This window comes from Vicugna pacos, chromosome 27, assembly GCF_048564905.1.
Source record: "Vicugna pacos chromosome 27, VicPac4, whole genome shotgun sequence".
In the NCBI taxonomy this organism is placed as follows: Eukaryota; Metazoa; Chordata; class Mammalia; order Artiodactyla; family Camelidae; genus Vicugna; species Vicugna pacos.
The window spans coordinates 23,180,343-23,234,989 of record NC_133013.1 but is presented as its reverse complement, the minus strand read 5'-3'; the positions used below and the strand labels follow the sequence as shown (position 1 = coordinate 23,234,989).

Sequence of the window (54,647 nt, the reverse complement as noted above, 5' to 3'; positions counted from 1 at the left end):
TGGCCTTTGTTTCAATGGTTAAAGTTTTGGCATTTCTTTTGATCTGTAGGGTTGTGTGTGTGTATGCGTGTATGCGTGTGCGCATGCCAGCCCTGTGTATCTGTATCTGGGCGTGTGTTATATGCATGCTTGGTCTCTGGGGTGGGTTGGGGTGTGCCTGCCTGTATTGTGCCTCTGTTCTGTGTGTGGCTTGGTGTGCGTCTGCCCGGGTGTGTCTGTGTCTTGGTATGTCTTCATGTGTCTGCGAGTCTCTGAGTTAGGGTGACCAACTGTCCTGGTTTGCCTCGGACTCAGGGGGTTTCCAGGATGTGGGACTTTGGTAAAATGGGAAAGTCCTGGGCAAATGGGGGTGAGTTGGTCACCCTCTTTCCAGTGGAGCCTGATCCACTGGATAATGTGCTGGGTGATCATGTTTTATGTGTATGCTTCCTCTGCGTGTCTGCAAACCTGGATCCATCTCTGTGTGTCTGTTTCCATGTGCCCGTGTGTCTCCGTCTACACATTTGTATCCACGTGCTCTGGGAGAGGCTCTCTATGTGGGTTGTCACTCTACGTGTCTGTGAATCTCCCTGCTTGGGAGCCTGTGGCTGAGGGGGCATGTATTCTCTGGAGTGGACACTGGGTCATCCCTGGGTGGCCCTGTCTGGTCACATGTGTCCCTGCTGTGGGATTGTGGCCAAGCCGGCCCCTCCTGTGGCTCAGCCGCCCTCTCTGCTCCATCCCCACTTCCAGTGATGCTCTCTCAGTCCAGCCCCTCTCCATCCTCAGGTCCGGCCCCAGCCCAGAACCATCACAACAGACTGTCCCAATCCATCCTCCACGCGGTCGGAGCAGCCCCAGAGGCTCCTCTGTGACCCTGGCACTCTTTCTCAGACACCCCTTAGTCTCCTCCCCCTTCCCAGTCCTTTCCTGTCAGCACCTCCATCCTGCACAAGCTCTTTCTCTCTCTGTCTTTCCCCGGTATCCCTGTCTCTCCCGCAGGCCCCATGTCCTTGCACTCCCCACTTTCCCCCAAGCCCTCTTCCTGAAGTCTTATCAAAGCAGCCCCTGCTCTGCGACTCCAGGCTGAGCTGAGTGTTCCCTCCTCTGCCCTCCCACAGCCCTGGGTCAGTTTCCCCACCGGCGGTGGGAGGAAGGGACAAAGGGTGAACCCCCAGGGGCTTGACACTGGGCTTGGCCTGTGCCACAGCGTCATTTCATCCTTACAACCATCCTGTGTGGTAGGTGTCCTCATGGTTGCTTTTCAGGTGATGCAACTAAAGCTCAGAGAGGTTGAGGCACTGGCCCAAGGTGACAAAGCCAGGAGGTGGTGGATCTGATTCCGAAGTCCAGACTCCTTCCAGCAGGCCGCCTTGTCATTGCCTTTTGTAACTGCTGGCATACATCTGCATGCCCCACCAGCCTGGGGGGACTTTCGCAGGCTGAGACCAAGTCCAATTTGTCTCCATGGCCCCAGTGCTCAGGGCAGGTCTGGGCACCCAGCGGGCACGCCATAAAGGTTTGCTGTATGCCTGCTCTCGAAGATGACAACCTCAGCCTTCATTAGTCTGATTTATACAAGTGCTGGGATCCTCTGGGCTGCAGGGCTTGGGAACGGTTGGCTATAAATTATCAGGAAACACGGCAACTGTTCCAGCTTCCCTTTCAGTGCAAGGAGAAGGGAAATTGATGGCCAACAGCCCTGCACCGGGACAGGCCTTGTCCTTGCCAACGGTGCACAGCACGTGACAGAGCTGCCCCCTGAATCCCATCGTCCCCCACGTGGGATCATCCACCTGCTGCCTGGAGGTGGCCACAGGGGGTCAGCTGCTTCTCATCGATTGCCTTGCTCAGGATGCCAAATGGTGCCTTTGAAAGTCCATAAAGGAAGAGACACTCGTCCATCCCTGATCAATCACCTCTTGCACGGCACGTGCGGGCGCAGCACAAAGCCTCTCGTCACGGGTGCTCAATCACCACTGCGGGGTTAATGGTTTTTTAGACGAGAGCAACGCCTACCTCCTTCTCCCTTGTCCCCAGGACAATGCTGCTGCGGCCAGAGAAGGCCCCAGCTCCCTGCGGCCCTCCTTGATCCGGATTGACGGATGTGGGGCGTGTGGGTCTAGAGAAGCCCCTGGGCTCCTGAGGAGCCTGAGTCAGCTCCTCCTGGGGCAGGTGGGCCGGCCAGCTGCCTCAGCCTTCCCAGATGTCCTGGAGAATCCGTTCTCTTCTCCCCATCAACGAGGCAGCTGGGTGAGCCCTGGGAGCCCACCTGAGGGCCTCCACGGGGCCGAGTGGTCAGACCACAGGGCCCGCTCAGGAAGGCCTCCGAGCATGAGGGCTGGGGCACTGGCTAACTTCTTTCTCCTCACCCCGTGACAAGCGCAGGGCCCCTCCTCTTTCTCTTGAGGTTGCCTGAGCCTGGGCTTTGAGTGATGAAGAGGGTTTTCCTGGCCTAGGAGGGTGATTGCATTACTGCTGATAACTTGAAAATTAATCATCATAATAAGACCTGCTGGCTGCTGAGAGAGACTGATGGCCGCCCCGCATTCCGGCAGCACCGCACTTCCTGCTGAGCTGCAATCATGTCCTCACCCTCATGGCTCCCCAGGCCCCGCAGGATGTGAATATTTAATTAATGTCCTTCTCCTGCTCACTGGAGTGTTTGTAAATATGATTCATGGCCGCATTGTTACCTCAGCTGCGGCCCCCCTCTGCCTGCCAGCCTCTCTGGGGCAGAGCCAGCCGCCTGGCAGCTTAACCCCTCCCACATCCCCCCAAACCCTGGGCTACCCGCACCCCAGTGCCCTTGCAGGATTCAGCAGCACCTGGGGGGCCCCGGGCCTGCACACAACCCACATTCCCTTCCACATATCCCAGAGTGGAAATCACGTTTCCTAGTGGGTTTGGACGACAGTTAGTTAATGGGCCTTTGACAAGGGCCCCCCAGGAGCAGAGGCCTGACTCAGGCCAGTTATTCTAGGGAGCAGAGAACAACCCCAAGGGAAGGCATGAGCCCTCCCCACCCCCACTCAGAAAAACACACGCAAAAACTGGACAATTACCAAGCATCTTCCCACCAGTGTGAACAAAGCAGGTGGCATTGCTCTGAGGGAAAGGTGTCAGGTGGGGGGGCAGGAGACCAGGGTCATCTTGTAGACTCTGCCACCACGGGTTTGAGTAGGTCATCAGGCCTCAGTTTTAACACCTACATGGTGCACACATTAATACTTATTCTGTTATGCTCAGGATAATGGGGATGCTGGGAAAACCATAAAGTTCTATGCACATTTGAGGAATGAAGCGGTCAGGGCTGGGAGTGCTAACTCTCACCACACAGATGGGGAAACTGAGCCCCCAAGAGGGAAAGGGACTTGCCTAGAAACACAGTCAAAGCTGGGACTAACTGTGGATGTGCTGACTCTCAGCTAGAGGTTTTTTTTTTTTTTCTGGAACAGAATTTGGAAAGGAACCATTTCATTCTTTTAGCTTAGTTCCCAGATTTGCTCAGTGGTTATCACCATAGGGGACCCAGGGAGGGCACATCTCTCCAAGATGCAGTGCAGGCTGGGAATGTCAGTGGGTTCGCCCTAGGAGGGGGTGGGGTGCTGCAGCCTGGGGTTTGGTGGTCGTATGGTGGGGCCCGAAGGCAACTGGCTGTCTGGGCACATCCTCGGTCTTGGAGTCTATCATGGAGCACTGTCCCAAGCTGCCCCTGCACCTCCCCTGGAGCCCAGGCAGGGCTGACCTGGCAGGGCATCCATCTGACACACAGGAACAGGCCCTGAGGACCTGACAGTGGACGAGCCTTGCCTGTCCTCACACCTCCCTGTGTGTCCTCAGCTGCTGCCCCAGCTGGGCCTCGACCTCATTCTCTAGGGGCGGCCTCCCTGGATCTCCCATCTCCCAGTCAGCCCTCACTGGCAGCGCACAGATTTGGCCTCCACTGCCTGAACCCTTCTGCAGTGGCCCCAGCATCAGAATCGAGTCCTCGCCCTGGCCTCAGGGGCTTTTGTGATCTGGGTCCCACCATCCCACTTTGCCTCATCCCCACCCCCGTGGCCGCCCCCTTTACATTTCTCTCGCTTTGCGTGGCTCTGTCCCTTCTATCTGCCTGGCAAAACGCCCTTCTCACAATTCAAAACCCAGCTCACATGTCCCCAACTCTGGAAGCTTCCTAGACCCTGGCCTCTGGCCCCAGCAGCCCCCATTATACCACTCTCAGAGCACACGTCCCGTATATTTATACATTTATCTTCCCCCCAATTCTGACAGCAGCTCCGGTCCAGTGCCCAGCCCAGGGCAAGGTACAGAGCAGACTTTGGTGATGTCCAGTGAGTAACTGAATGAGAGGATTTTTCTAGGGAGGTTCTCAGCTGGTTCCACAAGTATGCATGTCCATAGAGCAGCTGTTCTGGGGGCTGCATGCTCCCCTCCCTTCCCAGGCCTTTGTCTGCCCTGCTCCTCAGGGCCAGCAGCCAAGAGGCCCTGGAAAAGGGAGTGGGCAGGACAGAGGCAGAGAAGGCAGAAGGGGAGGCTGGAGCCCTGTGCTTCTGGGGCCGGGTCCCAATCAATGCCGCTTCTCAGGAGTCCTGTGGGAGGCCTTGAGATCTGAAGAGCTTAGCAGGCTCCTAATCTATGCCCCTCCCTGGGGGTGGGGCAGGTGGTAATAGTGGTCGGGGGCTTTTGTCTGAAGCCTTTGATCAGTCTGTGTGTCTTACTTTCCCCACGGTAGAGAGAAGCAAAACTACCATCCCAGAAAGTTCTGAGGGGAAACACCTGGCTTTATAAGGTGAGCAAGTGAGGCATTCAGGATGGAGTTCCTGCTTTCGCCCAAACCAGAGGTTCTTCTCGGCCCGGGTGATCGCATACCCAGGCTGCGGAGGCCTTTACCTGCCTGCTGCCCTTCCCTCTCCTTGAAACACCACCATTATCGATTCTGTCTTTGGCTTGTTCCTAACCAAGCTCAGACGCCTCTGCTCCTCTTCGGCATGGGTGCCTCAGAGATGGAGAGAGTGGACATTACAAGGGGAGGTGGGGGTCCGGTCCCATAGTCATTTTGGGGAGCACAAATGAAGGATAACAGTGATGGGGCTACCGGTCTTGAGGGAGCCATCCGCCCAACCTGTGAGGGGGTGTCAGACTCACTCACTCATTAACAATGACCCATCCATCTTCCTTCTCTGCCCTGACACAGCACCCGATAGCTGACATGACTGTCCTGGAGGTGTCACCCTCTGTATGGGGATGGGGTGGTTGTCAGGTGGGAGAATAAAAAGTCTGCTTGGGAAATTTCTTTATTGTTTCAACCACTTCAAAACCGCAGAAGGCTATGCGGTTGGGTCGGGGTGTAGCCTGTTGGTGGATGTGTGTGGCAGACCTAGGTTGGATGTAGGCTGTATCGCTCTCCTGCTGTGTGGCTTGGGGCAAGTCACTTCCCCTCTCAAGGAACCTCAGCATCTTCTTCTGTACAGTTTGGAGACCAACCCCTCCCTTGATCCAGCGTTTGTAAAGTTAGGTAAGACAATGGACGGGAACACTGGCCCTGCCCACTTTTTAGACGCCAGTATTATTAACCTGAAAATGGCCACCGTTCTAATGCTCACATGCTAGGCTCATTTTGAAAAGCAGGAGAGACTAGCCCGACCTGACATGTTCACACCTGGGGCAGCAAGTCCTTGTGTGTAACTTACAAAGAGCCTTTGGAAACCATGTGTAGGCATTGCCAACTTTCTGGAGGGGGATGGAAGAGATCAGTAATTGATGCACTGTTTCATGTTGCCCATTTGCCTGTGGCTCAGTCACTGGGGTGGGGATCTGCTGGCCCTTGTGTAGTTGTGGTTTTGGGTTGTTGAGCTGTTTTCTGAGTTTACTTGCCCTGGACCTCTTCTCCCCAACCCACATCAACCCTTAGTACTGCTCACCAGAGACCCTCTGATGGGCAAGTCCACTCCCAGCATAAGTGGCATGGGCACCTAGGGGCTTCTCAGCTCCACGTCTGGAGACTCACAGATTCCCAGGCTGGGCTGGACCTCAGGCACCTAGGGCAGACCCTCCCCATCACATGTGCATTCTTCCTGCACCCCAGTGGGCGCCCCCAGGCATCCCAAGCCATTGAGGACCAACGGCACAGCCTCCGTGAAACACCTCTGCTCACCTACCCTCCTCTGCTCCACTGGCTCTGCCTTTGGGGGCCTCCAGCCTCAGCCCATGGCAGCGATGCAGAAATTTCAGACAGAAGCTATGACCAGACCATGCCATCCCCTCCCTAAGTTTCCTGCCTCTATCATCCCAATCTTTTTTGACGGGATATGTTTGAGTTCCTTAGTCATCCTGGTCTCCTTTTTAGGGATATGTTCTACTTTGTCATTGTCCTTCTTTTTAAAAGTATGTGCACATATGTTAAAAGTTACAATATTTTACAGAAAAATTAGAAAATGGAGAAAATAAAAAAATCCACTGTTTGCATTTTTGTATTTCCTTCCAATTTCCCCCTCACATCTGTTATGATGTAATCACACAGAACATCCAATTATGAACCATATTTGTTTTCTTACTTTTATAGCATAAGCAGTTTCCATGTTGCAATATGGTGTTCATTTTACTTTCTAAAAAAATTTTCAAAATAGTACAATGGGGTGATGCAATATTATAGTTTTCTATCCCAGATACTCTATAAATTCAATTCAAGCCTAATCAAAATACTAACAGGATTTTTCATGTTTGGCAGGCTAGCTCGAAAATTTACATGGAGGAATAAATATACAAGGATAACCAAAATAACTTTGAAAAGGAAGAACAAAGAGGAGGAATTTATCTCACCAGACAATAAAATATTATCTTAAAGCTTTAGTATTTTAAAACCCAGGAGTTGGCATAAGAACAAACAAACAATTCGGTAGAACAGAACTGAGAATCCGGAAAAGTACCATCCATGCATCTATAGAAAAACACTACATAAAAAGGTGGCACTTTAAACATAATGCACTTACATAATATTCAAATACCCCAGAATTAAATACCTGCCTCTTCCTCCTCCCTCCTTTGCCCTCCCAGCTTCAGAGTCTTCAGGGTGAGTAATTCCACCACGTGGTACACTAATTTACTTAGCCAACAGCCCCCTTCTATCAGACATTTATGACTTGCCCACTTTCTGACACCATGAGGAGCCCTGTAATGCGCATCTGTGTTTCTGAAGGTTCTTTTCCCTGCTGTTTTGGGATAATTTCCTTAAGAAACTGTTCCAGGAGTGGGATTGCTGAGGCAGAGGGTCGGGGCATGTGAAAGCTCTTGGCAAATATGCCCAAAGTGCTTTCTGGAAGGGTTGGGCCTTTCGTCATTTCATGCATTTCTTCATTCATTGGGCTCCTATGCTGCTGTTGGGACCGGGGACCCCTTCAATCAAAGGAGACACTCGAAAATGTTGATTTTCACACCAGGCAATTGCCAGCCCTTGGAGCAGTGCACCATGAGAGTCTAGAGGAAGATTTCCCAGGGCTGGCGGCGTTTAGACCAGCTGCGTTCCTGAGGCGGGCGTGGGAGGTGGCAGAGGTAGATCACAGAGGGCCTCAGGTCCAGGCCAAGGGGCTAGGACGGTGCCCCGGGCCCGTGGGAGCCTTGGAAGATGGATGAGCTGCAGGACACTGACTGAGGAAGCCCGGGAGCGGCTCTCCTGGCTTCAGGCCCTCCGTTCCCATCTCCACCGGACTCCTGGCCCTGCCTAAACCTCTGAAACAAGACAGCCTCCTGCATCCGGAGGCCAGCCCAACCCCTAAAGTCCAGAAACCGACAAAAGCCCCATTCTGCCTTTGTTGCCCTTGGGAACCCGGCCTTGTCTCAGGATCGCGGGTGTGTTGAGCTGGATCTGTGCCAGATGGGGTGGGGAGGGGGAGGTGTGTAAGCTCTTCACAACAGTTCTTGTTCTGGTCCTGCTGCTGAGTCCTGAAGTGTCCTCAAGCAAGTCCCTGGCTTTCTCGGGCCTCAGTTTCCCCACCATAGAGTGAGGAGTTAGAATCAGCTGGTCTGAGAACTCTGTCAGCCTGGACCTAACACAATGCAAATGGGGCCCCAGCGCCATCAGACCAGGCACCAGCTGTAATGGGGGAAACGCCGGCAGAGGTCAAGCAGAAACCCACTGACAAGTATGGCTTTTCTGGGCCTCCTCTTCGCCATTGCCCCCTTCCAGCTGTCTCTGTTTAAGCCTGTTTGATCTGGTTCTGTCTGCAGAGGTGAGCACAGGCCACTTTTCACCCAGTCCCCTGATGTCCCCAAGGCAGCAGAAGCCCAGCGACAGGCCTCATTCATCTTCCCCACCTCATCCAGAGACAAAGGGCCTAATGTGTGTGCAGATGGGCCTGCCCTCCATCATCCCTCGCGACTAGGGGCCGATAATGGGCCTCCAACGAGTCCCCTGTGGCCACCAGCTGACCAAGGGGTGGCCGGGCAATGATGCATGCAAATACGGGGACTGGATGACAAAGCAAGCCTCTCCGGGGAGGGAGAGGAGCGGCAAGGCATGATCGCGGCCCCGTGGTAAATCCCATAACTCATTTCTGACACGGATACGTTATGCCTCTCAAAGACCACTTGTCCCTGGACACTGAGCTGCCAAATTAACTGACAAGGGATCTGCTGAGGCAGCTACTTCAGAGCAGGAACCCCGGTCCCCAGGGGCCTGGCCCAAGGAGCCATCATTTTCTGCGAAGACAGAATTATCCCTGGCCAGGCCAGAACTCAGTACCCTTCTGGGCTAAGACCTTGGCCACTGCAGAGGGCTCGTGTTTGCGTGATTAAGAACACTGGGTCTCAGAGAGAGTGATGTGCTCCAAGCACACAGCAGGTTGGTGGTGGACCTGAGGCTGGAAGCCAGGTCTCCTGACTACCCTTCACTGCAGGGCAGGGAGAGCCCGGGGGGCGACACTGTGGTCCTGGGGTCTGCTCTGCTAGCCCTGCCTTTGGCTTTTCATCTTGTACATCCCCCAGAACAGGAGGCTCACCCCTCTGAGGCAGCCTCTGCCCTGGGGAATGGTTCTGCCTGGGAGAAAGACCCTTCTGGCTGTGGGTCCAGACCCCTCTCTGTGGCTCCACCTTGAGGTCAGAGCCCACATTCACTCCTTTGACCAGCACCTGTGGTTGAGGCTCAGGCACCCACCCCACCCCCACTCCTACCCCCTAGGTCCCTGCAGGTCAAGGATACTATTATCTTTCAGTTGTTCCATGGAGTACGACCTCCTCACCCCACCCAAACCCTGCTTCTCCTCCGGAGACCTTAGTTGGGCAGGACCTGCACTCTCGTGACTGAGTGCTCACAGCTGACATCTGCTGCCTGGGGCCTCTTTACTTGAGCCCCCTGCCCCACCCTCGCTCTCCCTGATTCAGGAATTGAGGTCCATGGAGGAACTGCTTCAGTTCCTTTCCAACCAGCCCTTTGTTCAGAGAAGAAGCCAGTCTGCAGGCACAGGACACCTCCGGTAGCAAATACCCTCCAACACACACCAACGTGATGAGTTCTTATCGACACCCCGACCCAGCACAGGCTCCTCACTGATCTCCACCCCCCTCCCCACTCCAGATCTTCTTCTAACACCCCGTTCCCCAGGGCTAAGCCAGGCTCCTCAGAGCCTCCCCCATTCCCCAGGCCTTCTCCCTCCTCCAGAAATCATCCCTGAATGAAGGGGAGTGAGAACTTCATTAGCACACAGGGTCACCTCACTTTATCAAAATAGTAGATTATTCTCAGTCATAGGCCCTTGGAAACTCAGCCTGGATCCCCCCCACCCCAAAATAGAGCCTGAGGCAAAGACTCCCAACTGGGGAGATAATCTACGAATGTGGTCCCATAGAGCAGGAGGGAGAGACAGGGTGAAATAGGGGAAGAAGAAAAAGCCAAATCAAGGATGCATTATTGAGTTGGTCACCAGTGGTGTCTGACCTCGAGGGACATGTGACAGCGTCTCAGAAACGTCCCTCGGGGGAGAACACTTACCCATCGGCTTCCATCTCTCAGTGGTTGGGGCTGCCCCACCCTGAATGCGGAGCGGCTCCCCAGGCAGGAAGATGGAGGTAGAGTCAGAGGGAGGAGAGGTGCCGTCAGCTTACACTTGGGGCGAGTGGGTTGCAACCTGTGTCAGATGGGAGCTGGGAGCATGACTGGGCTAAGGGGCTGCGCGGAAAGGCTGCGCACATCACTTACAGAGGATCCAGTAAGCTCACGCCAAAGTGGCAAACCAGTGCGCAGAACACGTCAATCCAGAACAGCTGAGGTGGATCTGAAGGTCAAGGCTGGAAGGAGCCCCAGAGCCAACGGTCCCCCTGGACAGACAGATGAGCAAACTAAGGCCCAGAGAGGACTGTGGCAGAGGCCAGCTAGAGACCTTCCCTTTCAGAATCTCCAAGGGTTAAAGGAGACAATTTGGGTGGAATGCTGAGCTTCACGCCTCGCACACAGTAAGTACTTAGAAGTAGGAATTATAACAGTAACAGGGACAATAATAATAACAGCTCCTAACGTGAGGTCCCGTGTTCTGGCTGCCCCCTGGGGAAATTTTGGTATAACTGCACAACAAAGTCTCCGTATGCTTTGATTCTTCTGCTTTTAATTTTGGTGCAGCAGTGGCAGACAAGGAAAAAAGTTGATGCTTCCAGCTGGAAACCCAGCATCACAGGATCACAGGAATGCACTTTAAACTCCTATCCAGTGTGCGGCTTGGACCTCAGCTCCCTCTCTCTGAGTCTGGGCTGCAGGAGGGAGGAGCTCTGTGGCCAGGCTGTTCTAAAGCTCCCTTTGGGTTTTTTGGTTGTTTTGTTTTGTTTTAATTCCCTTTGTCCTTCAGAAGTGCATTCAATACAGGATTCCTGGTGCTTTCCCAAGTTTTCTGGCTGGTGCTGGCCCCTGTTTGTCCTGGCAAGGGACTCCGGGCTTAAGCTGTGGAGGGGAAGGGATTCCCAAGTCCATAGGCAGTGGGTTCTCTTCCCAGGGCTCGATTTGCCCCCTTGCCTCCCTCTGCTCAGCATTTCTTTGTAATCCCGCCTTCCACACCCTGCTCTCAATTCTTACTCTGCCTAACTTTACAAATAAAAGTCCCTGTATTTTCAGCTCTTTCACAGTCCATTACTCCAACCTGCTTTTAGAGGACACCCCTACTTGGAAGCCTCTGGAGTGGTCACTGTGGGGTGTGCCACACCATGCACCCCTGGTGTCCAGAGTAACATCCCCATTGCAATGTCAGAATCACTAGGGTAGCTGGAGCCGCACTTCCCAGCTGAGTGTAGCAGATTCTGTGTGTTGGTCAGAGACGGCATGTCAGGAACGTGAAACTGCCCACTGGGGTTATATTTACACCATGGCAATTGGCATATGCTCTGAACCAGGTATAGTTGTTTTTCCTGAAAAGCCTGTTGTTCAACATTTATCAGCACACTATTGGAACCCCTGCTCCTCCTCCTTCTGCTCCTTTGAGACTCTCATCATCCAGGTAGACCCCTCTTCAGCTTCTTTGTCACCCCCATCTACCAACCTCTCCTTATGTTCTGCAGACTGTGGCACTGGCTCACAGCTTCCCTACCCAATTCCTACCACAATCTGGGGGCCCGGAGCCTCTTCCTGGCAGGCCCACCGCCCTGGCCTCCCTGGCTCACCCTCCTACACTCTTGATTTCTTCGGCAGCCTATTTTTGCAGCCTGACTTTGCAGAGTTCTATGTCAGTCAGCAAATGCCAACAATGCCCAGAAAGTCATGGTATGGGTCCCAGCTACAGCAGAATTCTACATCCTGCTGGGCTTGTCCAGTCCCTATCCCTTTGCCAGCACAGGGGTGTGCTGCACTCCCTGGTGTGTATGACCCAGTCCCCCAGTCTAGAGTGAGTCCACTCCTGGCTCCTGCCCCTTCTTAAGGAGTGTGGGCACTGAAGGCCCACAGCCCTGTTGGAGGTGGGGCTCTGGCCCTTGGGGCCAGAGAGGCAGCCTGCCTAGGGACTCAAGGAACTTAGGTTCTAGTTCCCATTTTGCCATGGCTTTACTAGGCACTCTGGATTAACCTTGTGCTCTGTGCAAACTTTTCTCTCCTACAAAATGGGGATATAGAATCCCTAGACATCTGATGTAGGAGAAGCAGACAGGCCACGACTTTTCTGATTTGAAGGCTGATCCCTGTTGAGGATGGTCTAGGGTCCTGGTGAGAGTCACCAGGAGCTCCTTGGCAGCAGGGATTCCATCTGATTCCTCTGTGTATTCCCAACCTGACCCCAGACAAGCCTGGTCGGTGGACACTGGCACAGCGGCCCTGGGCAGGAGGTGACAGCCAACCCCTGACCAGCAGCTGGTGAATCGCAAAGAACAAAAGCACCTTGATCAGTTCTTGGATGCAAGGCTAATCAGTTCCCCAGGCCATGCCTGCAGGCTGCAACCCTTAGGCCAGGTGTGTGTGGAGGGTTAGAGGACCTCAGCTGCCCCTCCCCAGGCTCTTCTCTGCTTCTACCGGCTGCTTTCACTCCCTTGGGGATCTCCCTGCCAGCACCGGCAGGGATTACAAGGGGGAATACCACAGCTCCGTCTCCAGGGCCCCCAAAGAATATGGGGTTTCCATCCTCCTCGCTCCAGGCTTAGTGGGAACCACTGCACCATTTCAAGAAGCTCAGCAACCAACAATCCTTGGTACCTGGCTTCCTCCTCCCTCTACTTGTTTGGTCGAAACCAGTGGCTCTCACATGTGAGCCTGCATCACAGTCACCTGGGAGGGCTTGTTAAAACAGATTGCTGGGCCCAGCTCCCAGTCTGGAATGGAGCCTGAGAATTTTGCATTTTGAACAAGCTTCCAAGTGATGCTGATGCTGCAGTTCTGGGAACCACACTTTAAAAACCTCTAGCAGTTTAGGCCATGGTATTATGACCTCCATTTTCTATGTGAGGAACTTGAGGCCTGAGAGTCCTTGCTCGTGGTCCCATAATGACTGAGGACAGACAGTTTCTGCCTCTGGAGTCTGGAAGAGCCCAGGAGGCAGATATCAGCTACTCCATCACTGTCAGCTGGCACTGGCCAAGTGATTGTGGGCAGGCAGTGACTGCCACCCCCTGGCCAGCAGAGGTAAAGCCCCAGGCTGGTGGCCCCATAGCTGTGGACTACTTTTTGAAGACTGGGTGGGGCCTACCCAGAGACCCTGGTTGCAGGATAGGAAGCTACTTTGAAATAACAGAAGTGATTTGATCTGCTGCATTTATAAAGAAGCACATATACTACTATTTCACAAATATTTTGATAATTATTTTGATATAATTGGTTTCCTCTGTAATCCTGTTTTGTTTTTATACCTTTTAATGACTAAATAAAATAGTATTCACAATGAAAAAAAAATCATGCTGAGACAGGATGCTGAAACTTCACGAGATGCTGAAGATGTTCAGAGCACAGAAAAGGCCAGTTATCCTTGCTTCACAGTCCTGATACTAAGGCTATGGCAGTGACCTCATGTGCCTGGTGCTCAAGGGATGCTCTAGAGGTGAAAGGAAGTGCACAATACATCTTTTTGAATGGATGATTTAGAGTTCCTATCACAATTATAGAATTATAGAGCTGGAAAGTCTTCAGAAAGCCTTTATTGCAATGGTTTTCAAACTTCTTGGCCACAACTCACAGCAAGAAATAATTTTTCTTTGTGATCCATTACCAGTACATGTGAAACAAGTTTTTCACAAAGCATGATGTATCTTTAAATGCATGATACACTCTTAAATCTTTTATTCTACTTTTTTGAGAGATGATTAATTGAATTTTTATCCAGAACAACTATAATGACTGACAAAAATTAAGTTAATACCCACTTTAGAAACCTGGATCCTGGCCATTGCAAAGGCAATTTCTGTGTATTAAGTTCTGTGGAATGTGCCTGAATACCAGGGTCCACTCAGCACTTAATGAACTTTATCCAGTTGAATGGACAAACAGTTGTGCAGTCTAACAGTTTTCTGAAATCATCTTAGAACAGGAGATGGTCCTAATAAACTAGATCTGAGAACCTCTAACTTTGGGGTGGGGGAAAGTAAGAGTATTTGGATATTTCAGGGGGTTGCATTCACTGTGATCATACTTTTACCATCACCTTCTGCTAGAATCTCTTGGACTCCTAAGTCAGTTTTAATCAGGGGGTACTGCACCCTTCTAAAACTAGCTGAAACAAGGCTAAATTAACCCTTCAGGGGCTGCCCCCAGGCATTCCACTCCCCCAAACATCTGTTCCCTCTTGCCCAGAGACTTGGACAGTGACCGACCAGCAGCCAGGAGCGGCAGGGCAGCTTTGCGAGGACGTGGTGCACGTGGTGCACGCCTCCACCGGTCCATGCTGGTCACGACCTACTATACTGATATCCGTCACAGTAACTGTGACTTGCAGTTTGAAAAACAAACCTCTATTTTACTGAAAAATTTTTAAAGCAACAGAACTCCTTAAGTTATCAGGTGTACAAATGAAGTAATTGAAACCTAAGCGGCCACGCCAGCAGTTTCTGAAACCTACACCTGGGCTTCGGGAAGCAGGCTCCCAGTGACCCCGCCCCCGGGGGAAGAGCCTGGTCGGGGCGTGGCCTCTCTCCCCTCCTTTCCCCGCCCACCCTCCACTCCGTCAGTCCCACAGGCGGCGTAGTGACGACAGAGGGCGCTGCGGCCGGCGCCGGCGCCCTGGGAACCGGCGAGATGCCCCGCCCCTTCGTGAGCTCATCTCCAGGCGTCAAGGTCGCGCGGAGTCGGGCGTCAGACGAGCGGCGGGGTTGTGCAGCCGGGCAGTGAGGCGGTGAGTTGGTCCGTACAGATGGTGGGGATGGCAGTGGTCTGGGCCTCTGACGGCCTGGGCTAGAGGGAGAGTGAGCGAGGGTGGGCCCGAGGCTGCCTCAAAGAGGGGTTTGCTCAGGGATACTCCAGGCCGCGGGGCCCGAGAGTGGCTTCCGTGACTCCATTTACCCTGCCTGCCTCTCGGTGTGCGGGGCTTGAGGGGAGAGGGTAGGTGGCCTCATCTTGCATCCTGAGGATGTTCTGTGGAGCCTCGAGATTAGGGCTGGTTTTTCTGCGGTAGAGGTCTCGGTACCCCTACATGGAAGGACTGTCTTAACCGAAGTTTTCCAGTGGTGGGCCACGCTGTCCTCTTAGGTAGCGAGCTTTCCATCACCGCACAGATCCAGGCACAGGCTCGGCTATCTTTACTTCAAGTACCATGTAGTAGTGTGGGTTATTGACCTGCCTGAGTACTTTAATATGATATGTGTAGTGTTCTTTGGAAACACTGAGGAAGGAGTAATGAATTCTGCCTGGGAAGTGGGAGAAACGTCCTCTAAAGAGAGAAGGTGGCAAAAGAGAGCTTTGGGGCCCTCTTAGCTCTGAATTTATTATTTTAAGATAAACATAAGAGGTAATGTAGCTTGGTAGCCTATACTATAGCTTGTATCCACTTTCTGCTATCAGGCGAACCTTCGGGAATATTCCTTAACCTCTCAAGTCTCACTTTCCTTATCAAGAAGGGAGAGATGATAATAAAAATAACCATTAAATAGGGTGAGCTAACCCATGTGTAGTACTCAAAACAGGGCTTGACTCATGATACCTGAAATGTGCATTCATTGATAGAAAAACACATCTGTCTTGAGGAGATTGGCTTCTTGGAAGTTGGGTTCCTGCAAGCTTTCCTACTCTTTCATTTATCTCTGTTGCAGGAATGTGAGGCAGGGATTGGAAGGGGAGAGGGAAGGCCTCTGCTTCACTGGGCGTAGGGCTAGTTCCCAAGCAGAGTTTAAATGCCGTTCACTTCAGCAAAACTGGCTTGAGCTCCTCTTGTCTTTCCTACCCTGGGCAGCATTGTGTTCTTGGGTCACATGTGGGTTGGGTTACAAGCACTACCAACTTGACTGAGGTCTTCACAGGCAAAGATTATTTAGAAGTCGTTTTTTCCTCTGTTATTCTTCGATAGCCTTCACAGTAGCCTTTTTGGGTCTGCAAATTTAAAGCAAGTAACCTGAACCTGGATGCCTTAGCTCTATGGTCTCCTCTGTCCTTGGATAGAATTGAAGGGGCCATGAACTTGAATGAGAAAAAGAATTGCATTTTTATGTTCTCTAACCTCTAACTGAAATTTAGCATTTTCTTCGGTTAAGGATGTAGTCATCAAACCACAATATTAACAGTGTGACTTTGTCACCAATAGAAATCACAGATATTTTCATATCTTAGAATATTATGTAAGCTCATCACAGCTTTGAAATTATGGTAGTTACTGCTACATTGTGTTATGTAATGCGTAAAGAAAGAATCACATGTGTTATGCTGTTACAAATCTAAGTTTTGTATTTGGTAAAATTTTATTTCATAATACAGTTGACCCTCATTGTTCTCAGGTTCTGTATTTGAAAATTTGCCTACATGCTAAAATTTACTTGTAGCCCCCAAAGCAATACTTGCAGTGCTTTTGTGATCTTTCCTGGACATGTGCAAGGTGGTGAAAAATTTGAATCAACTGACATTCTCAGCTGCTGTTGAACAAGGAGACACTCTGCCTTCCTGTTTCAACTCTTATGCTGTAAATAAGTGTCTTCTTTTCAGTCTATTTTTGCCATGATTTTTGCATTTTTGTGCTTTTATTGGTAAGTTCACTGTTTAAAATATCTCCCCAAGCACAGTGCTAAAGTGCTCTCTTAATGTTCCTAAGTGCAGGAAGAATGATGTGCCTTACAGAGAAAACACAGATAAGCTTCATTTAAGCATAAATTATGATGCTCTTAGCCATGAATTCAATATTAATGAATTACCAGTGTAAAATAGTATGTCTTTAAACAAAAACATGGATTAAACAAAGTTGTGTATTGATGAGTTGACAAAAATGCTGCTACCAGTCTTGCAGGAACCTAGCCCCTAGAAGCAGTGGATCAGTATTTGCTGACTTGGTGTTCACAGTGACCTTATAGATCGTAACTGCCTGAATAGCAAGAATGGGCTACACTTGGTTTCCTTTCTAACCCCATATACTTTATTTTATGTATTTAAAAACATCCTGAGAAGGGATTTACAGGCTTTACCAGGCTTCCGGAGAGGTATGTAGCACACACAAGAAGTATTAAGAACCCTTGGTATAGCCTGAGAAATTAAATCTATTCTTAAAGTTAAATTTGTGTTTAGCTGAGCTAAGTCCTTGAAGACTTCAGTGCCTTTTGGAAGACGTGTCTCCCTCCAGCTCCTGTCCTCATTCACACACCTGCTGGCTCTTGTAGGCACTTTTGGCTGAGACTCCTGCGTGGACTGTAAGAACTTTGCTCCCCCATATTTGCTTCTTGACTTTTGAGTAAATAATATTTTAAATTAAAAGGTCCTGTTGTTTTATTCTCTGAAGAGCAGCAAAGAATGGAGACTGGTCCCTCTCTGGAGTCAACTTAGGGAGAAGAAAACATGGGAAAGGGTAGGTGTTAGAGTCCCTAGGTTCCAAGGGAGAAAGAAGGCCATACCACCTGGTAGGGCTTGTGAAGGGAGTCCCTGGGACTGGTCCACAGAAAAGTGTCAGGGCAACTCTGTGGCAAAGAGTTGCCTTATTTTCTTGGTCAAAGAGAACCTTCTGTAGCCCCCTCTGTCCTAATGACATCTGCTTCCTGAAACCCTGGTATTGTTTCCACAGAGCTGTCTGGCCTTTAGCCCATCATCCTTGGTTAAGGAAATGACCAACCAGGTAAGGCCTTTGAAGAGAAAGAACATCAGTTGGTCTCTTTGGCAGGTTCGAGCCTAGTGTTTTGTCTGGGTGTATAGTCAGAAAACTTCCATCTGATTCCTGCTCTGCTCCTGAAGAGTTGGGTGACAGGGCACCTAGTCACCAGAGGGTTAGGCAGCACTAGTAAATGCACAGCACTAAGAGGAGGATTATTGTATCTAAGTCTGTACCACAGTTTATAAAGGAATTGAGGAAGCTTAACAGACAAAAATAAGAAAGAAACAGATCAGAAAAGAAGAAATCTATCTTTGTAGTAAAATTAGGGACAGAGTTAACAGGTTATTACGCAGGCTGTGGTTTTATACAGCTGCAAAAATTAAGCTACGAACTGGACTCTGGTGTTTCCTGGTGGTCAGAGCAGGAAAAAAATTTATTACTCTCCTTTTTAGGGGGTGGTGGTAGTTGGGGAGGAAAGATTATAGTTTCTTTAAGAACTAATTTTTTCCTAATATGCCTCTACAAATCTTGTATGAGCAGGAATCAAGGAGTTTGCAGGAGGTCAGGGCTGTGGCAGGGGAATTAGCTAACACTGTGGTGACTGTATCTACTGAGGGCAGGGTGGTGAGTTGGGTGCCAGGGACTGTTTTAGGGAAGGGATGGGACACATCTGACCATTGGTTTAATGTGTCTTCTGTTCTTTTTTAGTACAGTATTCTCTTCAAACAAGAGCAAGGTAAGCAGCTTGCCTGTTCAAGCAAATTCACCTGTGAAAAACTGTTGTCCCCGGTTTAAGATTTTTGTCATGCTAACCAGACATGTAGTTCCCAACCACACTCACTTTGCAGAAGAATCGGCAGAGGCAGCTGAAAACAAATGCACTTAAAGACAAACCACAAAAGAAAGAACCAAACCACTAACTTAAAAGAAAAGGCGTGAGTCAAATGATAGACTAGAGAACTCCGAGCTGAGGAACGCTTTCCCACCTGAGGAGGATGTATCTCTGAGCTTCCCAGCTCTCAAGGTGACAGAAGGAGATGCTTTGAGCCTCAGAACTCTGTTAATGCCAGCTCATCTGGGGAGGTGAACTTGAGCCTGGCCCTGAGCACAGAACTTCCCTTGGGGGTCCTTATTCAGGTTCCTCCACTTACAAATGCAGGAACTCTCACAGAGGACCTTTGACCCTTAATGAAAGTGGAGGATGTAACAGTGAGGTGAATTTCTGTCAAGACCGCTGCGGCAGTAGCAGTGGTAGGAATGGGAGCAGGAGGCAGGTCAGAGTCTGGTCTGGAGAGGTAACCGGCCAGTGATATTGGACCTCACACCTGAAAAGGAGTGTGTGGACTGCTCACATGTGTCTCGTTTCTTTACCACAGCCTGGATGAGTTAGGTAAAGCCTGCAGGAATTTGTGAAATGCCTAATAAAGTTCTTCCACTCCAAGTAGATGACATGTAGGTAGCCTGAAGTTTAAGCCGAAAGCATTCTTCCAAGTTAGCTAGTATAGGTAACTAGTAGCTAGTCAGGCGTGCCAGTCAGCTACCTTGCACGCAGCTGGGGCCGTCCGGGTGGCAAGCTGGCAAGCTTGGGTCAGGTGCGGGTTGTGATGGAAGCCGTGATGCTGTGTGTAACTCACAGCTGTTCAAGTTGAATGCCCTTGTACTCACGTCCTGGAAAGTTGTTCCTCGAGAATTGCTGCCAGATGTGAAGCCTCCTTGAGCACTTGTCGTGTTTATATTCCTGCACCAGGGCTACAGACCCACCAGCATGGCCCACCAGATATGCAGCTTGCAGGCTTAGAATTTAAGGTGGACTTTAGTTAATAGAGAGACTGGGTTTGAATCCCAGCTCTGCCTCTTCTTAGCTTTTGACTTTGGGTGAGCTACTAGACTTCTCTAAGCCTCTGATTCCTTGTCTGTAAAATGAAAATGCTATTCACAGTAACTATTTCATAGCATTGTTGTGGTGAATTGAGGTAATACTTATAAAAGGGTTAATAACTGGCTCATTAACCATAATAGACATTGTGGCAAAGGCAGCTCACGTGTGGAGGCTCTACTAGGTATTTATTCTCAGACCTGTATTGTTTACAGTTGACCTGCCTGCTGTTTTTCAAAGAGCTCTAAGAGATAACTCTTAGCGAGTTTAGATCTCTCTGGGGGAGAGTGGGAGTTACTCCAGACTAATGCATGTCGGACAACATGCTGAAGTAGGAAGGACGTTGGATTGTTCTGGTACTGCCTCCCCACCTCGTATGATTTGGGGCAGGTGGTTTCTTCAGAGCCTCCAGTTTTCATATTTGCCTTCACAGTTCTAGTAAAAGCTGTGTGGGAAAGCACTTTGCAGAAAAGTAAAGCAGATACATTCTGAGGCTATTACCTCAGAATTGTTGGAACAGTATTTCAGCTTCATTTTAGCACATTCAGTTTAGAAGTCGCATGAAGACTTTTAAAATGAAACGCTTTCCATTTTAGCCCATGATGATGCCATTTGGTCAGTTGCCTGGGGGACAAACAAGAAAGAAAACTCTGAGACTGTGGTCACAGGATCCCTGGATGACCTGGTGAAGGTCTGGAAATGGTGAGTGCCCTCTCCTCTAATATGCAGCTTTGGAGATTAGGGTTTAGGGTTTACTTCTTGGCTCCCAAGTTGCGATCCGGGAAGTAGTAACTGTTTTCTAAGCAAGAAAGCAGTAGCAGGCTGGTGATATGAAAGGGCAGCTGATTTTTTTCTCACTTGTTTTCCTATTACTATTAAAACCCTATAGTTAAAAAAAAAAAAAATCCCCTGGTTAAAACTTGGCTGCGTTTGGTGTTTTGTGGCTCTTCAGTTCCTCTCTGACTGCATTTCACAGACCACTGGTAATCCATAGTTACAGGGGCCCAGAATTTCCGATGCCAGGTGCAGTGTGTTGTGTGTGAAGAAATCCATTTCTCTGTCCCCCATTGAAGGCGTGATGAGAAGCTGGACCTACAGTGGAGTCTGGAGGGCCATCAGCTGGGTGTGGTGTCTGTGGACATCAGCCACACTCTGCCCATTGCTGCATCCAGTTCTCTTGATGCTCATATTCGTCTCTGGGACTTGGAAAACGGCAAACAGATAAAGTCTATAGATGCAGGACCTGGTAAGAGTTTTACTCTTAGAGAAGATACTGGAGATTCACAATCCCTTTTTGAAACCTTTAGGGATAGATACATTTTTACAGTTCAGAGTTTTTTGGATTTGAGACTGGTAATATGGGTGCATGAACTGTCTATCATGTAATGCCTTCAGTGGGGCTGGGGGCAGCGCTATAATTAAATACTAATATCTCAGCAACTAAACATGAGTATTTATACCAAGAGAGAGATGTACAGGCTGTAAAAAGCCGTACATCAGTCCAAGTCAGGTTTTGCTGCCAAATGAATTTTGGTACTAAAATCATCTTTAAAAACTCACAGTTTTCATCACTTTTGGGTTTCAGAATTGCCAGTTTGGGATTGTGGGCCTGTATTTGAATGGTCCAGAGGTTCTCTGTTTGCCATATTCTGAACTGATACATTCACTACCTTCTAGAGGTCTAGAACTTAAAGCGCTGTGTCCTCATGGATCTGTATCATGGTAATCTCTACAAATTATAATTAAAATGCCTGATTTCCAGTATATGATAGATGTGAACCTTCTCAAGAAACAAATTCATTGATTCATTGATGTAAGACAGCATAATCTTGTCCATCAGCCTTGATAAACATTGGAGGTAATGGGAATTAATGATTTCCCTGGGCTGGATTAATGTGGACAAGCAACGTGACATTTCAGGATTCCTTGTAGCCTTGTATTTACTTGTAAATGACTGCATGGCATTCATGAGCAGAACCTGTTCTGCCGGAAGGGGTAGAGTGCGGAGAGCCCACTGCCTCCCTGGCACACCGCTCTGTGGCTTGATTACAGAAGAGCTGCTCAGGTGTTTCCTTAACATAATCCCCTGACTGGAGCCCTGGGTAGGTTTACGTCCCACCGGTCACCCCTCTAGGCTGTACTTACTTTGGGAAGAATGATGGTCCCAGAGTTTTAAGAAGTCTGGATTATCTGGAAACTGAGTGCATTTCACCTCAGTGGGGATATTCCATGTCTATGATTCTTAGCTGTTGGAGAATTTTTTAAGAATACATATGCCCAGTCCCTATTTTGGATCCACTGAATCACAGTTGTTGGGGTGTGTGGGCTGGGATGTGTATTTGGAAAAAGCTACCCATACACTCTTTGACTCCCCAGACGATTGTTTTTACATCTGTCCTTGCCTTGCTGACATCCCTTACAGAGTTCTTAGGTCCCTACAGTAGCCCACAAAGTCTGCTAAGACTCTGCTGTATGGCTGAGGAGAGGAGGAATCAGGCAGATGTGCTGTTGCCTTTTCATCTTAGGCACCTAAGCCCTCCCCAGACCCATGACACTAAGGTCACAGCGTGGTTGTTGTGGTCCTGGGCACACCACAGCTGAAGAGACGAGTGCTGGATGGTTCTAAGGAAAAGGATGGCGTCTGTATCCAACTTACCTTCCCTGACAAATAGTAGCTTAAACCACATACTGGTTCCATGTGTGGCAAATGATCATTGAAAAATTACTGTTAGGAAAGAAAAAAGGTACTGCGAAGAGTAGAGGGTTGGGTTTATTTTCTTTTTTGATGGGAATCTGCACAAAACTATACCGTGCCGTCAAACAGCAGTTGTTTGGGTGGGTGATGAAAGCAGGCGTTGCTGTTGACAGCTCAGGAGCAGCTGAGCTCATCTGGCAGTAAAACTACTCTAATAAGTCTAGGTCTAATGAAGGTAGGGAAATGGACACTTACGTTACATTTGTCTTGAAAATATGCCTGGAGAATGTGAACCACCACAAAAGAAGGAGAAAAGGAAAGCGGAGAAGATCTCCGATCCTGAGGAGGGAAGCGAGGAAGTAGAAGCAAGGGAAGACTCAGGGGAAGCGCCTGCCTTAGGCTCCTCAGCCCGGCTGTAGCTCCAGCAGAGCCATGCAGCAGAGAAAGAAAGGTGGATGCACAGGGGCCTCTCGGCATCAGATTGCTCAAGATGCCCAGGTGTAAAGAAAAGCTAGTCTTTCAGTGATGAGGTGGAATTTAGTGGTTAAAATAAGTATTTAATAAGCAAATGTTAAAATAAATTTGAGTGCAAGATTTAATTGAGGAATAAAAATTCCTTCAATTTCGAGCATAAAGACATTTGCTATTAAAAGTTTTATATAAAACATTTGAGAAATGTAAAAATAATTTAGAAGTGTGATTTTATTAAACTTCAGGATATAAAAATCAAATTTTCTAATAACCATTATTCCTGTAAAGAGCTAGTTATAGTAGGAGTAAGAAAACATAATCCTGTTAGAATAAATGCTACAGTCATTTCTGAGTAAAGACAGATGTTAAGAAGCAGCTATTTGAGAGACTGATTATAAAAGCCTTTTCAGCTCTTGGTTAATTCAGTACTTTTGAAGTTAATTTCCTTTTTGAGTCAAATATTCCGTAAGAAAAGTGATAGAGCTAAATTATTATTACTTTGAATATATGCGTTAAAATTTGCAAGAGATTTTTATTTTAAAACTCACCCTGGAATATGGTGCTGAGCCATCTGTGCTGGGAGCCCTGGCCGCCATGAGCCATGCTCAGAGAGGTCTCCTGTAGGCTGAGAAGGGCATGACCTCTTTGAGCTCCACCCCGGGAGCGAAGGGAATGACTTGGGGAGAAGTCTCTCTCTCCTCTCCCTTGCATCTGACAAGCACTGTTCCTGAGCAGATGCAAGAGGGGCAGGGCTTAGGGTATGTTCTCATAGGAGAGTCGGCCTGGCAAAGGGGCCTAGACCGGCAAGGACAACTAGATTGTTCCTTGGCCTCTAGGCTCTTTGGGATTGCCTCTGAAGAGGTTCCCATGCAGCTGAGGAAAAAAATGCTAGAATACATCAGTAGTCCAGGTGGAATTACAAAGCACATGTGCCTATGCAGGCTGCCCGTGAGTCCGGAGACTTTTACACAGAAGCACTGTGATGCACAAATAACATTTGAATAGAACATTTGAAATTAGGTTGTGTGGTATGATTTAAAAACTGGTTGATTTTTTTTTTAAACAGTACCTCTTTACGGTTCCTATTCCCTGTTTTAACTTGTGGTAAATACTTTGTCATCTTATAATTTTATATGAGTATTTTTGGTACATCTTCACTTATTTACAGTTTTATTGAGGTAAAATTTCACCTCTATAATTATACTATGAACTTGGCCCATGGTAAATATATAGTATAACAAGTTTAGTGGATATGTACAGTTGTGCAGCCATCACTCCAATTTTAGAACACTTCCATGCCCCCAAAAGTTTCCTTATGCCCACATATAGTCAATCCATGCTCCCACCCTCAGCCTCAGGCAACCACTGATCTGCTTTCTGTCTCTATGGTTTTACCCTTTTGAAAAATTTCATAAAAGTGGAATCGTATTGTCTTAGACATCTTCATTCTTTCTTTAGCGTGTTTTTAAGGTTCATTCGTGTTGTAGCATGTACCAGCAGTTTTTTCCTTTTTATTGCTGAGTAGTTTTCCATTGTAGGGATGTTCCACATTTTGTTCATCCAGTCACCGGTTGATGGACATTTGGATTCTATCTAGTTTTTTTCTTTTATGAGTAATGCTGCTGTGAACATTCATGTACAAGTCTGTGCACGGACATGTGTTTTCATTTCCCGTGGGTAGATACCCAGGAGTGGAATTGCTGGGTAGGTAAGTGTTTGTTTTCACTTAGGAAACTGTCACACTGGTTTTCAAAGTGGCTGTACCGTTTTGTATTTCCATCAGTGTGTGAGGATTTTGTTTTCTCTGCGTCCGTGCTAACACTTGGTAACTTGGTATTGTCCTGTCTATCTACATTTTTAGTAAAAATTTAAGAAGCCCTTAAACTAAATTGGTATAGAATTACTATCTTTACAACAAAGTTTTCTGAATCAGGACACTATTTCTCCAATTTTAAAAAACACTTTTTGGTAAAACTTTAAAATTTTTTAAATTAAAGTCACATCTTTTCTCACTGCAGTTTTTTCCTTCTTTTTTCTGTTCAGTGGATGCCTGGACTTTGGCGTTTTCTCCTGATTCCCAGTATCTGGCCACAGGAACTCATGTGGGAAAAGTGAACATTTTTGGTGTGGAAAGTGGGAAAAAGGAGTACTCTTTGGACACAAGAGGAAAATTCATTCTTAGTATTGCATATGTAAGGAAACACTGCTCTCTTTTCTCTGATTCTTCCAGTTTACTCTCCCAGCCTGTTGTGTTCCATGGTGTAGGTTCTGCACTGGTCTCGTCAGGCAGCTGCTGTCTGGCTGGCGTGGTTTGCCTGCCAGCCAGTTAGACCTGCAGCCAGCAGATTTGCTTGCGTTTGGTGGGGGTGGCTTAACAACATGGAGTTTCAAATGCTCTCCATATGTTCTCCGTGCAGAGTCCTGATGGGAAGTATCTGGCCAGTGGAGCCATAGACGGAATCATCAATATTTTTGATATTGCAACTGGAAAACTCCTGCATACGCTAGAAGGTGTGGCTCATCCTTTTACTTTGTGCAAGCAGGGTTATCAGATCACAAAGGAGGACTTACTCTTTCATTAAAAAGCTACTAAATGGCAAATGAGCATTAGATGTGCAGAACATCAATCTCAGTCTGAAATCTGAAATGCCCCCAATGTTTAGGTTTGTCACTGGAGTTATAACCTAGACTTACTAGTTCTTGTATCAGTGTTAAAAGCTTGTTTTGGTGAACAAGCTTACTCTTTATTTATGTGCCAGTATATCTTAGCTATATGAGTGTCTTGTTTCTGTCATATTTGATTCTAAAGAACTTTGTGATTAGAAAGTAACTCCTTTTTGTCGATAATTCGAAGGTGGATGAAAGCGCTGTGTCTGCCCTCTGCAATGGCGCCCTCTGGGCAGGAGGACTGGGGACGGGAATGGGGAGAGGGTGGGAGGAAGACCTCTACTCTGTATTGCTTTGTACTATTTTGGGTTCTAACCAAATGAATGTATCACCTCTTGAACATACCCTTTACCCTACAGCAAAGGATTTGGTACGGAAACAGCATTCTGTTTGTTCCACCTTACAAATTAGAAACAATGCTTGGCCATTGTTTGGTGCTATCTGTGGTGGAGGAGTTTTCTTTGCAATGTGTGCTGAGGGCCAATTGATCAGGGAAGGGATCTGAGAAGAAAGGCCCAGGAGGAGGGGCCTGGGTTATGTGCATGTTTCTAGAACACTAGGAGGAAGGGTCCAGTCAGTACCCTTTCTTTCTGAAGCACCTGGACAGTGCAGCTCAGTGACTTATGGTCGTTAGAAGTGACATAGTTAGTGGAATCCTCTATGAGGAGACGGCCAGGAGAGTGATTCCCCAGATTAACAAGGGTCTTTGTGAATTTCAGGCCATGCTATGCCCATCCGCTCTTTGACTTTTTCCCCGGATTCGCAGCTCCTCGTCACTGCTTCAGATGATGGCTACATCAAGATCTATGATGTGTAAGTTACCTGTTGAGATTCAAGGTTTCTCACTTAATACCAATGCCTGTTTTGTCTCTTATCATTAGGGGGAGCTCTAGCAAGTGTGCTGCTCCCTCTTGTGGGTCTAGGAAAGACTTGTGTTCAGGCGTTTTTCAGACACTGGTCTCCCGGGTCATCCCTCCCTATCAGCGTCCCTGTCTGTGAGCTTAGAACGTTATGGAGGAAGATATGCATGGGTTACCTGCTAGGATCAGATACTTGCTACTTTTTTCCAGGCATCCTGTCTTGTGGGGCTCACTGATTTAAAATTGTCTGGGGTAGGTAAGTAGTGTACAGATGAGGAGGTGGAACCATGGGTTGTAGCTGGCTTGGAGTGATGGTAAAAAATTAGAACATGTGTTTTCTAGGGGTGTGGCTATTCTAGCAGGCACACCTCTGCCCAAGTTAGGGAGCTGCTGTTACAGACCAGCTCACAGCAGGTCTAGATGAAGGAGCCTTTTTGCTGATTTTTGACCACAGATATGGAAGTAAGTTCACCTTCAGGTCACAGCTCTCTTTTCATTGTGAGCCTGTGCAAGGGCCCTTTCTCTTGTTGTTTTCCCCCCTCTTTCTCAGTCCCCACTCCTATTCCCCTTGAGGTCTCCCTCATAAGGTACGTGACATGTGTCTGTGATACTTTGACCCGGCACTGCAGTCAGTGTGCTTCTGGTTCCTGGCTTCCAAGTGTGGCACTCTAACCACTGGGTACACACGGTACACTTCTCTGTGCCCCAGCAGTGGGTGCCACTACCATGACCCTCCAGGTGCATGTCTTTTTATGTGCTTGTGAGAGCTTTGTGGGAGTTTAAAGTTAGGAGCTTTTGGAACAAAAAAAAAATAATAATCAAATAGATATGGAATTTGAATTGGAGCTTCTGGAATTAGAGCTGAATGAGGATGTTAGGGCCCAGAGGGGAAGATGCCTCTCTCAAGTTGTGCTTGCTTGTCAGTAGCAGAGCAAGTCCTTAAGTATGTAGCTCTCTTTTACAAGACTTTCACTGCGACAGTTTCATCAATCCTCCCAACAGCTGGTGAGGTAGCAGGGGTTAGTGTCCCTGTATTGCAGCTGAGGTGGTGACTTGGCTAAGGTGCTGATACCAAATGAGGACCCAGGACTCTCCACCTTCTTGTGGTCCCCCTGCTGAGGCCACCTCTCCTCGAACTGAACCTACCTCTGCTCTTCTCCTCCGGGGTCTGTTTTCAGGGGTGAAGTTGCTGACCTCAGTCAGGCCTGCGGATTGCTCTCCTGCCATAGGTGATACGACTTCACTTTTTTTAAAAGTGAAAATGGCTATATAGTAATTAGACCTGTCTTGTTCTTGGTTAGGTTAAAAGTGGTCTGTCCAAGCTATGTCTGTTACAAAGAGTACATCTTGATACCTTCCTTGGACAGAAGGCACTGGCCCCGTATGGAAAGGGTGCTGGGTGGGCAGGGGTCAGAACCTCCTTCTGTCCTGAGATAGTCTGCTTGCCCCTGCTGGTTCTGTTTCCTCGTCTTGGAGTTGGCTTGCAGAGCCTTCTTTACGTTGAGCTTTAAGCTAGCTACTTGTTAAGGATCTTATTCTCAGCTCTTGGTGGTATTGACATTTTTTGGGTTAGTGCCATTGAAAAATTTGTTTCTGCAATGTGTGATACTACTTCATTGCAAGGGGAATTTTTATACTAATACTGTCATTATAAGGATAGCACATTTGGCCCAGTTAAATGGACAGGGTTAAGAGTATACCTTCCACTTCAGTGCTTATATTCCAAAAGGTAACGTCTCCGTTTTGTTTGAAACGTTCCCATTTCAGACAACACGCCAACTTGGCTGGCACACTGAGTGGCCACGCATCCTGGGTGCTGAACGTTGCATTTTGTCCTGATGACACACACTTTGTTTCCAGGTATTTAATGATTCTTATTAGTTTCTAAAATGCAAGGAAGATGAAGATGGCCATTTTGTATGAATCACCTTAAAATTTGAAGGTGGTATGACCTTTTTTAATTCAAGTAGCCTTTGTTTTCTAGTGTTTTTTTAATTATGAAGTTAATTGTTCTTAACTGGAACAAAAGTGGATTCTTTTGAACAGTTCAGCTCTTAGTTTTTCCTTATAAATCTAGGTTTCTGTCTACAGTTACTTAAGGGATACTTGTGCTCCAGTGGTAACTTCAGATATGAAAATCTGCTGGTAAAATGTTGTGCTTTGAGACCCCAGTATTGTTCAGGCTCAGGATGACCAAGACAGTTGAAAAGCAGGAGACGGATGGCTTAATAGCGTTGCGCAGAGGCTTACAGAAGCCACTGAGAGCCTTTATTTTGAAGCTCCGGTTGGCCTCCCTCCCATGAGGAGATAGGCTCAGCAGAGACTCCTGATGAGAACACTTAATATGAGGGCCAGGCAGCTCAGAAGCTCAGGGAAAGAGCTGCTCTGTGAGTGGGGAAAGCCAGCCAGTGATGCCAACAAGCTTGACCACCTTTTGGGGCCCTGGTTGCCACTTGGGCACACAGGCACTGCGGGGGCCTTTGACGTTAAGTCGAGTGAAGGAGTGTGGAATTTTTGGTGAGATTCCTTCCAACTTCAAACCAGTCTGAAAACTTTCCTGCTATTAATGTTCCCTTTTTTTAATAGTTCATCTGACAAAAGTGTGAAAGTTTGGGATGTTGGAACAAGGACTTGTGTTCACACCTTCTTTGATCACCAGGATCAGGTATGGCATAGCTAACATTTCAGTTCCTTTGTCTTTGGATTGCTAGCACTGTCTGACCACTGTGCCAAAACCCATTCCTTTTCCTAACCTTGCTGCTTGAGTTGTCCAGACTGGTCAGCCCTCGGGGCTGAGCTGATCTGACCGTCCAGCCAGTGTTCCTGTGCACACTCTGGGATGCAGAGGCTGGGTGTGCGCTGTCAGCCTGGCAACCTGCAGAGCGGGGTGTCCCTGAGCAGGCCAGAAAACATGGTACTAGCCACGCAGCCTTCCAGTGCCTTCTTTGAAACATGCTGCAGCTGGTGCCAGGGGTGCGCCTGGGCCCTTTTCTGGGTACAGCCCAGCCATGGCTCACTCGGGAAGGACCTGCCTCCTCAGAAGCCTCCACTGCTTAAACACAGCCATCACTTTTCTCTTTTGGAGCTGTCCAAAGAAGTGGTGTGTGTGTGTGTTTTTTTTTTCCAATATACTTGAAGCCAGAGCTTCTTACAGGTTGTGTGGCCTTAGTGATACTGTTAATTTTCATTTCAGTCTTAAATTAGGAAAAAGAGGCTCTCTTCTCATCAGATTCTTTTTATCTTTGTCAAGATGAATGTGAAATGATAAAAGTGTTTCTAGTGCAGAGCTTCTCAGTCTTTAATATGCAAGGAATCCCCTGAGGATCTGGTAGAAATACAGGCGCTGATTGAGTCGGTCTAGCCTGGGGCCTGAGATTTTGCATTCCTAACAACCTCCAGGTGAGGGCAGCACTGCTGGTTCCAACCACTTTGAGATAAAGGTCTTGGGGAACTAGTCACTATAAAAAATATAATGCCCATGGCAGTATAAAGTTGGCTTTTAATATATTTTAAATGTTTTTATGATGATCCCATAGAATTTTTTGAAATGTAGCTTGAAGTTTACAAATTTTCATGCTTTTTTACATTTAATCTTAAATTGTTGCAGTAAAGTTGAGGGAGTTTAATCTTGACATTCCACTCCTAGATTTAAACATTTCACTCAGGGACTGAGTCCTGGCTGGCTGTGTTGCTTTATGTGTGGGGGTCAAAGTGTGGTGCTGTCTCAGGGGACCCATTTGTAGTAGAAGTGAGGCCATCCCCTGGCCCAACCACACCACCAAATTCAGGGCTAGAATACCAGCTCAGGGCTAGGGTGACAGGCTGACCTGATAAGACCCCAACCACATCAGTTCTGTCTGGGAGGGAGGTGTGAATCTGTTAATTCAACACATAGCAAGTGAAATCAATGATCTGCGAGGCCAAGTTGTCTAGCTCCCGCGGACAGACAAGCTCCATAGGTCTCAAAAGAGTGAGAATTACTGACCATGGGGGTGAGCGCAGTTTACAGCTGTCCCTGTAGACAGTGACCTCGAGGCAGCTGCAGGGCCTTTTCCTTCCTGGAAACGTAAATGAGAACCCATGCTGGCCCCTTGTGGGTTCTGTCTTCATGGCATTAGGTCACTCCCTGGATTCTGAATCTTTGAAATGTTTGTGAATATCTTGATTTGTGTTTAGAAAAGAAATTTTTCCAGAGTGTGGGAGGTGAGAGGAATGATAATTAAGCAGTAGCAAGAAAAGATGCCTGATTAAAGACCCCATTCTCACTGGTTCGGAAAGCACGAGAACACCCTCATTTCAGTGTTTTTCTAGATTGAGTATAATGAGAATAGAGTAAGGATGTTCATTCATGAAGAATGAAGGCATTAGCAGAACTTTTCTTTCCTTTTTATTTACAGGTCTGGGGAGTAAAATACAATGGAAATGGCTCAAAAATTGTGTCCGTCGGAGATGACCAGGAAATTCACGTCTATGACTGTCCAATTTAAATGTCAAAGCCTTCCAGGCTAATGCTGCACAGAGAATGTATAGATTGATCATGACATTCCTTACCTTTCTAGCTTGTTTAAAGGAAATACAGCATTTATTGTAGCAAAAACTTAAATTTTATAGATACAATATAAGTCTTTTCATGTTTTATTGGAAATGCCCTTCATACTTTAACATAAAGTGTTCTTAATGCAAACACCCGTGCTACTGAACATGCCTCTTTTTCATTTGCCCTATTCCTGGTCGGAAGAATCGGCATCATTGCATGAGAGCGAGTATCCGTCTCAGAACCGAAGACATCCAGGCACTAACTGAACTGCCCAGCGTAGGAATTCAGGCTCACTCTTCTGGGGGATGCCACGCAGAAGCTGTGATAGGAGGCTCATCTGTTTCAGAACGGGATCCTGAAGGAAATAGGCTGTTGGCGTGGGTGGGGACATTCTGCAGTTCTGTTGGATAGATTTAACATGTCCCCTGCCACACTCTCTTTTTGTTACTTTTAGAGAAGCTATGACTTGCTGGGTGGACATTGCTGCCTTAACAGTGTCTGTAGGCGCCTGCCCACACCGGCCCTGGCTGACCTCCCGTGTCGCCCGTTACCCCAGAGTGCCTGTACCTCGGTTTTCTCCTCTGTGGCTCACTTGGGACTTGGTCTGTGTGTGAATGGGGAGGGTGTGAACAGCTAACACTCTGAAGCCTGTTGCGTTTTACTGATCATGACTTCATCTGCATCATGTCAGGTCCTGTGCTTTTCCTCCAAACTTCCCATAACCCTTGGAATCAAGCCCATGCTTTTTACCAGAGCCCCTTGCTTCGCCCTCCTGCCTCTTCCCCTTGTTCACCCTCCTGTAACCACACAGCCCTTATCATTTCCTCCACCTAGAATGTTTCTTCCTCAGACCTTCAGGGGTCTCACTGCTTTCAGGTAGCTACTCGGGCATCGGCTCCCAGTAGAGGCCTGCCCCTGGTCGCCTTCTCATTACTCTCCGTTGCAGTCATCAGGGCCTGATGTTTGCATCTATCCCCACCCCCAAAATACAAGCTCAACGTGAATGGAAACTTCATTCCGTTTTATCAGCCAATATGAGGCAAACTGGCACTCAGCACTGTTCACTGGAGCCTGAGAAAATTTTTAAAAAACCAAAACCATGTCTTTCATACCAGCTCAATTTTAATTTTAAAGTGACAAATGTACAGGTGGAATAAATTTTAAGCAACACCCTCCAAATCCCATTTACATGACAAGGAGCTGAATGTAATTCTGTCCCATCAACTAGACAGTAATTTTCTAGCAATTTATTAGTCACAGCACAGAAACAACACCCCGGAGTTGTGGTCCGCTTGTAAATTGATTTTCATATAGTCTTAGTTGGAAGAATAGCTTTCATGTCTTTCCTGACCAATAGACAGAGCTCTTTCTATACCTAGTTTGAGCACGTTATGCGCTCTCACTAGCCAGCAGTGTTATGCTGGAGCCTGGTCCATCCGCCGGACCTGCATGCCATGGGTCTGATCTGCCTTTGGCCCTCCCAGGGAGGTCCCTGGTCTAAGTCAAGCTCTCAGGTACTGTAGAACCAAGTAAGGGTGGCTCTGAAAAGTGGCCAGCAGCTTAGAAGGGAGCTGTTTTTCTTCATGGCTAGTCTGGGGAGGAAAGGAGTAGTAATAGCTAAAGGTTGAGGTAACCCTAAATTTAAATTGTAATCTTCCTGCCAGGAGTAAATTAATGCCTAACCCCCTCCAAACAAGCTGTCATTTACAGTGGCAGTCCCTACAGCCTGCAGCCCACAGTGGCACTCGATCAGTGCAGTTCCCACTAAAACGTTACCCTTGGACAGGAAGCCCTTTGTGATATGGCTGTGCAAGAAGAGGGGCAGTCCTTTGGGAGGGAGCTGAGTCTGGGAGAATGAGGTGCAAAACACTGAGACCTTCTCTGCCTTTCCAGACCCTCAAGTCATCCAGGATCACGGGTCAGACAGGGAAGCTGGCTGTGCCACGAGGCCAAACCACCAGTGTTCTCCCATGGCTTCTGCTGCTGCACTGAGGCTGCTGGGGACATGGATGGTCTCGTTTTCTTTACAAGTAAGCACTTTGGTGGGAGAATACTGCAAAGGCTGTCAACAAAATAAAACCACAAAGAACACGGTGCGGGGGTCACAGGCAAACAGTTTTATCGGCGTTTTGTTTAAAACACTGGCTAGTCCTCACCACAAGGCTTGGAAGGTGCGGGAAGCTTCCAAGAGAGTTGATCAGACACACACAACCCGTTCCAAGCACTCACAGAACAGTAGGAATCAAGTTGGCCCTGCAGCCCACTCAGCATGAACCAGGCACTGCAGCCAAGGCCAATACACAGATGTGCTTTTATTCTGGAGGAGAGTCATCTAGGATCTAGATTCAGAAAGGTCACATTAGCAGCCCTGAGATCATGCCCTCAGTAACTCCCGCGGGAGGGAGGAGGGAGGGAAGAGAGACTGCAGAGCTGGAGGCGGCCAGGTCGCCCACCTCGGGCCTGGAGGCTCGCGATGGGCTGAGTGCTCTTGCCTGGGCTGTGCTTTATTGGTGCAACTGAGTTATGGCAAAGCCACTAGAAGCACAAAGTGTCAGTGCGGTTACTGGCATCTCAAAAGTATCCTGAAAATGTAAATAAACAGATTCCATATGCAGACTAGAGGTGATTTACACTTAAAACATTTAAATATAAATTAAGCTATAACTTAAGTTACAACCAAAAGAAAAACCAAAAAGACACTCAGCAATTGAGAATGCTGAACACATACACAGGACACCCCAAACACGAGGCCATTAAAGCGATGCCATTTTCATTGTGCCAACTTTACATTCATCACGTGCTAGTCCGGCCGGGCCACGCCGCGCCGGCCGCATCACGCCGTCTGGCACTGCACGCCGGCCCGGGGCCCGTCATCGTCCTCCTCGTAGGCCTCCCTGTGCTGGCGCCAGTTCTGCTCACTGGGATTAAACTCCTTCAGCTCCACCTGATCCATGTCATCTGCAATCCTGACTTTCTGTCGAGGAGGGAGAAGAGCTTCCAGCTGAGGAAGCTTGTCTTGAGAAAGCCAGTGTTTTTCAGGAAAAATAACCTGTAAAGAGTGAGGTGGAAAGAGCAGTTGTTTCTTCTCTTCCCAATTACGGCATTTAATAACATGTCCCGTGAGAATAAAACACATGCACTTACTAAAAACTGTATGATCAGAGTCCCCTTCTCCAGGGGCGCCTTGTAGATTGGCATTCCTTCATTCCGCACACATTTCAGGTCCCCGTGCTTTATCACCTCACCTGCCGCAAGAAAGTATTACTTATGAAACAGGAAGACGGAGGGCAGCCTGGAGAGGTCTCTCCCTGCTGGGAGAGGCTGGGGCAGAGGCTAGCACTCCCAGGGCGGCAGGCAAAGGCATGGGTCACGGAGCATCTGACTGGAAAAGGCTGGTCCCAGTCAGAATGATCTCTGTCAGAGGAACTGTCTGGGTGAAGGGGGTCGGGGTGAGGGGAGTGGAACCCTCTGGCCGCGTGCTGGGCTCTGGCAGGATGGTGTCGTCCAGGAGGAGCGTGCAGGAGCCTCCATCATAAGGTAGGTTGGTTTAAAAAAGTGAGCTAGGAATCCACACTCAGTCTGGGTAAGCAGGGCTACCACCTGTCAGCCTGCCTCTCCAGGTCATTACAAACATCGTCTCATGAGTGGGAGAGTCTGCCCCTCACAGACTCAAGCGGACCTTGGAGCAGGAATGGGCCTCAGAGGAGTCCAGCCAGACCCCACCTGGCAGGACAGCCGGCCTTCTGGCTGGGGGGCCTACAGGCCGCTCTGGCCCCGGGCAGCCCCCTCACCGCGCCGGTGGGCCGGAGCTGGTCTGGCCTGCACTCACTGGGTCTTACGTCTGCTTTTTCAAAAGGCATCGTGGGAGTTTAGCTCTTGGTTCTCCCCCAAATCTAAAATATTATTTCCTTCCAAACATGAAAAGGAAAGAGGCAAAAGGGTCTCTTTAAAAAGTATGTTCTTCAGCTCGGTAATGTAAATGGACAAAGAAGAAACAAATGTTCAGGAAAAATGTGGGAGAGAGCAAGCGAACACTTACTCACCATCCCACTCCCCCTGGTGACCTCTCACGAGGAAATCTTTCCAAGTATCACAGGAGTTTCTAAAGTGCAGCGCGTGGAGGGCTCTCTCCTCGGGGCGTGCAGGGCGGTGACTCACACGTGGCCCTCGGGGCTACCGACTGCGGGCGGGGCCCTTAGCTAAATGGCCCGGGTGGCTGGGCTTCTTCCTTGTTTTGTTTTTAACAGTTTTTCTGTCTCTCTGTTCCTATCAGGTGTCACTTCTTGCTCTCAGCACAACGCCTCGTGCTTCTGCTTCTAGCTCACTAGGGGCTGGGAAACTGTGAGAGCACGTGTAAGAGAAGGGAGAAGACAGTGAGCCGGCTCCTCTGTGAGGGCTCACACCCTGGGGCAGCTCCTAAGGGACATTTTTCTTTAATCTCCAGATTCTCAGCCATGCTTAAGACAGCCTAGGGGCCTCTGGCGAGAAAGGCACCTCAACGGTGGACGAGAACAGGAAGAGAGAAGAGGAAATGAAGGAAGGAGAAATTAGCCAAAACAAGAAAAGAAAAAGAGGTGAAAGAACAGGAGAGGACACAAGAAAGGATAAATGAGCAAAAAGCAGAAGGTTTTCTGGACACCCTGCCCGTCCGCATAACTAAGCAAGGAAATGGGTTTCTTGGGGTTGACCACTTCCTTCCCTCTGGGGCTCACTTCCTCCCTCTTGTCCTTGGTGCCCAGGTTCCCTGTGGCTGGGGTCCAATCCCATGGCAGGGGCCCACACCGACCCAAGACCTCAAATCACCCATCCTCGGCCAAGGACAAGCCAAAGAAGTTACACACAGGTGCTGCCCAGCTCCTCCTCCCAGAAGGGCTGGAATCAGGCCTGGCACAATGTTAGGGGGTCCTGGACATGGTACCCGGGGTGCTGGAAACACGCCCACCCACAGCCTGTGGCCTAGGGCTTTGAGTGAACTGTGATCCTCAAGCTCTCCTGTTCAGATGAGGGGAGGAATTGGGCACCCTGGGAGGCTTGCAGAATGGAATCTAAAGGAAGGTACTGTATTTAAATTTTTCATGCAATTTTTCATTATACTGCAGTGCTTTCCCCAATCCTTAAGTATATGTGTATATCAACACAACACAAATGAAAAACCAAACAGGGTAAGTAAGATGTTAACAACAGGCAAATCATTTATGGGTGATCCCTGTACTATTTTATTTTTACAACTTTTTGTTACTTTGAAATTGTTTCCAAATAAAAAGTAAAAAAAACCAGTAAAACAAAAAACCTCTCATCAGGACTTAGATATATAATTCCATTTCACATTATACCCAGAAAAGGAGGAAACAGAAAGCTGAAGAGGAAAATGGCAGAGAAGGAGAACAAGGCCAGAAAGGGGAAGAAAGAAATGGGCACAGAGGCAGGGAAGCCTTGGAAAGTGGTCGGGGAGGCAAGGTGGCTCACTCCACTGGACTTCGGAGTCTTAATTACCACCTGCTACAGCTTATGGGCTGGTTACCTCCCACTCTCGTCCTGAACCCACCCTTCTAGCCTTGAACTTCAGATGCCCACAGAAAAAGTTACTCCCTGACCATGTGGCCAGTGAGGGGCCTAGAGCAGCACTACTCATGGCCAGTGATGGGGTCAAGGGTGACTCGGTGGCTCAGCCACCACCACAGCTGTCTGGACGTTCTTTGACTTGGACAACTGACCTGAAGTGCTGCTTTTCAGAGGCAGCTTCAAGTTGAGGGCCCCAGCCTGGCCTCTTCCCTTCTCCCATCTGCCTGCCCTTCCTGCAGCCCCTTCCAGGCAGGTGCTCGGGGGCCCACGTGGACTCTTTAACTGCAGTGAACACTAGCTGAGCTGGGAGACTGGCTTCTAGACATGTGTTGGCAGGCTGAGCTCTCAGGCCTTTGAGAACCTTCTGGTCCAGAGGCAGCTCCCTCCAGCTCCTGTGGGCGTGTGCAGACAGGCAGTTCTGTGGAGCCGACCAGGATAAGCTGGCAGGCAATGTCTTTTTTTCAGGAAAATTCTATTTTAAAATGTCTCTCACATGTAATCGACAACCCGGAGGCTAGAGAAACGGAGGAATCAGCACAGGTCACCAATTGATAGACTAACACCACCTATATCAGCTGTGTTTTCTTATCACACAAGAGTTAAGTTTTTAAATGTTAAGTTAAATTGGCAGGTTCCACATTTGCCATCACAGAAAGAGAAATACTTATTTGTGTTTTAAATAAAACTGGTTTTTTCCCAAAGTCTTGGGGAAAAAAATTGGCAGTTTCCAGTTAGAATTTTAGACCTCGGAGATTCCTATTTGAGGCTCCTTCCCCAACTCTGCATTTTTCTGTCTAGAAGACTATAAAAGAAATTCACAAAATTCTCAGGAGTCTTTAGTGGTGACTTTAAATGTAGAGAAAATCAAGTCACACTAACTTGTGCGACAGAAGTCAACCCTGAACGTGAAACCAGGCTGAGTTGCCAGGATTATTATGCCAGACACACAGAACAACTACAACTAAACACATATTTGAAACATTACCTGATTTGGATGTAATAACAAGAACTCGATCATCCAGTGTTTTTATCGTCTTCTTGAAGCCACAAAGGGCTTCAGAAAGCTGAATTTTCATTTTCATGATCAAGTCATGGCCTCGTCTCTGAAAGACACTATGATCCTTCTGATCAAGCACAATTATGACATCACCAGGCTCCAGCTCAGGCTCCTGATCTCCTTCTCCATGAAATAGTATCTTTTGCCCATCCTTCATACCTATGAAACATCATCCCTTTCTGATTAGCCATTCCTGTTAAAAACCAGACTTTCAACAAAGCTTCTGAAGGCACACAGAGCCCCCTGGGGTTCTTATTCATCAAACCTCCCAACCTGGTGCAGGCATGGGGCTGGGATTACCACTGAGAAAGAGGCCTCACTGCCCTCTTGCATATTGAGGGTCTTCAACCAAGCAGGCAGCAGAAGAGTGGGAAACGAGGCCGTCACAAGTCCACCGCACACTCCCTGCCCACCCAGGCTCTGCAATGCCACAGCCCACACTGTGCTCCGGGCACAAGGCCACCACCCACTTGTCAACGCACACGCAGTGCACGGCTCTGGGGGCCTCCTAACAAGTCGCTGTGTTCACACAGGCACACGGTTAAGGCATGTTCGTTTTAACAAGAAGTCCAACCCCTGTGTTGATTTCAGTGTTGAATGATGTACTTTGGTGTCACCTTTCATTTAAATACATTTGCTCGATTAGGAAGCCACAGAATAATCAGGGGGAACAACAAAGAGGGGAAAAGACCTTAAAATGACGACCCCAGGCAAAATGAATAGCAGGGGTAAGATGCTGGATTTGGGAGACTCTGATGCAAGAGGTGGGGAACATATGGAGAAGCAGGACATGCAGCTACAAAGACTTACATAAGCTCAAAAGTCATTAGCAAGAACACTCCAAATGATTCTAAAGGAATGGTCTGAGAATGGCAAGAGAGGGCAATTAACCAAAACCATGTTCAAGTGACTTCCACAGCATAGGAAAACCTTAAAAAGAAGTGGTTTCTGATCGCATGGAAGCAGACCTCAGCAAGAAAACTTTGGCAGGTAACACAGGATGGAAACAAAGCCAGGGAGGGTCAAGGGAAGATGCCTTGGAAATCGGAGGAATTGACAGCACACTCCAATGGTGCTCAGCTACCCCCCATACTCTCTCATTTCCCTGCTACCTAACCCGTGTGTCCCAGGGTCAGCACCCGCGAAGCATTTCCACCAGCCTGGGGTGCCAGTTCTGCGCAGCCTCACCTTTCTCCACGTGCACCTCGATAATCTTCTTCTCTCGGATGACCTTAGCGCCACTGCAGTTTTCGCAGCGGTCCTTGGGGTTGATGCGCTCGCCCTGGCCCTTGCACTCGATGCACACGGTCTGGATCTGCTGCACCATGCCTGGCCCGATCTGCTGGATGTGGATCTGCATCCCCCGCCCCTTGCACAGCGGGCACTTCTCCACGGAGCCTTTCTTCCCACCAACACCTGCGGGGAGACAGGAATGAGGCTGTGCTCTCCCCTTAGAAGCAGCTCTGCTGGGTGCCACCGCAGAAGGGTAATGATCCATGAAACTGGACACTGCAGTTTGAATTCTATTTACAATCATGAAAAGACACGTGGAAGAGTCTGGATGATTCCAGCCAAGCAGACACCATCTAGATGTTAACATGTGATCGCAAACATCTGTGGTTTTGGCTGTGCCAAGACAAATTCATCGCTTAAGCTTCACCAACTGTGTTTTCTTCTATCCCAGGATGAAAAAACACCCATGCCTCCACATGACAGTGGAGACCGGAGAACACAGCTCTGTCCATGGGGTGGCTACCCAGCTCAGCCACCTCTCTGTGGGACAATGTGGGACAAAGTCATCAGATCTGACTTTTCTTGAAAATTCAGATTTTAAAAAATTATGTTAATTACATTTACATTTAAGTCAGGGATCAGTAAACCATGGCCAGCTAGCTGGTTTGTCAATAAAACTTTATTGGAAGACAGGAACATCATCTATTTATTTACTATCTACTGCTGCTTGAACAGTTACAACAGAGACTGCATTTTTATATTTTTCAAATAATTGTCAACATATTAAATAAATGTGCAGTCCAAATAAAAAATGTACAGGGCCAAATAAAACAGATTTGGCCCTCAGGCCACCTGTGTGCAATATCTGTTAGACATTTGAAGATAAATGATTCTTCTCTGAATTGTACATCAGTAAGAACTGTTTTCAGATCTAAGGCATCAGAATTATGAGATTCATTCAAAAATTAATTCTTACCTTCACATTTCTCACAAATTACATTTTTCTGGAGAGCCAATTTCTTTGTGACTCCATTATATAAATCTTCAAGAGTTACAGACAACTGATGTACAACATTCTTGCCTTGCCAAAGGAAAGAAAAAATAATTAATACTGTATTACGTATACTACTGTATTAAATACCACCCTTATGACACTCATTTGTATGAAGTCTCAAAACTGCACGTGTGTCATTCATTCCTTTCCCTGCAGGAAGCAATGCCGCTGTTACACCTGGCCCATCCTTCTGGCCCTCTGCCAATATGAGAACTAATACCCTTTCTAGCTATGAGCTAATTACTCAATCATGTATAGATGGCAACAAAAAGACTTTCCAACTTTATTTTCTAAGAACAAATCTGAGGACAGGAAGATGAGTGAAGAAACCTAAGGCAACGTTAACCAATGAAATTGGTTTCATTCAGGTTCTCCCCATGAAAGGAGCCTTTACGAATGATGCATGAAGCCAGTCTCTGGACCTTTCACTGGAACTCTTCCTTGAACATGCCCTTTACTTTTTGAGCCCTCCCGTGACTAGTGGCCCAGTGGGAACTCTCTGATCTGCGGAAGTAGTATCTGTACGTCCAGGATGGTGGGCCTTTCATCTTCGGGATGGGGGAATCTGTCTCCTGTGGCACCATGCCAGCCTGTCAAGACCCACAGCATCAGGTCCTTCTCTGCTGCCCATAGGGCTCTTGAGGTCACTGAGACGAGCTGTCCTTGTCTACTGGCTGTTAACTTTGAGAGATGACTTAATTAAGGGCATGAAGCTGTTCATCTCAAGACAGTGAGAGAGCTGGGCAAGATCATATCCACACAATTATACGAGCAGGCAACACAGCCAGACAACAGGGTAAGGATTTTTCCCTAATAAACACTTTGTGATTTTCAGCACACTGTATTCACAGAATTGACAGCCAAGCTTTTCAAAGCTCAAAGTCAATTATAATGTGAGAACAAGTATAGCTGTATTTATCTAGGCACCTCTTGTTGACCCAAATTGCCCTTCCTAAAGCCCAATGTAGAGCTTCTTTCTTTTGACTTCATCCAGGACTGTAATAAGCTTGATTATCTGACTGGTTTTGAGGTCCAAAGCAGAGTATCAACTGTAAACTGGACAGGGGAAGGGGGCTGGCTATTAAAGGCCACTGGTAACAGTGAGAGGTGCCAGCCCATAGCCTGGCAGGAGGTAAGAGGTAGACAAATTAGGAAGAGCAAAGCCTAAAACTCAAAACAGGCTGGGGGCCATTCCACCAAGAGCTAGCGCCTCATTCACCTCCGAGGATGAAGCTGTTAGTCCTAATGCATTCTGAAGAGGGAGGCAAGGCAGTTTTTTTTACAAAGATATTCAAACATAAAAGGGTAAATTTTGTTACCTAGAACATCTCCTGAGCAGACTGAGAAAAGGAGGCCACGCCGCCCACGGTAGAGCCCGCAGGCCCCGGCCCCGGTCAGGAGGCCCGGGGAGGAGGGTGTGCACCAGGGGAGAAACACTCCCTGCAGAGGCATCACTAATAACCACAGGAGGGGCCATTTGTGTCCCTTAGGACACGCAGGAACCTGACCCCAACAGCAGTGAGAAAGAGGGCAAGGTGAACCTGAACTTCCTCTTCTCTTCTCAACCATTTGCTCCTTTATATGTGGTATTTAGAGGGTGTCAACTGCTAAATGCACTAAGAGATCCCAGGTAGCCTGGATACTAGACAAGGGGTAACCTGCTTAAAGCTAATGACCCCCACACGTGACAACTGTACCCTTTTAAGGCATGATCCATCCTGACTCCATTAGCATGTACAATTTGCAAACTGTAAAATTTGCTTAATGTCTCTATAAGAATTTACCTCTTCTCTCTCTAGCCATCCGTCCTCCGCCACCAAAGAACATGTCAAAGATGTCCATGGGGGACGAGAAGCTGGGGCTGCCTGAGCCTCCTTCCTTTATCGCCTGTTCGCCGCCCTGGTCATAGATGTCCCTTTTCTTTGGATCTGAAAGCACTTCATATGCCTGGGATATGAGCTTAAACTTTAAAAGAAAAAAAGATTAAAGAGAGAGAGGGAAAGAAGGCTTGAATTGTTTATGAAGCAAACCCTCCATATGAATGTAAGGACAGAGGTATTCTGCTCCCAACCCTCCAAGCTAGCGGGTCTCTGTTATCTGGAACCTGATTTTTCCACTTACTCCCCTTGTAGAGTGGGAAACACAGGGCAAACATTATTAAGGGATGAGAGGCAGGGTCACAGGAGGGCACAGGGAGAGAGAGCAGTAGGCAGGAACGTTTCTCCCTACTCAGGCTGCACACGACAGGGAGAAGTGGAGAGTAGCTGGGATGCAGGGAGACCAGGCCAGGGTTTAACCTACAACTGGGTAAGTCCCAGGACTCCCGGGCGCTACTGTCGGCCTTCCAGCTTACGCGGGCTACTTTCCTAGTTGACTGGCATGAAATTCAACTACAGACATCCTGTGAGCACCCATCAGCACGCGGGCTGCGGACGCTGTGCATACACCCGCCCTAATCTCCCCCCAATCTCCCTCCAAAGCCCTGCCCCTCCCAGAGTCTCCCCCGTATGTCACTTACAGGTAACGTCAAAACCTCGTTTCCTCTCCCTCACATCCCATCTCTCAACAAACCCTTCTTGAGCTACCCTCAAATGTCTATCTCCAGTACCCTGACAGACAAAATATCCCATGTGTCACACTCCCGCCAAAAATGTAACCCTCCAATCCAATTGTAAGAATCAGAAAACCCCAACTGAAAGACATTCTGAAAACCTGAAAGATAGGAAAACTCAACGCAACATGTGAGCCTGCACTGGATCTTGCACTGGGGAAAAAATGGGTACAAAGGACACTGGAACTGAATAAATGTGATTTATTTTTTCCTCAACGTTAAACTTCTTCAATTTGATAGCTGGGCTATGGTTGTCTGCAAGGATGTTGTTTTTCCTAGGAGAAACATTAAGGGCTGAAAGGTTATGATGGATGCAACTTACTCTCTAAAGCTTCAGCAAACAACCGTAATAGTAGAGACAGGGAAAGCGGAAGTGGAGGCGTACTGACAGCTGCGGAAGGTGGGTGAGGGAAAGGCAGGTGTTCGTTGTACCCCTCTGGTATTTTCTGTATGTACACGAGAGGTTTAAAACTAAAATCAAAACACAGTAAAATATCCAAAATCCGTCCCTTCTCATCACCACCACCACGCCTGCCCTGGCGGAGGCCACCATCTTTTGCCTCAATTATTGCAGTCACCTCCTCGATGGTCTCCCATCTTCCTCCGCCAGCTTTCAGTCTGTTCACACAGCAGCCAGAACGAGCCTTCTAATTGTGTCAGTCCTCTGCCCCAAGCCCTCCGAGGGGGCTCATTTCACATGGAGTAAAAAGTCAGGCCTTACTCGGATCTACAAGCGCAGCCTGACACCTCTGCCCCCTCCCCCTGCACTCCTGCTCCGGCTGCCCCGGCCGCACACCAGGGCGCTCAGTGCCGAGACTGTGAGCCCCACCACAGTGTCTGCTCCCTGAGGACAGCGAGTTAGGTCAGCTTTGTCCTGTTCACCACTGTACCCCCAAACCTAGAACGCTGTCTGGCACGCGGAAGGTACTTGGGAAATGTTTGTTAGATGAATGGCTCTGTTCTGGGAATTCAGAAATGAATCCAAGAGACAGGGTCTTGGCCCACCAGAGCCAGGGCTTAGACTGTGAGACAGCTGTCCATAGGAACAGCCTCTAACGCAGCTGGCTCCAGAAAACATACAGGAGAAACGCACCATGAAGATACAGATATGGAACCTGCCAGAGGCACTAGGTCTTCTCCTGTACTACAGACCCCTTACAGAGATATAATAAGTAACTAAAAAAATAATAAGTTATAGCTAATAAGTAACAGTTAAGAAGTGACTGGGTAATTTTAAAAACTGCCTTAGAGACATCAGAATGAGAATCAAGGCAGCTACATCTTTTGATATGTTAATTCTCACACAATTTCTCCAAAGAAGTAGGCATCATTCATCCTTTCTGCAGCAGCAGAATTGAGGTGTAGGAATTGGGTGCCTAGTACAGAAGATCAGAAAGCAGCTGGGCCAGGCTGCCCGAGAGTTTCTGGGCCCATGTGTACCAGGTAAATATGCGTCATAAGAATGTCCACTAGAAACACTCACCAAAAATTCTGAATACTAGAAAGTCACTTGGACTTAACAGAATGGATGATTAATCTCAGAAGGACAAGGAATGCCCTGTCACTTGGAGCATTCAATCACAGGCCAGATCTCACATGAGAGCGGGGCTCCCACTACCCCTGGGGTCCCAGCACTTCAGAGTCTAACTCAGCTCCCTGCCTGAGCCCGGTCCCACAGCTGGAGATTGTATTCTGACCAGTTCACCTTTCAGACTGTAATCCTGTGTCACAGGACCTTCGTGAGACTAGCATGCAGCTGGGAAAAATGGCTTTGGAGACCGTACAGCATCTTGGAAAAGTATTTGTGATGAAATATTAAGTGATGAGGAAATAAAAAAAACCTCTATACCAGGATGACCATCTACAAACACCTTTTCTACAGGAAAAGCCTGGAAAGAAGCACAGGACACCAGTTAGGGTGATGAGTACTTGAGGGGTTTTCCTCAATATTCTGAAATTTTCCTCACTGTTATGCTCTCTTTCATAATTTTTTACCTTGAAAATCTATTATTCAAACTAAAAGTTAGAGTGAAATTGGCCAAAAGATCAAACTCATCTTAAAAGCCGAACGCAGTTAATAACCAAGAATATATCCCCATCACTGACCCTGAAAAGGACTGGGCTTACTGACCCGCTGCTCACGTGTCTCTCAGAAAACTACGCAGAAAAGGAGAGACTCTGCACAGAGCACCTGGTGACAAACACAGGCTGCCCAATGCTTAGCAACACGGGACAACAGGACACAAAACAAAGACCAACACCCCAGCAGCCTTCTCAGTTGTCCCGGAGCAAGGAGGAACGGACCGGCTTAGTCTATTTTTGAAGAGACATTAATACAGTTGACAAATTTAAAAGAAAAAAAGTTAAAAAGTTCCACCTTTATGACAGATACAGTGGACGAGAACTATACACAAACTTGTGCAAAAAAGAACAGACCCACACAGTGTGCCCAGCACATAAGCAGGACCAGAAAGGAGGCATCTGGTAAATGAATGAATGAATACACGAGTCCTCTCTAGGGAGCTTAATAGCAGAGTTTCTATAAATTGTGTCCCCTGTCTCTTCAACCCCCTTCACTTCTGGGGAATGTGGATAGCAAACAAGGAACCATAATTAGAGCAGGATGAGGACTGGGCCAGGGGTTCAGCATACGGTCAGAAGCAGTCTCCTGGAAGGAGTTTTAGTAGAGAACTGAATTAAAGACTTTTATCCCCTTTGTGGGAAGTGAGGAGGGGATAGTATCCTTGGCCAGGAGAACATCACAGAACCCCCACCCTCACCCCTAAGCTGGGAGGGACCTGCCAGACTTTATTATCAAGAGCCTCACTTATGTGACAATAATTCAGTAACTGGCTATAAATAAATATTAGTTTAAAACCAACCAACCCTGCTCAGACAGGTATATGAAGGGCAACACCTACAGAAATGTGGTACAGGTCAAGTCCAGTTTTAAAAAAAGCTTCAGAACACCAAGAGCAGACTCACTCCAACTGTAGGCTCACAGCCATGACTTCCTCTTGGAGAGTGCTATGAGATCTGACCTGAAACCAGGGTCAGGAGGCTTTCCCACACGCACCCCTGAAACGTGAGATTAGCAGCCTGGGTGCACTCTCCTTAAAGGAGGTTCTAAGAAACAGCCGACAATGAATTTAGGGAGCACATCTATGAATCACCAACAGCACGTAGAAAGCCAGTGACTTCAAAAGCTACAGTAAGCTACCTAAATATAGATGAGAAAGAACACAAGTAACAGACAAATGGTCTTACAGGAAAGCATTTTAAACTTGTGACAACCACACTCCGCACATGTGGCTAAATATAAATATTCTATCACTGTTGCCACCCAGCCAATCTTCCTTAGGCAGCTTCCTCCAGCCCAGAATAGCTAACACAGACAGGTATTTTAATACTAGCTTTGTTTCCAAGGGTCTCAATGCTAGATGGGTGATCTGTGGCTTCAAAAGTGGCCGGGGTGTCACTGCTGTCGGCTACTACAAAAGCGCCAGCTCATCCAGGACATGTGAAGTTGTATAAGGAAACGGCAAGAAGAGAAAGGAGTGAGCAGGCCAACACGCTTTCCCAAGGATCAGTGCCCGATCTTCCTAGTCACCTCCTCAGGTGGGTAATGAGCTTCCTTCAGCATAAGAAGCAGGCTGACTCTATTCCTATGAACAGGATGAAAAAAATTTAATTTAGGTCTCTATTATGCAGAGCATTTTTCAGTCCAATATTGGAACAAGTGAGGGTCATTTGCCACAGAAAACCTGGAATGTTCGTATAAAATGATGTGTCAGGTTAAAGATCTCCGTGTCCCTGTTAAAAAAAAAAAGTGACTATTCAATATCTGACAACCTATATGAGGCAGGAAATAGGTACACGGGATAAATCCAGTCAGCCATTCTCAAGAGGGACTCAGAGTTTTTCCAAGGTACCAGCTCAGATGAAAGAAACTCATCTCTAGGGTTTATCTATCAACAGGGAATAGGAACACACACACACAAAAAAATTCATTCTCGCTCAATCCCAGCAAGCACACAACTTCTGGTCGCGCGTGCCTCGGTTTCCCGGTTTGCTGGCTGCCTCTCCTACAGGAATGCCCGCAAACCCTGTGAGAACTGGGCCCCCACGTTTCAGTCCCACCCCTCCCTGACGTTCCGAGGGGCCCCATCAACACTTGTGGAGCGAACGGAGGAATGAATGGGCCGCGCGGGGGCTCACGAGGGGTCCCGGGGCCTCGGGTCCCCGCACCAGCCCCGACCCCACACCGGGCGAGGCTGGGGCTCGGCGAAGCGCCCCCCACCTGGCCGGGCCGCGGCCGCTCGGCCTCGGGCCACCCTCGGCCGCCGCCCGGCCCTGCGGCGGGGTGCGCGGCGCCTGGCGACCGCCTCACCAACAGACGCGGCTCGGGTTCCCCGCCGCCTTCAATAATTCACAGCCCCCGAGCTCCCGGCTGAATAATTGACGGCGGGCCCCGCGCGAGCCCGGCCCGCGCCGCCCCGAGCCCGGCCCGCACCTTCTCGCCCTCATCCGGGTTCTTGTCCGGGTGGTACTTGAGCGCCAGCTTCCGATAGGCCTTCTTGATCTCCTCCGGGGAGGCGCTGGGCTTCACCCCCAGGATGTCATAGTACTGGGTCTCCTTCACCATCTTGTCTCTGCGGGGCGGGGCGGGCAGGACGGTCAGCGCGCCCCGGACGCCCCCGCCGGGCCCCTGGCCCGAGCCCCCGCCGCCCGGCCGCGCGTCACGGTCACGGCCGCCGCCGCTGCCGCCGCCGCCGCCGCGCCCGGGACGCCCTCCCTCCTTCCCGCGCCGGGCCGCCCTCCGCGCCCGACACCGCCGCACTCGAGCCGCCGGCTCCTCCGCGGCGGGTTTTATTCGGCGCCGGCGGAAGGTTCCGCAAGGAGACAGTGACGCCACAAAGGCCCAGAACCTTCGCGGAGGTTCCGGCGGCGCTTGGGGCTGGTGGGCTGGGGCGCAGCGGCGAGTTCGCGGCCCGGACCCCGACGCCCCGGCCCCGCGCGACCCCACCCGCCTAGTTCCCAGCTCACCCAGTCTCGGCCGCCTGCTCCTCCGGCCGCGCGTCCGACTCCCCAGAGCTCCAGTTCTGACTGCCGCCCCGGGCCATGTTGGGGGGCTTGGAAGACGGCTTCGACGCGGAGGGCGCCTTCCGACGACCGTCCCGCCGCCCCGGGGCCGTCCCCTTTCCCTTCCGTGGGTCCGTGGGTCCGGCTGGCTCGAGGATCGGGTGGCCTGGAGGGCAGCGTCGGCGGGAACTCTGCCCCGAGGGGTTGGACTGGGAGGGCTGCGCCCCGCGGTCCCCACCCGGCGTCTCCCGGGGGGTGTGGCCCTCCTCTGTTTCGTCATGGCCGGGATGCCCCTTGGGGCCTGTCTCAGATAGTTGCATTTTTGAGGGGTTAGGAGTGGGTAGGGGCTCTCTACCATGGTGGGATCGCATTTCCCGAGGCCCCGCAGCTGCCGGCGCCCCCCGGGGCATCTTCAAGGCGGAGATGAGCTTAAGCCCTTCCAGATATGTACAGTGGTGCTCTGCTGACCCCAGCTGTGGATGGTGGTCTCTCTACTGCCCACAACTGGGAACCCTTGAAGTCCCCCGGGTGTAAGCAGTGACGTCCCCCAGATGTGGGCAGTGACGCCGGTTAGATATGAGCAGCAACATCCCCCAGGTCTCCCTAGGGTGGTCAGTGCTCTCTCCCCTCCGAACCACCGAGGTTGGACCAGGCTCCTGGGCGCAGTGGGGGTGATGTGGAGAGTGGTTCTAGAGACTGCCCCAGGACCCTCACTGCCTGGGAGGGTACAGTAACAGGTCCCTGACTGCCCTCAGCGGTGCCCAGCTGTAGCCAGCCTCAGTATCATACCACTGCAGTAACACCAGTGTGGGGAGCAGCACTTTCAGAGAACTGCAGGCCATCTGCTCCAGCCCAGCCTTGGCTTCTGCCCGGGGAACGCTGTCCGGGAGAAGAGGCCACTCCTCACCTCTCTGGATCTCTTGGCCTCGTTTTGGGTCCTGCGGCTCAGGCAAGTACCACCTCCTCCTCCCTGCGGTCAGTGGGAGTGAGAAACTTTGAACTTCCAAGAGAAATTAAGCTGCTCATTTCTGTTCTTGGAGACTTTGCTTTTTTCCTCTCAATTAGATGCCCGTAGAGCAGAGAACTCAGAGCTGAAAGTCACCAAGCTTGATTCCATACCCAGATTTTACTAACGATGTGAGTCTTAGCCTCTCTGAGCTTGTTTCCTCATCAGCAGGGCATGGTCATTGCCGCCTGTCTGCCTTGATCAAGAAGGACTCTTGCAGGGATCAAATGGGATGAGCCCTGTGAAGGCGTCTAGCACAGTGGATCTCAAACTTGGCTGTTCGTAGGAATCACCTGGGGCTTCTAAAAATCCCTGTGTCCAGGCTGCACTGCAGACTGATTACATCAGAAGTTCTGGGGCTGGTACCCAAGCACCAATATATTTAAAGCTCCCCAGGTTATTCCAGTGTACAGCCAGAGCAGAAAACCACTGCCTTGCACCACACATTTATCCAGATGCAATTCTCTGGACCAGTGATGCTGGCAAGATGGGCACTTATGCATGATTAGAGCCTAGGTGCATGGAATGGGGCTGTGAACTCTGGAATCCATGAGACCTAGGTTCTAGTTGCTACTTCTGGCTGCCTGACCTTGGGCAGGTGATTGAACCTCTCTGAGCCTTAGATTCCTCAACCTTTTTATGGGGATTGTCTTAATAGCATCAACCTCATAGCCTGGTGAAGCACCTAGCACGTAGTCTCAACACACATTGATGCAATTTTTTTTTTTTTTTTTTTACTTTTGTCTGAGCTAAAGAAGCTGACAAAGATTCTCTCCTTTATGAAACTCTAGCCAGGCTCCTCTGATCCCTAGGCCTCACCCTTGGCCTGTAAAGACTTGAACAACCACTAACAGTTTCTAACAGCTCAAGGCTGCCTCCCTAAGATGACTCCAACCCCCCCACCCTTAAAGTGCCTGCCTGAGAAGACTCAAGGATGCCAAAAATGTTAATTGTTTGTTCCAGCCTACACCGGAGGGCAGGGCCTCTGTCTCCCAGTCTCCGTGTGAAAGTAGAATCCTAACTTCGATGCTACTGGCTAGCAGACAGCACTGGCCTAAATGCATTTACACTGGACCCTTTGTAATTTTTCCTCCCCTGACTCTACTGAGCTGCCACTTGTCCCTCTCCCTTCTCCCTCATTTTCGCTTTAAAACACCCAGCTATTTCTGTTCATATTAAAGTTGGGTTCATGCTGGTCTTTTTCCTGTTGCAGTAATTACTGCTGATTCGAATCTGCCTTTACCACTTCAACCAGTGTCCAGGTTTGTTTACCTTTGACAAAGCCTTTGATGTTCTAGGACATTGTTCTCCAAATTACGCATGGGAGGATTTGAGGCTCTACAAAGTACATTTCTTACTTTATCAATTGTGTGTTTATTTTCATGGCTCACTTTTTCTTTATTGCAACTTTTCCAGTCATGGCAAGCGATGTAAAGTTTCCTTTTTATTTAGGTTTTTTTATAAAGTAGATAAATGTGTAAGGTAAGTAATAGTGAGATTAAGTACATGATAGTACAGGGGCACGAGGGTAAAGCAGAAATGGTGGCACTTGGGAAATGAGGGGAATGCTGATCCAGTTCCACCCCCTCACTTGACCCTGAGGAGGCTTCAGATGAAGAGGCAAAACTGAAAGGCATACATTAGGCGTCTCCCCTGACTCCCAGTACCACACTCCTTTTGTGACCCAGGATGGATGGAGAGTCAAAGCAAACCCAGAAACAGCTCTTGCAAAGGCACCTGGGACAGGTTCTCCGCTGGAGTCCACTGAAGTGAGAGACAGCATCTGACTGGAGAAGGTGGTCAGGAAGGACCTACAGGAGGTGAGGACTGCCTGGGGCAGAGGTGGGAGGCAGGGGAGTCCTGCCGAAGGGACAGCAGAATAAAGGCAGAGAGCACAGTGCCGGGATGGGCGAAGGCTCTGAATGGGGAGAGAAGTGGAGACAGTTACAGCAGAGCCCTGGATGCCCCGAGGAGGAGTTTGCTGCCCCTCCGGTGGACCCTGGGAACCACTGAAGGTCTCAGCGCAGGAGCTGCTTTCTAGGAAGAATAACCAGCAGCCGTCCTCTGAGGCTGGGAGAGGGCTGAGCTGGACATGCAGACTGGAGAGCTCCCTCCACAGGGGGGCCAAGGGGTTGACAGGCTGGCCTAGAGAGAGGGTGCAGAGGTGGGGAGAAAGTGCCAAGGAGAAGCCAGGGGGAACAGCTGCCTTTAGGCAGTGGGAGGAGGAAGAACAGCCATCAGAGGCAAGAGGAGAAGCAGGAATATGAAGAGGAGCCGAAAGCAGGAGAGGCCAGAGTGGCAAAGGGAGCGTTCGAGGCCGGGGATGGCCCGGGACAGGGAGCTAGCACTGGGACAGGCGGTCACAGGGTTTCTCCAAGGAGGGCGTTAATTTGTTGGCCCCCAAAATAGCAGTTGTCACTCCAGGCCACTGTTTGAATATCACTAGGGACTTCTGCTTGGGGAGGCCCTGCCTCACTCTGCTGTGTGGCTTTGGGCAAATGACATTACCTCTCACTGAACCTCAACTCCCCCCTCTATAAAATGGGGATAAGAACACTGACTTCACAGGGTTATTATAAAGATTCATGGGGACAATATGCATAAAGCACTTGACACGTGCCTGGCAGAAGCCAGGGCTCTGCAGAGGGAATTTCTTGGTTGCACCACAGCAGATGGTCAGTGTGCACCTGCTGCGTGCCTGGCTCCGGGTGAGGGCTGTGTCTTCCCTTGCGGAGCTCACAGACTGGCTGTGCCTGGGCACGGAATCTAAGCACTTAACCCCCAGCATGGGCCTGTTTTGCCAGCACTCCAGCCCCCGGAATTTTTCCAAGAACTCACATTGAAACAGTTAACCACTGCCACCTTGCTCTAAGAGACCAAGCTTCTGTGATGTTTCTGTGGATGAAGGGATGGTCTGCGAGTTCCCACTTCCTCCTGGAACTCAGCCTCACCCAGAGTGGCTGCCTCCAGAGGTTAGGGGTGCCTCCACTGGGCCGGGGGAGAGCTAAGAAAGTGAGGGTGTCTTCCTGCTGTGTATTTGTACTTAATAGACAACGTTCCCATGAGGGCACCCATCTCATGAGGTCGCAGAGCCCAGAGAGAGGACACCCATCCATCCTTTCAGCATCTCAGGAAAGCACCTTGTGCGTCCCAGAACCGGCAGAGGCTTAGGGGAGCATCTGGAAACAGACTCAGGGCTCACGTGGGCCAGCTGGGAAATAAACCTCTAAGTTCACTTTGTAATGTGAGCCACGAAGGAAAAGTATTCTCGAGTTCTGGGTGGCCCGGAAGGTCATGTGTGTGAGACTTCCATGTTAAGACCTAGAGGTTGAGAGGAGGCTGCCTTGCAGGGCTAGAGTTAAGAGGAGGCACAGGCAACAGCACAAGTGGAGGCCCCAAGGTGTGTAAGGCCTTGACCTCTTCAAAGAGCCAGTGTTTCTGGAACAGAGGTGGAGCGGGGTGTGGACCACTGGGCAGAGTTGGATTCTGAAGTTGAAGCCCCTCCAGGGCTTTAGGTGGTGCACTTTAAGAAATTGGCTTTTTTTGGGGGGGGGGTTGTTTTGTTTTTTTAAGAAATTGTTATGTATTTATTCCAAAATATTAATTGTTTTACTTTATTTCAGCAAAATGGCTATATTATAAACAGTATCATTGCATACTTTGTGTTTTATTTTTAGCAAGTCAGATGACAAAACAGTTCTTTTTTTTAACATTTTTTATTGATTTATAATCATTTTACAATGTTGTGTCAAATTCCAGTGTTCAGCACAATTTTTCAGTCATTCATGGACATATACACACTCATTGTCACATTTTTTTCTCTGTGATTTATCATAACATTTTGTGTATATTTCCCTGTGCTATACAGTGTAATCTTGTTTATCTATTCTATAATTTTGAAATCCCAGTCTATCCCTTCCCACCCTTCACCCTCCTGGTAACCACAAGTCTATATTCTCTGTCCATGAGTCTATTTCTGTCCTGTATTTATGCTTTGTTTTTGTTTGTTTGTTTTTCTTTTTGTTTTTTAGATTCCACATATGAGCGATCTCATATGGTATTTTTCTCTCTTTCTGGCTTACTTCACTTAGAATGATGTTCTCTAGGATCATCCATGTTGCTGCAAATGGCATTATGTTGTTGGTTTTTATGGCTGAGTAGTATTCCATTGTATAAATATACCAACTCTTCTTTATCCAGTCACCTGTTGATGGACATTTAGGCTGTTTCCATGTTTTGGCTATTGTAAATAGTGCTGCTATGAACATTGGGGTGTAGGTGTCATCCTGAAGTAGATTTCCTTCTGGATACAAGCCCAGGAGTGGGATTCCTGGGTCATATGGTAAGTCTATTCCTAGTCTTTTGAGGAATCTCCACACTGTTTTCCATAGTGGCTGCACCAAACTGCATTCCCACCAGCAGTGTAGGAGGGTTCCCCTTTCTCCACAGCCTCTCCAGCATTTGTCATTTGTGGATTTTTGAATGACGGCCATTCTGACTGGTGTGAGGTGATACCTCATTGTAGTTTTGATTTGCATTTCTCTGATAATTAGTGATATTGAGCATTTTTTTCATGTGCTTTTTGATCATTTGTATGTCTTCCTTGGAGAATTGCTTGTTTGTCTTCTGCCCATTTTTGGTTGGGTTGTTTGTTTTTTTTCTTACTGAGTCGTATGAGCTGCTTATATATTCTGGAGATCAAGCCTTTGTCGGTTTCACTTGCAAAAATTTTCTCCCATTCTGTAGGTTTTCTTCTTGTTTCCTTTGCTGTGCAGAAGCTTGTAAGTTTCATTAGGTCCCATTTGTTTATTCTTGCTTTTATTTCTTCTAGGAGAAAATTTTTGAAATGTATGTCAGATAATGTTTTCCCTATGTTTTCCTCTAGGAGGTTTATTGTATCTTGTCTTATGTTTAAGTCTTTAATCCATTTTGAGTTTATTTTTGTGTATGGTGTAAGGGAGTGTTCTAGCTTCATTGTTTTACATGCTGCTGTCCAGTTTTCCCAACACCATTTGCTGAAGAGACTGTCTTTATTCCATTGTATATTCTTGCCTCCTTTGTCGAAGATGAGTTGACCAAAAGTTTGTGGGTTCATTTCTGGGCTCTCTATTCTGTTCCATTGGTCTATATGTCTGTTTTGGTACCAATACCATGCTGTCTTGATGACTGTAGCTCTATAGTATTGTCTGAAGTCTGGGAGAGTTATTCCTCCAGCCTCTTTCTTTCTCTCCAATAATGCTTTGGCAATTCTAGGTCTTTGATGGTTCCATATAAATTTTATTGTGATTTGTTCTAGTTCTGTGAACTATGTCCTGGGTAATTGGATAGGGATTGCATTAAATCTGTAGATTGCCTTGGGCAGTGTGACCATTTTAACAATATGCATTCTTCCAATCCAGGAGCATGGAATATCTTTCCATTTTTTAAAGTCTTCTTTAATTTCCTTCATCAATGGTTTATAGTTTTCTGTGTATAATTCTTTCACCTCTTGGTTAGATTTATTCCCAGATACTTTATTACTTTGGGTGCTATTTTAGAGGGGATTGTTTCTTTACTTTCTTTTTCTGTTGATTTATCGTTAGTGTAAAGAAATGCAACTGATTTTTGAACGTTAATTTTGTAACCTGCTACCTTGCTGAATTCTTCAATCAGCTCTAGTAGCTTTTGTGTGGACCTTTTAGGGTTTTCTATATATAGTAACATGTCATCAGCATATAATGACAATTTTACCTCTTCTTTTCCAATTTGGATCCCTTTTATTTCTTTCTCTTGCCTGACTGCTGTGGCTAGGACTTCCAGGACTATGTTGAATAGGAGGGGTGATAGTGGGCATCCTTGTCTTGTCCCAGATTTTAGTGGGAAGCTTTTGAGTTTTTCACCGTTGAGTACTATGCTGGCTGTAGGTTTGTCATATATAGCTTTTATTATGTTGAGATATGTTCCCTCTATACCCACTTTGGCGAGAGTTTTTATCATAAATGGATGTTGAATTTTATCAAATGCTTTTTCTGCATCGATTGAGATGATCATGTGGTTTTTGTCCTTTCTCTTGTTGATGTGATGTATTACATTGATTGATTTGCGTATGTTGAACCAGCCTTGTGTCCCTGGGATGAACCCCACTTGGTCATGATGTATAATCTTTTTTATGTGTTGTTGGATTCTATTTGCTAAAATTTTGGTGAGGATTTTGGCGTCTATGTTCATCAGTGATATTGGCCTATAATTCTCTTTTTTTGTAGTGTCTTTGCCTGGTTTTGGTATCAGGGTGATGGTGGCTTCGTAGAATGA

General features: G+C 48.3%; 2 protein-coding genes and 1 long non-coding RNA gene across 4 annotated transcripts; 2 read left to right on the top strand and 1 right to left on the bottom strand.

The window, feature by feature from the left end:
* The first annotated feature begins 14,615 nt into the window (after positions 1–14,615).
* On the top strand, positions 14,616–30,898 carry SKIC8 (SKI8 subunit of superkiller complex). 2 transcript variants are annotated; one of them, XM_006208781.4, is made up of 11 exons: positions 14,616–14,759; positions 17,619–17,669; positions 18,354–18,381; positions 20,118–20,223; positions 20,595–20,767; positions 24,731–24,879; positions 25,105–25,198; positions 26,074–26,167; positions 27,982–28,074; positions 28,801–28,879; positions 30,612–30,898. In XM_006208781.4, exons 2-11 carry the CDS (start codon positions 17,658–17,660, stop codon positions 30,699–30,701), a joined length of 918 nt encoding a protein of 305 aa, XP_006208843.1. In that variant the 5' UTR covers positions 14,616–14,759; positions 17,619–17,657; the 3' UTR covers positions 30,702–30,898. The 2 variants fall into 2 exon arrangements, with proteins under 2 accessions (XP_006208843.1, XP_072807021.1); XM_072950920.1 differs by lacking the exon at positions 14,616–14,759 and adding an exon at positions 16,888–17,405.
* A 1,947-nt stretch (positions 30,899–32,845) lies between these two features.
* On the bottom strand, positions 32,846–47,570 carry DNAJA4 (DnaJ heat shock protein family (Hsp40) member A4). The gene is made up of 8 exons (XM_072950919.1): positions 47,315–47,570; positions 46,782–46,920; positions 41,442–41,622; positions 39,580–39,684; positions 38,559–38,786; positions 37,299–37,529; positions 33,896–33,996; positions 32,846–33,800 (listed from the first exon to the last, which is right to left on the bottom strand). Exons 1-8 carry the CDS (start codon positions 47,389–47,391, stop codon positions 33,585–33,587), a joined length of 1,278 nt encoding a protein of 425 aa, XP_072807020.1. The 5' UTR covers positions 47,392–47,570; the 3' UTR covers positions 32,846–33,584.
* LOC140689752 (uncharacterized) lies at positions 47,403–49,553 on the top strand. The gene is made up of 2 exons (XR_012064834.1): positions 47,403–47,481; positions 48,106–49,553. It is a non-coding gene; the product is annotated as an uncharacterized lncRNA (long non-coding RNA).
* The last annotated feature ends 5,094 nt before the right edge of the window (positions 49,554–54,647 follow it).

Coding starts and splice junctions, on each gene's coding strand:
- SKIC8 (XM_006208781.4), top strand. Junction 24,880..25,104: donor TCATTCTTAGTATTGCATAT/GTAAGGAAACAC, acceptor TTCTCCGTGCAG/AGTCCTGATGGGAAGTATCT. Junction 28,880..30,611: donor TCTTTGATCACCAGGATCAG/GTATGGCATAGC, acceptor TTTTATTTACAG/GTCTGGGGAGTAAAATACAA.
- DNAJA4 (XM_072950919.1), bottom strand. CDS start 47,391: ATGGCCCGGGGCGGCAGTCAGAACTGGAGCTCTGGGGAGTCGGACGCG. Junction 41,623..46,781: donor ACCCGGATGAGGGCGAGAAG/GTGCGGGCCGGG, acceptor TTTCTTTTAAAG/TTTAAGCTCATATCCCAGGC. Junction 33,997..37,298: donor TGTTATTACATCCAAATCAG/GTAATGTTTCAA, acceptor TTCTTGCGGCAG/GTGAGGTGATAAAGCACGGG.